The sequence below is a fragment of the Misgurnus anguillicaudatus genome, chromosome 6, assembly GCF_027580225.2.
Source record: "Misgurnus anguillicaudatus chromosome 6, ASM2758022v2, whole genome shotgun sequence".
Classification (NCBI taxonomy): Eukaryota; Metazoa; Chordata; class Actinopteri; order Cypriniformes; family Cobitidae; genus Misgurnus; species Misgurnus anguillicaudatus.
In genome coordinates, this window is record NC_073342.2 from 9,941,991 (window position 1) to 9,997,500 (window position 55,510).

At 39.1% G+C, this 55,510-nt stretch overlaps 2 protein-coding genes across 2 annotated transcripts in view; both read right to left on the reverse strand.

The window, feature by feature from the left end:
• Nucleotides 1-10,735: 10,735 nt before the first annotated feature.
• On the reverse strand, nucleotides 10,736-31,001 carry sin3aa (SIN3 transcription regulator family member Aa). The gene is made up of 20 exons (XM_073868490.1): nucleotides 30,792-31,001; nucleotides 25,212-25,394; nucleotides 25,013-25,119; nucleotides 24,239-24,524; nucleotides 23,856-24,104; nucleotides 21,358-21,510; nucleotides 20,686-20,842; nucleotides 20,482-20,570; nucleotides 20,282-20,400; nucleotides 19,967-20,177; nucleotides 19,763-19,879; nucleotides 19,449-19,687; nucleotides 19,179-19,362; nucleotides 18,523-19,102; nucleotides 18,084-18,253; nucleotides 12,960-13,133; nucleotides 12,789-12,881; nucleotides 12,582-12,676; nucleotides 12,308-12,503; nucleotides 10,736-12,212 (listed from the first exon to the last, which is right to left on the reverse strand). Exons 1-20 carry the CDS (start codon nucleotides 30,969-30,971, stop codon nucleotides 11,979-11,981), a joined length of 3,816 nt encoding a protein of 1,271 aa, XP_073724591.1. The 5' UTR covers nucleotides 30,972-31,001; the 3' UTR covers nucleotides 10,736-11,978.
• Nucleotides 31,002-39,716: 8,715 nt separating this feature from the next.
• Nucleotides 39,717-55,510, reverse strand: part of ptpn9a (protein tyrosine phosphatase non-receptor type 9a) — a 30,178-nt gene continuing 14,384 nt past the window's right edge. The window contains exons 3-13 of the mRNA XM_055192243.2: nucleotides 52,450-52,539; nucleotides 50,831-50,955; nucleotides 49,740-49,845; nucleotides 48,534-48,644; nucleotides 47,146-47,462; nucleotides 43,741-43,828; nucleotides 43,591-43,660; nucleotides 43,427-43,505; nucleotides 43,081-43,231; nucleotides 42,796-43,003; nucleotides 39,717-42,671 (exon numbers count right to left, since the gene is read on the reverse strand). Coding sequence (XP_055048218.1) covers nucleotides 42,481-42,671; nucleotides 42,796-43,003; nucleotides 43,081-43,231; nucleotides 43,427-43,505; nucleotides 43,591-43,660; nucleotides 43,741-43,828; nucleotides 47,146-47,462; nucleotides 48,534-48,644; nucleotides 49,740-49,845; nucleotides 50,831-50,955; nucleotides 52,450-52,539 — 1,536 coding nt within the window. The 3' untranslated portion in view covers nucleotides 39,717-42,480. The remainder of the gene's footprint in view (nucleotides 42,672-42,795; nucleotides 43,004-43,080; nucleotides 43,232-43,426; nucleotides 43,506-43,590; nucleotides 43,661-43,740; nucleotides 43,829-47,145; nucleotides 47,463-48,533; nucleotides 48,645-49,739; nucleotides 49,846-50,830; nucleotides 50,956-52,449; nucleotides 52,540-55,510) is intronic.

Below are 55,510 nucleotides of genomic sequence, written 5' to 3' on the forward strand. Positions count from 1 at the left end.
TGATGATGTGAGTACTGAGTGCTCAATCTTGTTATAGCCAATATTTTTGACTTATAGTTGTAATTGTGTAATTATTGTACATTATAATCCATTTATTATGACTAAATATACATTTTAATACAGTCCACAGAAGACAAAGTCGAGTCGAGACAGATCTGACTCATTCATAAGGTCATTTATCCAACAGAGATGTCAATGCTAAATGGCCGTTCGGTCTAATTCCGGCCTAAGCGCCTCAGGAAGTCGATTTTTTTCCCAGTGGTCTCCGCCTTTGCTTTGGCTCAGCTTTGGTTCTATATCACTGTCACTGACGAACAAACCCCAAGACACGAACAACAAAACATCAAAGACCTCAGAGCGATTTGTCTTCACGCCACCGTGCTGCCAGTAGCTGAGAGCCGTTCTTTCAAGACACAAAAACAACACGAACCACCAAATCAGCGGTTGCCAGGTCCTTCCCCCTCCGCCCTGATTTCTGACCCGAAACAGTGTCTGAGAATACATTCAACCCACAATACATAAACTCACAGAGCCTCCGTCCACAAGTGTGTGTGTGTGTGTGTGTGTGTGTGTGTGTGTGTGTGTGTGTGTGTGTGTGTGTGTGTGTGTGTGTGTGTGTGTGTGTGTGTGTGTGGTTATGTTAATTTGATGAGGGGTTTGGTTCCGACGCTCCTCTAAGCGCTGAATGAACTCTTTGTTGAGAACGCTCAGCAGAAACATCGAGGACGGGATCTCCTCCAGCACGCAAGATCCTCACATGGACCCATAGGGGCCGAAATGAGGCCAATGCCACTGTGAACCGAAACAATTAGAGCTCAGCTGTTGTTTGAATGAAATTAAGAACAAATGTGAGTTAATGAGGAGATTTTGACTCACTGTCACATACAGTGTGCGATAGAAATACGTGACCGAAGATGCAGCCTTTCATTGCAAAGCAACATTTAAAAACCTCTATTATCCGATTTACGATTTTCCATTCCATTGATGTTTAAGTGTGTGTGAGTACATGATAACGATATGTAAAGTAACAAATCCCAAAGTATATATGACGTTTTAATTATCGTATATAATTATCGTTTCCAACTGAAATCTCTAGTGAAGACTAACTCCTGCCAGTAGCCATGTTTTCATCACCATGAGTTTATGCGCATTTGAAGTATTGCATCAGAAACAAGTGATGGAAATGCCAAATTTCAAATCCCTAAATTCACAGTTTATAGGCTCCCATGAGGTGGTTTTTCACTTATGCGATAAAGAGATAATGCAAATAATGGGGGATGGAAATGCATTTGCCGAATAAATTCTGACGTAACGAACATTAAACCCACAGGACTGACCCTTTAGCTGTTTCTGCTGTTGTTGTCTTTACCATATATGGGGCTCAACGTTGCCGCTACTGCCTGCATAAAAAAATGATTTCTTCTTTGTAATTTGATAATTAGAAGCTGCACTATTAATAACTAAATTAAAAACTAAATTAATAACTTGCCCCATCGTGACTGCAGTCATGTTCAATTCAATGCAACTGTATTCATATAGCGCTTTTCACAATTGTAATTGTTTCAAAACAGCTTTACATTAATAGATGCAGGAAAAAGCACAGAAAAATTGATGGACAACATAAGCAACAGAGTACAGCGGCTAAGATTAAACCGTACTAGCGAGCATAGTAAAAATGTAACGTATAGAAGAGGGTGCTAAGTTAAGCCAATGTCAGCTGACTCCCCAGGGGTTAAAAAACCTACTAGGAGAAAAACCCTATGGCTTTTTTCCAAAAAATCCTAGAAGGGAAAAAACCTTGAGAGAAAGCCAGACACAGCTGATTCTAGAGGATATATTATGTATTAGATACTGTTTCATAAAATTTTATGGGAAGTAAAACATTTAAAATGTGTCTTATTGTTCTCGAGATCCAGGTTTTTACACTCGCTTGAGATGTTTTTTTTACTTATGAAAACGCATTTGTGACATAGCGAACGTTAAACCCACAGGGGGCTGACCGTCTGTATCTGCTGATGTGTCTTTACCATAGAGCGAGTAGGCTCTCCTGATTTTGCCAAGTGGTTGATGTCCTCAGGGCAACATTATGTTGACCCTGGGACAACATTTCAATCAACCAATCAGATTTCAGAAATAAGTTTACAGTTTGTTTTAAGTTTAAGCTTACAACAAGGATTAGCTGTTTCTAGACCATTGTTTTTCACTTATCATGTCCCTCTGATTTTAGGGTTTGGCTATGGTTAGGGTTTGGATTTGGGGTAGGTTTAGGTTTTATTTAAAGAAATATTGTCCTTGGGTCAACACAATATGTTGCCCTGATGACATCAACCACTTGGCAAAATCAGTTCGAGCATAGAGAGTATGCATTGATGTCACTTTTCCACGTGACCACGCCAGAACTCGCCCTGTTGAGTGGCAAACGTTCAACAAAATGGCTGGTTTTCATAGCGGCTGCCAGTAAAACTGACTATTACCAGCTTAAATTGAATTTAGTTGGACTTGATAGCAGAGGTGGACAATAATTAGTTCCATTAGTTAAATTTTCCAAGCATCTGTGCTTTATTAGGTTGTTTGTATTGGGAAAAATTATACTTCACTTTTCTAAATCATACTGTGTATTCTTTAATATTGCATATTACAATTTATTTAATACGTAATTACATTAAAATGTTCTAAAATGCCTGCATCAAAAACTCTGCATTTCTTCTTCTGTGCATAACATTTCGTTTGGTAATAACAAGCTGCACTTTTAATTACTAAATTATAAACTAAATTAATAACTTGCCCCATATGACTCAGTCATGTCTCCATTTTCCAAGCGTGCTTTGCTTTGTTTACTGTTGGTTGCTAGGCTACCAAAACAACCATTCGCTCGAACAACTTGATGGAACACACATAATTCGCATTTGTTTGTTTTTCTTTTTTGCAAATTTTGAAAATATTAGATTCACGTTTGGATGGAAATGCTGAGGGAAACGCCAAATTTCGAATAAAAATTATTTAATTAACAAAAAGGTTTTTACACGCGCACTTGAAATGACAGTTGAGGTCTGTAATATAAAATTACCTGTAGCGCTGATGCAGTTGCTGTGAAATTGACTGCGTAATGCTTTTTATTCTACTACATTAGCTACGCCAAAAGGTAAGAGATTACACAAACTATTAGATTCACTGTTTAGAGTTACGCGAAACGCAACGTACGTGTTGAGGACATCTGCTGGTTACCAGCTGTGTAATGCAACACGAACAGCATATATTTACATATTTGGTGACATAAACAATTGCAGGGGTTTTTATTACAAGAAACATGCAGTATTGGGGGCAGGTGTTTTGCGCGAGTGCCGTGCGCGTGACCGAATTAGCATGGATGTGTATCATTCGGTGATGTACGCTAATATAGTTATCGTTATAGAAACGTTATCGATACAATGTGAACGGCCATTTAGTTTGGTAATTACAAGCTGCACTATTTATAACTAAATTAACAACTTGCCCCATCGTGACTGCAGTCCTGTCTCCATTTTCCAAGCGTTCTTCGTTTTGTTTACTGGTTGCTAGGTTACCAATATCACCGTCATTCGCTCGAACAACTTGATGGAAACGTACCTATTTTGCATTTGTTTGTTTTACTTTTTTGCGATTTTGAAAATATTTGCTTCACGAGAAGTAGCCATGTCTCCATCACCATCATTTTTGCGCACTTTGAAGTATCGCTTCGAAAACGAGTATGGAAACACCAAATTTCAATTAACAATCCCTAGATTCGCAAAAAAAGTTTTTACGCTCGCTCAAGGTGTTTTTTTTATTTCTGCGAAAAAAAGTAAATGCGAAAAAATGGGAGATGGACACAAATTTGTCGAATGAATTCTAACGTATCGAACATTAAACCCACGTGCCTGACCGTCTAGCTGTTTCCGCTGGAGTTGTCTTTACCATATACGGGGCTCGACGTCGTCGCAATGTGCTGCTAGTCAGTGCATTCATCAAAAATGCTGCATTTCTTTTTCTGTGCACAGCATTTTAGTTTGGCAACTAGATGAGGTTAAAGTTTGTGAACAAACTTTATGTTGGCTTGAGAAAGCCTAGTCTGAGAGTAATAGCTGGAGCTGCAGTTGGGGCAGTTAAGTTAGTTGGGGCAGATGGGTTAGTTGGGGCAGAATTGGGCAGTTGGGGCAGAATGGGGCATTTGGGGCAGATGGGGCATTTAGGGTAGTTGGGGCATTTGGGGCAGAATTGGATAATTGGGGCAGATGGGGCATTTAGGGCAGTTGGGACATTTATGTGTGTGTTTGTGTGAGTATGATTGGGTGTGTAATACTGTGTTTGTGTGTGTAATTTTGTGGTTGTGTGTCTGTGTGTAGTTGTGTGTCTGTGTCTGTGTCTGTGTGTGTTTGTGTGTGTGTGTGTGTGTGTGTGTGTGTGTGTGTGTGTGTGTGTGTGTGTGTGTGTGTGTGTGTGTGTGTTTGAGTCTGTGTTTTTGTGACAGTATGTTATATATAATTTTGTGTTTGTGTGTGTAATTGTGTGTCTGTGTAGTTGTGTGTATGTGTGTAGTTTTGTGTGGTTGTGTCGGTGTGCATGTCTGTGTTTTTGTGGCAGTATGTTATATATAACTTTGTGTTTGTGTGTGTAATTGTGTGTCTGTGTGTAGTTGTGTGTCTGTGTGTGGTTGTGTGTCTGTGTGTGATTGTGTGTGTGTGTGTGTGTGTGTGTGTGTGTGTGTGTGCGCATGTTTGTGTTTTTGTGACGGTGTGTTATATATAATTTTGTGTTTGTGTGTGTAATTGTGTGTCTGTGTGAAGTTGTGTGTGGTTGTGTGTCTGTGTGGTTGTGTGTGTGTGTGTGTGTGTGTGTGTGTGGGTGAGTGTTTGTGTGTGTGTGTGTTTGTGTGTGTTTGTGTGTGTGTGTGTGTAGTTGTGTTTGTCTGTCCTATTGAGTGAGTTTTGTGAGACAGAGATAGACTGAGAGAGGTTGAGAGATGATGTAATGTATTTGTATGAATGAGAGTTGACAGTTAGAATTTGAAAATAAACACTCAGCCTAAACATTCTATGAATGTAAGTCTATGGGACTTTTTTGGGATGTTTGATCGGACGGTTTAGGAGAACCGTAAGTCCGATCCCTTAGAAAAGATATAGCACACCTCCTCAGATCAGACTGAAGGTCTGTGCAAAGTTTGGTGGCTGTAGCTTGAAAGCTCTAGGAGGAGTTAGAGTTAGAAATTTTTAGGTCAGAAGAAAAAGAATAACTAGATGAGGTTAAAGTTTGTGAACAAACTTTATGTTGGCTTGAGAAAGCCTAGTCTGAGAGTAATAGATGGAGCTGCAGTTGGGGCAGTTAAGTTAGTTGGGGCAGATGGGTTAGTTGGGGCAGAATTGGGCAATTTGGGCAGAATGGGGCATTTAGGGCAGATGGGGCATTTAGGGCAGATGGGGCATTTAGGGCAGAATGGGGCAGATGAGGCAGTTGGGGCATTTGAGGCATTTAGGGCAGTTTGGGCAGAATAGGGCAGATGGGGCATTTAGGGCAGATGGGGCATTTAGGGCAGTTGGGGCATTTAGGGCAGTTGGGCATTTGGGGCAGAATGGGGCAGATGAGGCAGTTGGGGCATTTAGGGCAGTTGGGGCATTTAGGGCATTTAGGGCAGTTGGGGCATTTAGGGCAGATGGGGCATTTAGGGCAGATGGGGCATTTAGGGCAGTTGGGGCAGAATGGGGCAGTTGGGCAGAATTGGGTAGTTGGGGCATTTGGGGCAGATGGGGCATTTAGGGCAGTTGGGGCAGAATTGGGTGTTTGGGGCAGATGGGGCATTTAGGGTAGTTGGGGCATTTAGAGCAGTTGGGGCAGAATGGGGCAGATGAGGCAGTTGGGGCATTTGAGGCATTTAGGGCAATTTGGGCAGAATGGGGCATTTAGGGCAGATGGGGCATTTAGGGCAGATGGGGCATTTAGGGCAGAATGGGGCAGATGAGGCAGTTGGGGCATTTGAGGCATTTAGGGCAGTTTGGGCAGAATAGGGCAGATGGGGCATTTAGGGCAGATGGGGCATTTAGGGCAGTTGGGGCATTTAGGGCAGTTGGGCATTTGGGGCAGAATGGGGCAGATGAGGCAGTTGGGGCATTTAGGGCAGTTGGGGCATTTAGGGCATTTAGGGCAGTTGGGGCATTTAGGGCAGAATGGGGCAGATGGGGCATTTAGGGCAGATGGGGCATTTAGGGCAGATGGGGCATTTAGGGCAGTTGGGGCAGAATGGGGCAGTTGGGCAGAATTGGGTAGTTGGGGCATTTGGGGCAGATGGGGCATTTAGGGCAGTTGGGGCAGAATTGGGTGTTTGGGGCAGATGGGGCATTTAGGGTAGTTGGGGCATTTGGGGCAGAATTGGGTAGTTGGGGCAGACGGGGCATTTGGGGCAGATGGGGCATTTAGGGCAGATGAGGCATTTGGAGCAGAAGTGGCCAGTTGGGGCAAATGGGGCAAAATGGGGCGGTTAGGTTATTTGAGGCATTTGGGGCAGAATGGGGCAGATGGGGCATTTAGGGCAGTTGGGACATTTATGTGTGTGTTTGTGTGAGTATGATTGGGTGTGTAATATTGTGTTTGTGTGTGTAATTTTGTGGTTGTGTGTCTGTGTGTGTGTGAGGTTGTGTGTGGTTGTGTGTGTGTGTGTGTGTGTGTGTGTGTGTGTGTGCGTGTGTGAGTCTGTGTTTTTGTGGACGTATGTTATATATAATTTTGTGTTTGTGTGTGTAATTGTGTGTCTGTGTGTAGTTGTGTGTGGTTTTGTGTCTGTGTCTGTGTGTGATTGTGATTGTGTGTGTGTGTGTGTGTGTGTGTGTGTGTGTGTGTGTGTGTGTGTGTGTGTGTGCATGTCTGTGTTTTTGTGACAGTATGTTATATATAATTTTGTGTTTGTGTGTGTAATTGTGTGTCTGTGTGTAGTTGTGTGTCTGTGTGTGGTTGTGTGTCTGTGTGTGATTGTGTGTGTGTGTGTGTGTGTGTGTATGTATGTGTGCATGTCTGTTTTTGTGACAGTATGTTATATATAATTTTGTGTTTGTGTGTGTAATTGTGTGTCTGTGTGTAGTTGTGTGTCTGTGTGTAGTTGTGTGTGATTGTGTGTCTGTGTGGTTGTGTGTGTGTGTGTGTGTGTGTGTGTGTGTGTGTAGTTTTGTTTGTCTGTGCTATTGAGTGAGTTTTGTGAGACAGAGATAGACTGAGAGAGGTTGAGAGATGATGTAATGTATTTGTATGAGTGAGAGTTGACAGTTAGAATTTGAAAATAAACACTCAGCCTAAACATTCTATGAATGTAAGTCTATGGGACTTTTTTGGGATGTTTGATCGGACGGTTTAGGAGAACCGTAAGTCCGATCCCTTAGAAAAGATATAGCACACCTCCTCAGATCAGACTGAAGGTCTGTGCAAAGTTTGGTGGCTGTAGCTTAAAAGCTCTAGGAGGAGTTAGAGTTAGAAATTTTGGTCTCAGAAGAAAAAGAATAATAATAATAATAATAATAAGTTTAAGTGCAACAACAGTATGTTGGCTTTCTCAAGCCAACATAATAATAATAAGTTTAAGTGCAACAACAGTATGTTGGCTTTCTCAAGCCAACATAATTACAAGCTGCAATGCAAATACATTAATAAATTGCCCCCTTTTGATGCAGCCCTGTCTCCATTTTCCACGCGTACTTTTGTTTACTGTTGGTTGCTAGGTTACCAATACCATCATTCGCTCAAACAACTTGATGGAAACGCACCTATTTCGCATTTGTTTGTTTAACTTTTTTGAGATTTTGAAAAGATTTGCTTCACGAGCAGTATATGTTGCATCACCACAATTTTTGCGCATTTTGAAGTATCGCATCGTGATGGAAACACAAAATTTCGATTAAAAATGTAAAAAAAATTACACTCGCTCAATGTGTTTTTTGATTTCTGCGAAAAAAAAGTAAATGCAAAAAAATGGGAGATGGAAACGCATTTGCCGAACGAATTCTGACGTAGCGAACATTAAACCCGGGACTGACCGTCTAGCTGTTTCCGCTGGAGTTGTCTTTACCATATATATATAGCTCGACGTCGTCGCAATGTGCTGCTGCCTTCATCATAAATGCTGCATTCCTTCTTCTGTGGACAGCATTTAGTTTGGCAATTACAAGCTGCACGGCAAATACATTAATAAATTGCCCCATTTTGACTACATGCAGTCCTGTCTCCATTTCCAAGCCTAGCTTCTTTTGTTTACTGTAACAGTAATACTGTTGGTTGCTAGGTTACCAACAGTCATTCGCTCAAACAAACTTGATGGAAACGCACCTAATTCGTATTTTTTTTTTTTTTTTGCGAATGTTGAAAAGATTAGCTTCACGTTTGGATGGAAACCCAATGAGTGAGGGAAACGCCAAAATTTTGAATAAAAATTCCTTAATTCGCAAAAAGGTTTTTACACTCGCTTGAGGTGTTTTTTTACTCATGCAAAAAAGAGTAAATGCGAATAATGGGAGATGGAACGCATTTGTGACGTAGAATCCAACGTCTAGTGTGTGTCCAATCCCTATATGGGGGTTGTTTATAATGTGCAGTTGATTGTGTGCTATGTATACGTGGAGAGTTTGGTTCCAAAACCAGATGTTTTTTTATTCCAATTAATATCAGCCAAAATACAGTTGGTCTGTTTTGTTCAAAAAACAGTAGCACAATAAAACATAATACAAACATGACAACATAATAATAAACGTGTTTTGAATTTTTTTTAAACATTTGACCATGGAACCACATTTTTCATATACGCTCACCTAAAGGATTATTAGGAACAACATACTGTGTTTGACCCCCTTTCGGGGTCAAACCCAGTGGGGTCTTCTGCTGTTGTAGCCCATCCGCCTCCTCAAGGTTGTGCGTGTTGTGGCTTCACAAATGCTTTGCTGCATACCTCGGTTGTAACGAGTGGTTATTTCAGTCAAAGTTGCTCTTCTATCAGCTTGAATCAGTCGGCTCGTTCTCCTCTGACCTCTAGCATCAACAGTCATTTTCGCCCACAGGACTGCCGCATACTGGATGTTTTTCCCTTTTCACACCATTCTTTGTAAACTCTAAAAATGGTGGTGCTTGAAAATCCCAGTAACTGAGCAGATTGTGAAATACTCAGACCGGCCCGTCTGGCACCAACAACCATGCCACGCTCAAAATTGCTTAAATACCCTTTCTTTCCCATTCTGACATTCAGTTTGGAGTTCAGGAGATTGTCTGGACCAGGACCACACCCCTAAATGCTTTGAAGCAACTGCCATGTGATTGGCTGATTAGATAATTGCATTGAGAAATTGAACATGTGTTCCTAATAATTCTTTAGGTGAGGGTATTTCTCAAACTGGTTTGATTTAAAAAAATATATATATAAAAAAAATAAGATTAAATAGACTCATAATGCACTTCTTCATTTAATTTATTGTTAATGATAATGTTATAATAAAATTAATGTTAATAGTCACATCTGATGCCATCTTCCTCACTTTTGCGTTATTAATAATCCCTAAACGTATTAATATATGCATTTTATTAATACAAGTTATTAATAAGTTAATTGCATTTAATTTAACTACCCAGCAGAATATCGTGTTTAACAACCTGTATCTCTAATTACACAACACTGGATTGGTGTTGGTGACCAGTGACCACTGTTATATTTATACAGCATCGCTCATGGACACACCAGAATAATGAAGCTTCTCTCTCTCTTTACACACACTACTGAGAGAGCACACTGACTCTCTCTCTCTCTTGTTAACTCTCTGTGGGAAACTCATCGCACCTGTCAGGCCGAGCAGCCATCAGAGTCACACAGAGCAATCTGGGTCACTCTGACTGGGCCGAAGAAAGAGAAGCATCCTTCACCTGTCTAAAACCATTGGATCTAAAAACCCTAAAACACACACACACACACACACACACACACACACACACACACACACACACACATATAGAGATCCTGCCTGTTATACAAGAGCCAGACTGAATCCACTGAGAAAAGGTTTTCAGACTGGATGAATAATTTTTTATATTTTGCTGTCTGGGCTGTCAAAGCCTCCAGCATTTTTCTTATTCGATGGCACTTGTTTTATACATTAAAATGACTTTTGTTTACATTTAATAGCGTACTTTTTGTGATTTACAGGCCTGTTACTTGATTATCATGACGTGTTTATTATTTTAAATTATGGGAATTATAGCATAAAGGCATCCAGTACAATCGGATGTGCCTGCAACAACTTATATTTCACATGTGTGCAAGGCTATAAAACTAAACTTTTGTTTATTAACATGCTAATTATTTACCTTTCTAATAATACAGAATCAACTGTGACTCCAGATTATCCGATGTAAGACCGCTTGCACCACCTGGTGGCTACAGATGAGAATGCAATAATAACATTTTATTTTTAGAGGGTCAACATGAGCAGGGGTTTTCAAACTTTATGATGCCAATTAAGGACCACCAAATATATATGTATAAAGTCTATGTATAACGAATATATAATTCACTAATGCTGGATGTATAAACCCCAAGAAATGACAGACCTAGCACATAATACATTTTACGATTTTGTCTTTTTTCCTCTAAACTTTTCTGGGGACCCCCTGCTAGAACCTCACAGAGGCCCACTGGGGTCCCCAGATTAAAAAGCATTCATGCACAAAATAAGTTTAAAATATTCAAAGACGAAGCCAGGTGTTTATGCTACAAATGTAATTTTTATTAATTTAAATAATATGCAAATAAAGGGTCTATAATGATCCACAGAAAAGACATGCTTTGTGACTCATTTTTAAAATGTGTATATATATATTTATATTTCGATTTGTCCAGCAGAAATCTATCCAGAGTGAAGACCGAGACCTCTGACAACGACGAAGACCTTTACATTCATAGAGTTGTATATCTGCGTGTTGCGTGTTTGCCAGAGCTGAATATTTATTCGAAACGGTCGGTGATAAAAGTGTACAGAAACGAGATCCATATTCAAACTTCAAAAATTAAAATGCTTTTTATCATATAAAAACGTCCATTTCAAAAAACAAGAACCTGGATACATTTCTACTTTTCAAAAGTAACATTTTCCTAATAAAAAACGGGAAGCGAAAAACGAAAGGAAACACACTAAAGACCCAACCATAATAATCAACTCGCTTTGGTAAAAATGTAATAATCCACGTGGGTTTCTGCAACTTTCTCCCTAAACGTCACGCTAATGCACTAACACAACACGCACATCTGGCATAAAAAAGGTCTGGCGATATATTTACATTTTATTTACAAAACCGGTCAACTGCTTGTGTGTTGTTTATATGTGATGTTGGCTGTAAGCTGGTGTTCTGTGCAGAGATAAGCGTGCAACCTGCTTTCTGATTCTTGACACACAGGCCCGAGATTTTATTGCTGACGCATTTTTTATTTTTTGCCTTTTTTTAAATAAAAATGTAATTCTTCAGTCTAATATTACAATGCATTTTTTGCACCTTAAATGTTTTTCTTTGAAATGTGGCAGAATAAATCGCTTGCTCTCGTGTTAACGTTAAGTGCACTTATCCCGAAACTAGAGAAATTGCCATCTTTCTATCCATAAAAAAATCTGTTCGAATCTGAATCAGACACGTCAGCTCCGCCACAGATTTAGTCACATCTGCTGCCTGCGAATGTGAAAAACGCCATCAAATCCGAGAACACACTTTCTACAGATATATATCAGATCAGAGGGCAGGTCTGTATTAAGAGCTGTGCCGATTGGTCCGGGTTTGACTGACAGGACTTTAACCCCACGTTTTGGCACCGGGGGACCTGCGGTTTTTGCAGCTTAAAAAAGAAAAAAAAAACACTGTTAAAAATCTTTAAATGTGTGTTGATGTCACAGGTCAAAAGTGACTGGTTAGCTTGGCTCTGTCATGTTCTGTGTAAGCCCCGCCCCTGTTCGCTTATGTCACTGGGTCTTCTGGCTGCTGCTGCCGTACTTGACCCTGTACTTATTAATACGCTGGTAGTGAACCGTTTCGGGTTCACAGGTGGTGGAGCAGGGCACTAGTCCTTCACGCCCTTCTCCCATTAGCCACTTGCTGGTCTCGGCGGCCATGTCTCTGGTCACGTGCTCTTTGGCCCAGCGTTGAGTCCAGGCGTGAAATCGCTGGTGCAGGCGTACGCTCACTCGCTCGTGAGACTGAGAGAGAGGGAATGTGAGAGAGAGACATAAGTCACTGCTGGATTTGCAATTTAATGTTGCACACTGAAAACATTTTGTAAAAAAACAGGCACCTGATGGGCTCTCTGCAGTGCTGTGCGTCTGTACATGTAGTCTTCGGATTTAAAGACGTACACCATCTTGTAGGAGTTGAGTTTGAACATGCACTCCATCCTCATGCTGTCTGCATTCTCCTTCCTGCCTCCTTCTTTCACCTCCTTCTCCTGTGACTCACGGTCACGCTCACACTTACGGATCCGCCGCAGATTCCTACGGATACAGATAGCCACGTCAAACCGGTGGGAACGCTTGGTGACAATTAATATAAAACCACTTATCTGCATGTACCTGGGCAGAAACACAGGCTTCTGTGTTAGGTGATCCCTCAGGTCTGGAGACGAGAAATCGGCTGACAGGTACCGCATGACGTAATCTGACCAGCGCTACGCACACACGGTGAGAGAAAATGTTAATGTGGGCACAGCGCAAACAATACTAAAAACCTAAATAATCTCTCTAATAATTTAAAACAGATGTGGAGTTTTGCAAACTCACTTCTATCTCCATCGGCTCATCTGAATTGTCCTCCTCCGTGTCCAAAAGCTCCAATGTGAGCTGAACGTTTTCTTGGTTCTTCATAAACATCAGCTGGAGAAAGAAAGAGAGAGCGTTTTAGGACAAGGATCCCATCATAGACCCAATGTAAGTTCAGGTCGATGGGTGTACCTTAAAGCAGTTCTCATCAGACATGAGTTGTTCGGCTTTGCGCTGGTAAGATGCTTCTGGATTCGCTCTGCTGCTCTGAGTGAGCAGGGATCCACCTGTGGCCGAGTGACTGCTTTCATTCAGGTACAGCTCTGTGACCTGGACACAGATCTCTTCACTTACTATGTGCTGAAGCTGTAAAACAAAAAAAATGGAAATGCATTAAAATTCAAATCCAGCCTTATCCAAGTGAGATTTTTTTGGTTTTCAGCAGAGCCAGTCAGAACAACTGATGTTTTAACATATAGCTTTGTGGAACAGGATTTTGGACCAATGAAGTCGGACTTATATTTTGTCTTTATATATTTTGTCTCTCTACTCACTGGAAGAGAGTTGTATAAACATTTCACTATATATGTCATACTGTGTATGGTTATGTACGTGAGACTTAGAATGTAAAAGGATCTGTTTTGCTTTAAACCACAATATGAGACAACAATTTATTGCCTGGTGCCTTATTACTAGGGGTGGAACGGTACACAAAAGTCACGGTTCGGTTCGTACCTCGGTTCAGGGGCCACGGTTTGATTCACTTTCGGTACAATGGAGGGAAAAGCAAAACAAAAATGAGAAAGGCATTTTTTTAGTACTTAAGATAATCTTAAAAACATAGGTGTCCTTATCAGTGTTATTTTGAGATGTCTTGAATATGAACTGAAATGCATTTAACGTACTATCTCGTATTTCAAAAATGTATACCACTTTAAGTAATCTTGTACTCATCTTTCATACAAATATGGGTTCAAATGTATTACAAGTGTTACCTAAATACATTTTAAAATTACATTTTGGCCTTATTTCATATAAATGTACTAAAGAACAAAAAAATAGGCTTGTAGGATGAATTAATAGGTGTGTACGACTTCACGAGGCGCTGCAAGAAACGACAAGTGGATGACGTCAGAGTAACGCGAGAGCGATTTGAAATCAGCCTCCTCCGCAAGATTTCTCGCGGTACTCTGACGCTGATGGCGCTGCGTAAAGTTGAGCACACTTTAAAAAAGCAGCTGAACTCGACAGAACTGCCCTGCGTATGCCTGTTGTATAAATTTATCTCCTACTTCTCAGCGTGAGAAATACAAAGTGTGGCGTGTGAGCGTGTGAACTGACAGAAATGCGTGTGTGTCAAGGTGAATGCGTGAGACTTGAGAGCCCTGATTAGATGTATTTCCACTCACATACCTAACAACTGCTGAACAACGCCGACGCACAATCCTCGTCTTTTCCACCACTCTCTCACCTGTAATACTGTAACTGACTGGAAAACTGAAGTTTTGCCAAACTTGCGATCTTAAAGAGGCTGGCGGAGCGTCTAACTCTTGTGGAACACCATTTGCCATCTTCGCTATCGCTGCTCACTAACTAACTGGACCGGCGTCGACCTGACAAAAAACTGCAGAGTGCCAGAATGTAGACGGGCTCTGATAGAGCGCATACATAGGTGGAGCTCGGCTGCATCGGCGCCAATCAGAGCTTCAGAGCTAAAGCGGGGCAACAGATTAGCTGTCCATAAAGAACCCGCGTATCCAACAGTAGTTCCGCATTACATTAATTATTTTGCACGCAAGTTTTTAGTAGTTTCATACCGTGTATTCTCCGTTTAAATTCATGCAACGAACCGTGACCCCCGTACCGATTCGGTTCGAAGCGAATACATGTACCGTTCCACCCTTACTTATTACGTCTACCACTGCGCCTTATTCCGCCTTTGATATTCCTCTACCGCACCTTATTCTGTCTACCGCTCAGCGGCCCCTTATTCCTTCTACCACTCGGCAGCGCATTATTCCATCTATCACACCTTATTCCGTCTACAGCTCGGCGGTGCCTTATTCCTTCTACCACTCGGCAGCGCATTATTCCATCCATCACACCTTATTCCGTCTATCGCTCGGCGGCGTCTTATTCCTTCTATTGCTCGGCAGCGCATTATTCCGTCTACCGCTCGGCGCCTTATTCCACCTTTGATATTCTGTCTACCGCACGTTATTCTGTCTACCACTCGGCAGCGCCTTATTTAGTCTTTGATATTCATTCTATCGCTCAACGCCTTATTCCGTCTACGCTCAGTGGTGCTTTATTCCATCTACTGCTCGTCAGCGCCTTATTCCGCCTTTGATATTCCATCTACCACTGTGTGGCACTGATTCTGTCTACGGCTCAATGTCTTATTCCACCTACCGCTTGCCGCCTTATTCCGTATAACGCTCAATGCCGCCTTATTCTAGGGCTGCACGATTAATCGTTTTTAAACCGAAATCGCGATGTGAATGGATGCGATTTTCGAATCGCAAGAAATGCGATTATTTCGATTCAAAACTATTATATATAACACTCATCTAGTACGCAGTTTTTGACAGTTCGCTTCATGCGCATTTTACGTTTGATGCAGTTTAGACCAATAGAGTGCATGAACACTGAGGTGCTGACTACACGTCATCACACCATTTGGAAAACATGAGCGCGAGCAGCAGTTCAACTCCTCAACAAAGTGTACGGCCATATGATTTCCGCGATGCGGAAAACACGGACAGAATCGCGAAATGCATACAAATGGAATTAACTGCACAACGCGGAATGTCATGAAGTTGGCAGATTTTGGATTCAGTCATTTTAAAAACGCATTATAACTCATTAACCGGCAAATGAAAGGACAGACATGCGCGAAAACATTTCCCTTTTGTGTAATGTTGGACTTAAAGAAAGGTGTATATACGTCCGTTTCTCGTCATGCATCACAAACAATGACAAGCGCCTCATCAGACTATAAGCAGGTTTCATTAAAGCCCGGAACACAGCAGACGAAAGAGGTACAGTATACTTTCTTGCACGCGCACATCTGCACCACTTTGAATATTTACAGGCACGAGGGTTCATGAAGCGCGCACACAGAGAGCAGTCAGCACACGCGTGATCACTAAACTAAAGTTTTCTTTCTTGTCTAAGTGAACATAAACAGCTGGATGTTTATCAGTAGGCTATATTGAAGCAGAGCAGTTTTAAAGCTGTCTTGTGTCTTAAAGTGACTGTAACCTGGTGCTTTCTGTGTCAGAAATGTTTATTACACACCAAAAATTAAAATCAGTCCTTACTCTTAACTGAACAAGCTTCTGCACCTCCACATTTAAAATCCTACAGTGAGGACTGTGCAGTCTTTTATTTGTATTTTTTGCTTATGTTAAATCATAGATTCTAATAACTAATATATTTACATTTATTACAGATGCCTGAAAAGTAAAACAAGATGAGTATAGTCTTATGATTAAAAGAAAAAACTAAACATTTGCTTGTCAGAACCATTGTTGTAGTGACAGCCAAAATACATTGGCCTATATGTTATTTTAAATAAAACTTTAAAAAAAAAAAAATTAAATTGTATTTTTTTAATGTTCTTAGATTTAAAAAAAAGTTTGTCTGCAGAATAGCAAAGTCCTGCAGACAACTTGGTCCAATGTTTAAGAGGTTTTAAATAAACAGTAGCACAGCATCTTTCCTTGGTGCTATTAAAACCACCACAACAAACCTGGATGTACCTCTTTTATTATATACTAATGAATCGCACTTTAAATCGCGAATCGCAATTTTGATCAGAAAAATCGCAATTAGATTTTTTCTCAGAATCGTGCAGCCCTACCTTATTCCGCCTTTGATATTCCATCTACCACTCTGTGGCACCTGATTCTGTCTACGGCTCAATGTCTTATTCCACCTACCGCTTGGCGCCTTATTCCCTATACCGCTCGGCGCCGCCTTATTCCTTCTACGGCTCGGCAGCGGCTTATTCCATCTATTGGTTGATGCCTTATTCAGTCTACCACTCGCCACTGTATTCCGTCTAACACTTTACAGGGCTCGAAATTGCGACTATTTTAATCTGTGCGACCTTAAAATATATTTGGGAGCATTTGTGCGACCGCCCATTTTGTTGTGGTGGGACTTGATTTAGACTGTAATGTTGCGTGCTGCTGTCCCAGGTTCAGTGTTCTCTCCAACGTTACATAACCAAACCAATTTCACCATTAAGTTCTTGCGTTTAATGAAGACCGCAGATTGGCTAATATTAGGCGTCAATCATTCCTTGTTGCCGTGCTACATTGGTACGTGAAGCGCGAAAATGTGCCGACTACAGTACTACTGTAATTAATGGTGACGATCGGGATTCAAATGCAACTCCACCACCGGAAAATGAGACTTGACGTTAAACCTTTCGGAGAGAGTGGCTTAAAGATTTCGAGTGTCTCCGCTATGAAAATGGCTCGATGTAACTTAATGTGTTTACTGTAAATCCTGTAAAACGGCGTTGGTGGCAGAATCAAAACATTTTAAGCACCAGACCTTGCTTAAACATGGCGCAAGTGCCAAAAACACAAGAAGTGTCGTGACAAATGTGTTCATTATTGATGGAGACACCGATCTGTCTGTCAAAGAGTGTTTGATAGTGTATGTGCGCATGCGCTGGTGAATGGACATCCAACAAACATCCTTGTGGTCCAAGTTGATGTGGAACACGACAATGGTGATGGTATGTTTTTGTTGTATTTTTTTTAAATATTGCCTATTTAGTAGTAATAGCATCCTGGTAATGCAGTTATCAATACCAATATATATTAGCCTTCTATATTAAGGTCACTTTTGTAATGTCACAATTAATCAGTGTTTTACGTGTTTGCTAGATTTTCTATTGTAATCTTAATCATGTTACCTGTAATTGTTAAATTATTATTGCTGATATACTATTTCAACAGCATTGGGTATTATTTTAGGAATATATGCAGCAAAAAAATAAAAATTAAATTAAAATAGAAGACCAAATTTTAAATGCTGGTCATAGGATGTGTAAAGCCCGGTGGTGGTGTTTTATTTTTAATAAAATAAATCTATTAACATATACATTGTAGTTGTGGTGCTTTTTGATTTTTGTATGGGTGCGCCTAAATTTTTGCTGGTGCTCCTAACTCTTTAAAGTTGGGAGCACCAGTGCTACCAAATAAAAAAGTTGATTTTGAGCCCTGCTTTATCCTATTTATTCTGCTAGTTTTAGGACACAACAGTGTAGAAATTTCTTTCCTTCAAGGAAACACTGACCTGTCTGACAATATTCTGGACGAGTTTGTCCATGGTGAAACCGATGTAGGCATGAATAGTGAACATCTCTCTGAGAGAATCTTCATACTGACACGCTTCCATATTCCCATCCAGCAGATTACGCACCATCTCCAGAAACGCAGAGTAATAATCCTCCACATCAACGTCCACTGAAAAAGAGAGAGAGAGACATGTTATAATCAGTCAAACTGTTCTTCACAACAGCCATATACATTCATCAGTTTGTGACATTGAATGGTTCTGAAGGTCTTTAATAGAGGGTTTTTGATGCCTGGACTAACAATTAAATTGGACTTGAGGGAAAACTCAAAATTTCTGGTGCAGAATTTGGACTCAGATAAAGTTTTCATGTTTGACTATAAAGACTAGATAATTTTTGACATAATCATTATAAATATTACAAGATGTTTCAACTCACTGGGCTCCTTCAGACGCAGCTGGATGGCTGTGTTCTCACTTTTGTCTCGCTTAAGCCCTAGCACTTCCCTCTCCCACTCGCGCTCTCTCAGGTCCTCCTCGAGCAGCCGTTCGGCCTGAATGTAGAGCCGCAACAGACGCGAGCACAGTGTGTGATGCAGCCGAAAGAAGATGTACCAATTATTATTCACGAAGAAGAGGTTGTATGGATCTTCGCAGGAGCGAAGCCGTTGAGCTGTGGACGTACTGAAGAGCAGCTTGGACTTCGTAGGGCTTCCACTCGCTCTTGTCAGCCCGTTGTGCTTCTTGGATGCCCCCTCATCGAGGTCCAAGTCTTCCTCGTCGTCTTCCTCTTCTGCGTCCGACAGCACACCCCGCTGGGAGAAAAGCATGTCGGGGATGAAATGGTAGATGATTTGCTTGATCTTGTATTTGTCCTCCTTGTTGATGCTGCTCTGTCGTTTCACGTGGTGGATGATCAACGCGGCGGCGTCCTCCAGGATCTGGCGATCATCGTAAGTCAGCGTCAGGTGAGGGCCGCTGGGAGGCACGGCATTGTCCTCCGAAGCCTGTTCCTGCCGCTCATCGAAAACACAACCATGAATCATTTGGTGAACAAAACCTTATATTCTCCTCTGAGAGATAAAAGCGTCTTACCTCATCGAAGATGCTCTCGATCTCACTGAGAAGCGTTTTGGAGCGCAGAACCTTAGTGTCGTTCTGTTTGAAGTTAATGCCCTGATGGTCCAGAGATTTCAGGTAATATTTCTCGTTCTGCTCTCGCCAGATTTTGTTAAAGCCCCTCTGAGCTTCTCGCCACTCCTCCTCTTTTAGCTTTAGCCTGAAAACAAATGATATACTTTTGTATATGTCTGATTCGCTTTACAAAATATTTATATACTCTGCCACAAATAATATCTCTCTAACCTCTTCAGCACAATGGGAACCGACACGGCCGGGTTCTTCTTCATGCCGTCGATGATGTCCAGAGCTTTCTCTCCATATATCCTCTGGATGGCTTTCCGGTGAATGATCTCAGAGGAGCCACCCAAAGTGTTGTCCAGTCGAAATTTCGCCTGCTCTTCCGCAGACATCCGTGACAGTTTCTTCTGGACCGACTCCAGCACGCGGATGGTGGACAGGTTGGTTTCCAAGACGACATCCAGCTGTGACAAATCAACATGGTTTTTAGCAAACGAACCACCTTACGCATTAGAGTATCCAGAGGAGAAGTGCCTCACCTCGAATCGCTCATCCTCACATCTGTACATGTGTTCCTCATACTGCGTTTTCTTGGAGCTGACGAATGTCGAATCTTCCGACCAGGAGGGGAAGGAAACCCAAGTATCATTTAGCACCTGAGCCAAAGAGGAGTGTTTGTAAGTCAGTATTCAGGTGATGTGGTTATCAATTTATAAAGAAAGCAGTTTTAATTCCCCTCTTACCTCTTTACACAATGGTGTCCTGCCCGTACATTTAGGCAGCTGGTAGCTTTTTGGTAAAGCTCTGTAGCTGGAGCCCAGACGCTTGCATGAGGCGTAGTCGATTTCCATGGCTATGCCCTCCGTGGCTCTCTCTTTGGGGTACGTCTCCAAGTGTGACATCTCCTTATATCCCAGGAAGTTCTTGAACCAGGTAAATAGCTCAGGAAATTTTCTGTAAAAAATGTAAATACTTGTGTTAAATAGTTTATAGAGACACAAATGGACTGTTAAATGTTAATAATAAAACTTATATATTTTCTTAAAAGTGATCTCTACCCCAGGAATGGGACCACGAGTTGAACCAGCTCGGCACGTGAAATTATCTCTTGGTTAAAAATGCCCAGGCAACGCAGAAAGTTGTCATAGGCCTCAGCGCTCCGCAAAGCTTTCCGCACCTACAAACACATTCAATATGAAACGGCTAGGTCTTAATATAACAACTATAATATAAAGAGCATTAATCCGCAACAACTCACTTTGTCAAAGAAGAGAGACTCTGTTCCCCCTCCGTGTTTGCCAGCTTCTGTCATGGACGCATCTTTCAGATTTAATAACTTGGGCTTTTTCTAAAGAAAACAAAATGACAAAACGGACTGAGAAATAAAGCAAGATGGCTCAGGAAAAAATAAAGCCAGGAAATTACTGATATTTCTGATATTCCCGATTGTGTTGGTACTGTGTCTTTACAGGTGGGGTGACGGCTGTAGTTGAGTGTCTGCGTATTTGGCAGCCGTTTTGATTGGGCCTCTGCTTATTATTCAGCTGAGGTTTCTTGACGGTTCCACCGTGATCGTTGCGCACAGATTCAGCTTTTTCTGCTGCCGTCTTGCCCAGCATCTGGAAAAAGAGATGATAAGAAACTATTAAACAACCGAACCATTTCACAAACATCACGTTCACATGCCTGAAAAAATGAAAAGTATTTAAGGTTTTAAATAATATAAGATTCTAAAACGACAATGTTGTTCTCTTAAGTGGGTGGAGCTACTGGGAGGCGGAGTCAAAGTCCGCAAAACCTGTCGATTATGTAAATGTGCAAAGTACCTCTCAAAGAGGATTCCATTCTTTAACATTGACAATTGGCTTTTTTACTGGGAGGCGGGACTTAAGTGGCCATTCTGACCAATATGAATATCAATACCAGTGATGAATCTTGTAAATGGTAAAGGGATAGTTTACACAAAAATGCTAATTCTGCCAAAGGGGTTAATGAACAGTTTCCTCAAAATATAAATATCTGATCTGTTCATCAGATCAAAAGACATGTATTCCGCTTTATACATATTACAGAATGTGCATTTTTGGGTGACTATCCCTTTAAATATCTTTAGTGAAGTCATGGTCAAACTCACCACAGAGCTGTTGGCATCCGGCAGGAACTGGCCAAACTCTGATAGCAGATCTTCCTGGTTCTTGAAGAGTTGAGCGACTTGGGCATAAACCTCCTGTTCGGTCAGTGATGGCGTGTAGCTCCCACCAGCTTCTTTAGCATTGCGCTGCTCTTTCTGTTTAAACAACCACAATGTAAAAGGATTGTTATTGTCTCTATTATATAGAGGACTGAAGTACTCAAAATAAAAATATAAATTAATAATTAAATGAAACAAATAATAAAATACACTTATTTTACATTATTCATTTATTTGATAATGCATACATTTATTTGGTAACACGAAAAACATTTACGGTTTAAAATCTCATAATGTCCACTTTCACAAACTACACTAGGTTTAAAATACATTTTCTTCCCAAATTTATTTGTTTTTCCAAAACTCTTTTTTTGCATAATAATTGACAACATTTTGGAATGGCCTTTTTAATAAAAACATTTATTTCTGAAACCTGATTTACACAAAGAGCTTTTTTATAACAATCAAGAATATTTCACAAATGCCAATCAACTTGCCGCCATTTACTTTTCTTTAAATCCAGATGTAATTTAGAAATTAAAGGCAGGACAGGCAGGAATTATCTAAAAAACTTTTTTACAAATTTCTTTAAACTGTCTTTATATACCAATACATAATTATAATGTAAGTACTCTGAAAAAGAGAGTATAAAACTCGAGTGTCTGTAGACCTTTAATGACAAACAAAGCTCATTATTCCCATTCGGGACAAAACAAATGATTGGCTTGCGTGACTATCACTCTCTCTCTCGCGACCATGGCACCACCCCTGTTGCTACGGGATCTGCCCACACATGCGTACACCCGATTGATTTAAACGTGCACGAGGCACTCTAGGAACAGCAAAAGTATGGCGGAGAAAGTGCATTCAGAACTCACAGTACCTGCATATGCAGTCAGCGAAGGCAAACGAGGCAAAAAAAGGAATAAACGAAGAAATCAAACGAGAGTAAATATCACGTGGCTTTTCCCCGTGTCGACGATGCGGTAGTGGTATTGTCTCCGGAGTGTAGTCCTCATCAGAGTCAACAATGCTTTCATCACAGAAACTCTTACATGCAAAACACTGTATATGTTATGAATCTTCCACGAAATTCACCTTCATCACAGTGTAACTGATGGTAATAAAAAAAACTTGTATCAATGCAACCTGTTTTTAGCTTTGTCTTATAAATATAACTAGCTTGTTTGTTACCGAATCAAACTAAATATATTTTAAACTTTACCAGTATCGATATGCTAGCTTAATAGTGAGTACTAAAAGCCATCCTATTTGTTTATATTCATAGTGATAAAGTTAGGTGTATTATTACATGTGATTGTGACATGATGTTACTACATACACCGCGCTCGTTCCTCTCCGCTCGTCTGAGGTAAATGCTTCTCCCAGTAGAGCGCGTTCATGTGTTTTGGGGGCGTGGCTTTAGAAGAAACCCAGAAGGGAGGGGGTGGAGTGAATGGAAACAATTAGCTGCGCTTTGTCGTGAGAGGTCTACAGACACCCAAGTTCCATACTCTCCTTTCAGAGTACTTACATTTTATTGGTATATAAAGACAGTTTAAACAAATTTGGAAAAAAGTGTTTTAGACTTTTTTATACTTAAACCTGCCTACTCTGCCTTTAAGCTTATTAGTATGTAAGAAATCAAATGGGTACTGAGAACAAATGATTTAAACATTTTAAAGAAATGAATGTTTCATTTCATGAAATAAAATTAAACAAATTAATAAATGAAATTATTAGCCAATTAATTGAACAATTAAATTATTGGAATATTTTATTTAGTTTTTTTTTTAATATTTGATCATTTAAGTAAATTATTTGAGTACTTTCTTCAATAGTATTAAAAACCGGATCGCACACTAGGCGAGAAGTGCAGTGCTATGCCACATTTAAAATTCAAAGATGATATTTTCTATGCGTGATACCCTAGACGGCACACGATGTGATGTCCTGTAACACAAATCTCAGGACTGAGGTGTAAAATTTCTAATTTTATCAGTCACTCAAGTGGCAGCGCCCTTAATTATACAGAACTTTAAGGCTTAATATAATTTAAACGGATGAGTTACAAAAATATTCACCCCCTCAAAGTTGTCATGAAGGGCAAAATTAGCTATACAGACCAAAAACACTTTTTGTACCAGGCTGTAAACATATTATTTTCTGCTGTAAAGTTGGGCATTTTAACATGGAGGATTCGCGATAATGAATGCAACATTTCATAGCTTGTCAGTTAACAACAGCTCTGTGTAGTAAATGCCGCTCCACCTGAAAGCAGGTGATGCCGATTTACTACTAATCACGAAATCGGCTTTACTAACGAGATGCGCATGACAATCCCAGCGCAAGTACAAACCCAAAACCTTCATGCATGTAGGCTAAGAGGAAAAATATCACAAACTCATAATTTAGTATATTTAGTGTTTCGGGTGTCTGACCTGATATGTGTGCAGGATTTCGAGGAAAGATTTGTAGATGTTGGGCTGGCCCTGGAAGCGGTTCTTAATCTTGTTGACGTAGTTGATGGCGTGGTTGAACTCCACAGGTTGGTTGTTCTGCGGTGGAGGAGCGGACGGCGTGCTGCCGACAGGTGCTTGGGGCTGGAGCGGGGGCGACCGCGGTGATGCGTACGGTGGAATGGAGGGGCTGGGGTGACTGCTTGGAGTCAGAACAGGAGACTGCAGTGGCTGGAAAGGAAGGGAACATCACTCATCCTAATCATAACTAGACATTAACTCTGGGAAGTCACAGTTTTAAAGCATTTGCAGGGCAAATCCCAATCACAGAGCCTTCATAAGGTAAATGCTAAAATAAATCAAACCTTGCTTTTTGGGGCAGGCTGAGCGGGTGACGTGGAAGCTGTACTGGTTGGGTTTGCAGGAATCAGATTCTGGTGCGGTTGAGCTGGTCCTGTCGGGATGTTTTGCACAGAGATGCCATGCGGCGTGATGTGGTGGATCTGACCGGGCGTGGTCACGTTAACCAAATCATTAGTCTGAACTTCAATCTTGTATCCCGGAGGAAGAAATGTGTTAAACCCCATGATGAGATCAGGGTGACCCTTAAAAAGCTGGGACACCCTGCTGATTACGCCCGGGGTGTCGATACTGCAGAATGAGAGAAGAAAGCATGTTAGATATTTTGCTTAAAGGTGCAGTGTGTACATATTAAGAGGACAGAAATGCAATATAATATAGATTACTATGTATTCAGTGGTGTATAAAAATGTTACATAATAAACCACTATGTTTTTATTACCTTAAAATGTGACATTTTTAACTACATACACAGGGTCCCCTTACATGGAAGTCGCCATTTTGGACCACCATGTTTCTACTGTAGCCCTAAATGGACTTTATAGACTGCGTTTCTTACTACATTGTCTCACACTACGACATGTTTGTCCTGTGGTGGCTACCGTAGCTTCTCTATGTGCTTCGAAAGAGAAGGGCCAGCGGCGAGACTGAGCTGTTGCAATTTTACAGCCTCCCCAACAGATGCCGCTAACATCTACACACTGCGCCTTTAACTCCAATGCTGGTTTCAAACAGTGGTTTATATGGATTCAAGTTTAAAAAAGTCTAATTAAACTCACCTCTGAGATTTGAACTCTTTCATAATGTCCAAGAAATCATTGTACACTTGTGGATGATTCCCAAACTGCAGCTTCACCTGGTCCAGGTAAGACAGGGCATCCTCCACCTGCAGAAGAGATCGAACAGATGATCCAGTATAACCAATGCATGCCGACTGCTTGACACCCAATTGTACTTGCACAAAACCTCGAGTCTCACCTTCAGTCTCTGGAACTGCTGTTGCCCCTGTGCAGATGCAGAGGGGGTGGGAGGGTGGGCGTGGCCCTGCACTGGGGCGGGACCGTGGGGCTGCACGGCTGGACCATGATGGTGAGCCCCGCTGTGGACTGCTGTGCTGGGCGTGTGACCATGACCACTTGTGCTTTGGGCCACTGTGGGCACCTGAAAACAACAAAGATATATAAATAATGCGATAAGTGCAAATGGTGTTTTTATTTAGATTTCTGCTTTTCCAATTAGACAATGACACAGATTTATTAAAACAGAACAGATCTCAAATAGTGGACTACAAATGTCATTTATAGACTATTTTTATACTTTGTGTCAATTTTGGAAATTTTTTGTTAAATTCCCTCAAAACGTACTTAATTTAGGCAGACGCTCGCGAGGGGTGTAATGCTGTGTTTAGCGGCATCTAGTGGTAAGATTGCGAATTGTAACCAACCTCAATTTTGAAACGCAATGAGAAGCTACGATAGCTGCCACAGGACAAACATGTCGTTGCCTGAGACCACGTAGTGACAAAACGCACTATGTGGTGTAGAGCAGTTTGTCCATTTAGGGCTATTGTGACGCCTACTTCCATTTAAGAAGGCCTGCGGTGTATGTAGATAAAAACGGCTCATTCTAAGGTAATTAAAACAATAATAAGAAAGGTCTTTATACACCACTTATTATATAGTTATGTAGATTATATTGCATTTCTGTCAAGATCCTTCTAAAAGTTACACAATGCACATTTAACGCTTTCCCCGCCGTTGACGAGTTATCTTGACAATTAAGTAAAAAAAGGCTTCCCTGTCAATAACGAGTTTTTACGGCAATCCGTATTTCCGCTATTATATCCACTTGTTGGCACTTTTACCCAACTTATAAAACACTGAACCATCCACTGATCCAAAAACAGTAAAGAATCTGTTTAGAGCAGTTTGTCAATTTAGGGCTACTGTAGAAACATGACGCCTACTTCCATTTAAGGAGACCTGCGGTGTATGTAGATAAAAACGGCTCATTCTAAGGTAATAAAAACAATTGAGTTCATTATGTAAGGTCTTTATACACCACTGATAATGTAGTTATGTATATTATATTGCATTTCTGTCAAGAGATCCTTCTAAAAGTTACACATTGCAACCTTAACTCTTTCCCCGCCATTGATGAGTTATCTCGTCCATTAAGAGAATACACTTCCCTGCCAATAACGAGTTTTTACGGCAATCCATATTTCCGCTATTATCCACTTTTTGGCACTTTTACCCAACTTATAAAACACTGAACCATCCACTGTTTCAAAAACAGTAAATAATCTGTGTATGTTTTGATGATCGTTCCGAATCTGAAGGTTTTTTTTTTACAAAAATGCAATTATCTCATTTTTTTGCTCACATTTTTGTAAAACCTACCCATATTTGAAAGGTGATAAAAGTGTTAAGCACCTTCCAGCTAAATTCAGTCACCGTTGCCTTTATTTGGTCGATTCAGGATATTGAATTGCAGTTGAGCTCATCTGGGAGTTGGATGATTCTGATTGGCTATTCGGCATAACCAACCAGTGCACAAGAAGAAAACAGAAGTGATGAAGCAAGCAATCAACAAAGTCACGAGGGAACGCACAAAATGCTCATCTTATTTTTTTCCTCAGTTCCACAAAAGAATATTTTGAATAGATATGGCTCATAAGACATAACATATATATCATGAATCTCTCTGTGGTGAGCAAGATTTGTGAGAAACTGGTAAGCGAGCGCTGTTGTGTTTATATAGCGCTACATCCGAAAACGCCTAGTTCCTTTCTATATAGTACGCTAAAAGTAGTAGGCTAGGCGAGGAGTGTGAGAATTCATAGTATTTGAAAAAACAGTAGGCGAAAAGTACCTAGATGACCTACTACTTCCGGCAAAAGACCGAAATGTTTTATTTCAAAGCTATTGCATGAGCCCCTGGGAGAGTGTTATCCAACGAAGAAGAAGGAGAGATGTTGTTTTTTTTAAATGTCTCAAAGCGGTAACGCGGCTCTATTCAAATGCAAATATTTATATATATATATATTAAAGGAATAGTCTACCCTTTTGCCATATTAAACTATGTTCTTACCTCAACCTAGACGAATTAATACATACCTATCTTTTTCAGTGCGTGCACTGTGCAGCGCGTTGTGAATGTGTTGGCATTTAGCCTAGCCCCATTCATTCCTATGGTACAAAAAAAAGTTTTATTTTGTGGCACCATACTTACTGGTATAACTCCTCATGTAACAGTCTTTAAATAGGGAATAACACGGAAGTCCATAGGAATGAATGGGTCTAGGCTAAATGCTAACACATTCACGACGCACTGTACAGTGCGCGCACTGAAAAAGATAGATATGTAATAATTTGTCTAAGTTGAGGTAATAACAGATTAATATGGCAAAAGGGTAGACTATTCCTTTAAACAACTGTCCCTTGTGGTATCAACATGGCGATTGTAATACGTCCAAATTCATTCATACTATCCATATTCATACAATATAGTTCCTATTGTTTTAACAGTCGATGATGAGTAGCAGGGTTCCACACCTTAGTTAACTTCAAATTCAAGGACCTTTCAAGGACTTTCCATGTCCAATACTCTACAATTCAAAGACTAAATGTGGGGACACATTTGAAGTGAGAGCAAGGTTACATCGTGCTACCTTTTAAGATACATTGTTACAGTTCCCTTTCGAGGGAACTAGCGCTGCATCACTGCAGTGACACTTTGAGGACGGCTCCAGAGGTAAGTGCGTCTGAATGTGTATACCAAATTCAACCAATGGTAAGCCTTAACAACAAAGACAAAATGACGGGGGCCAGGAAGTATATCGCTTTCTGAAATATTGCCAAAGATGGCGTTACAGGGACGCAGGAAGTATGGCAAGAGAGACGCAGCGTCTTGTTCCCTTCTCAGGGAACAACAGTTACATACGTAACCCGAGACGTTTTCATGTGTCAAACACAACTATGTTGATTCATACCAAAATGCTTTTTTGCATTCGCATACAGAAGATATAAGCATGTAAAGCGAACAGTTTATAGTCTAGAATTTTTATGATATTATCCTATAAAGTTATGAAATAATAAGTTACTGTCACACTGAGAACTAATAGGCATGTGCCCGCGTGCACTGAAAGCCAGCTGGCAGTGCGGAGTTCCCAATTAAAGTATTTTTTGCGAATATTTTTTATGCGCAGATAGTACAGTAGCTCGTTCCCGGCATGCGTTTATTTAAAGTTACAGCAGTGTAAACGCTGTTAATAAAATATTAGAAGATCTAACTAACTAAACTTGTTTTTTACCGGAACTTCAGAAAAGTTAAATGTTAAAGTTGATGCTAAATGAGAATGCAGTACTACTAATAGTAATAATATTAACAGTAATAATATAATGTTTCCATTTTATAATAAGGGTTCATGAAACACATTGAACTTATTTTAACCTCAGTCTGAACTAATGAACTAATAGAGTTAATGAAGTTACTAATGAAGAGTCATCATTAAGTACAACATTAAATGTTTTTAGTTGTTAGTTAATGTATTAATAAACAATGAATTCAAAATTTTATTTTTACTCCTTTAATATTAAAATATGCCTATTTTATTGTTCAATGTGAATAATAAAGCAATAAGCCCCGCAAAGCAGTGGGTTACCAGTGCATTTTATAACAGCTAAGGGGCATTGTTAAGCAGGACACGAAGCGGAGTGCCTAAAACCCCCTTAGCTGTATAAAATGCACTGTAACCCCACTGCTTTGCGGGGCTTATTGCTTTTATAAAATGGTTATATATAACTTGGAAGCATGCTTAACTTTAACTCTTTCCCCGTCAGCATTATTTTTTTAAGTTGCAACCACTGATCTATATAAATGACTGGATTGCGCATAGAACGCTTAACGTAACAGTGTAAGGTGAAGCCAGCGCAGAGTTCGAGCCGCCATCTTGGTATACCCAACCGGCAGACGGCGTCATTGACTTCAATTCAAAATCATGCTTTACAGCGTATCAGTCACGCAAGATTATTTTTAGGATATGTGTACATAAATTAACTGTTAATTCTGGTGTTATTTGCAAAGTTTATAGTTTAATCGGGCAGGAAAACGGATTTATAAAAAACGTTAAGTGTGTCTGCTGCATTCTGTTAATGACACGGGTATAAATAAAGTTTTTTTTTACATTCAGCTACACGGTCAGCGTTATTTCTCTAAATAAGTTTAGATAACATAAAACCAGCAAATTATTGCATGCACATACAAAGTATGATTATTTATTTAGATTTCAGAATGAGCACGTTTGTCATTAATACTAAATATGTCTGCTGATCTGATACTGTAATGAAGATGAATGTATAATAACTGATTAAAAACTAAAATGTACAACTTTCAGTAAATAACTATGTACATGCTTTGGACGTTTGTGTTGTAATAATGTATAGGGTAACTTCAGATATAAAAACGAAGACTAGTAAAGGGATGTTTTATCATTAAAATCTGATCGCGTCCATTGATTTAATAGAATGTTTGGGTATACCACCATGGCGGCGCGGTGGCTTCACAGTTGTGACGTCATGCGCAATCCAGTCATTTATATTGATCAGTGGTTGCAACCCATGTTTTTAGTGTTGAATGAATGCGTCAGTGTTTAAGTTGGGTAAGATCACCACCCAGTGGATAGCGCAAATATGAATTTGAGGTAGAAACTCCTCAAGATGCATTTTCTCTTTATTGATTAGATGACTCAACAATATTTATTGACATTTATCTGGATATCGCCATTAATTGTGCAATTGAAGAGTTTCGTTGCAAAATGAGATAACCACCGTTTTGTTAATTGTTCAGAAATCTCGTTTTTTTGGTGAATGAAGAACCAGAACTGCCTGTTTTATAATGCCCCTTTTGCACTGTTTATGTTAGGCTAAATTTATGTTGGACATGTTTTTATATGATTTGTTATATTTTCCTTGGCACTTTACTCTTCATGTTGAAAATTTTGGTTTGTGTATTTGTTTAATTGAGAAAAAGCTTAAATAAAATGTGGGCATTAATGACAGATGTTACATTTATTATTTGTGGTGAACTACATGTATAAAAAAAACATTACTTTGACTATTCGATTAATCGAAAAAATAATCGATAGATTAATCGGTTGAAAAAATAGTCGATAGTTGCAGCTCTAGTAGGCATTATCCACTCGTGTAACCCACAGTAGCAGTGCAACAGCCAATGAGGAAGCAGCTTGGCCAGTAAACCCACAAACAAAGCAGCAGCAGCTTGTTATTATGTGTGATTTGAGAAGACCAGCAGTGATGAGGTAAATAGACAAAAAACAAAAAACTTTTGTCGCTCATGGTCCACGTTGTTACATTTTGGGCAAGGTGCGCGTCAGGCTACGCAGAGCTTTGAATGGCCCATGGCGTAGCTACATCGTAGAACCTATGCATGACTATAAATTACACTTTATACTCTTTAATCTCATTACAGATTAACCGAATTCAGTGGGAGCACATTCATGGGTTTAAAAGTACAATGGATGGTAATTACCAGTACCTTGTACGCCTGTGAAACAGGGTACTGTATTCCTGGTGTCGGCTGCATGCCGTCAGCCCCAGCGTCGTAGACGGCAGGTGCCGGGGCAAGAACCCTGTGCTGGAAGCCCTCGGCGCTGCCGGGAAGCCTGCGCTGTTGTGGGGTAAACACTGGCTCCTGATCCTCTAAACACCTCCTCATGCTGTATTCATACTCAGAGGGCACTAAGACCTGGAAGAGAGAAACAACAGCTCTGTCCGAAAGTTGCTTAAAAAAATCGAATCTTTCCAAAATTCGCACATTTGTCTGGGTACAAATGATATTTCATGTTATGTTTGCAAGGTATCACAAGCTGCCATAGGTTTAATAAATCATGGTATCAAATATGGCTCAACTGTGATGTTAAAATAGTTAGCTTTATTTTGTGGTCTTTGTAAAGCCTCAGTTAAGGAAAACTGAATGTATGACACACATTTTAAAACATATTGTTCCCAAACAAAATCAGAGAGGATATCTGATGAAACACACACACAGTATAAAAACTGAACAGATTCATTTTACAATGTTTATTTGTACAACTAATAACAAACTATACATACACACAGTAATCATTTTAATATTAATCGTATATTCTCATGATTACAAACACAGAAGCGTGGAAACTAACGTTAATCGTAAAGTAAAAGTCACGTGATTGGCTTCTGTATGTGTTGCTATTTTAACACGTTTATACGCGTGTGTGTTAATATTTTAACATATTTACTTTTTTTCCTTCTTACAGAGACATATGCATGAATGAAAAAGAAAACGACACGTGTCCGGACTACGTATGTGTGTAATTATTTACATACATACTTTTAGATGTTTGCATATAACCATATGTATTGTACGAACTCTGTATATACATATATAACTGCGTGCAAGTATATGTACGGTTTGTATATACGATGTGTGTATTAAGTGTGCGCGTGAACGGTACGTGTGTGCGTGTATGTGTGTGCGTCCTACACATGCAGGGAGAAAATGCTAACTAGCTAACTCGCGACTAAAAGTGACAAATTTCAGTCAGGAACTCATTCACTTTTATCAAAGCAACCGTTAAAACTAAAGCTGGATGATTTCAGGCTGATAAAACATCAACGTAGTGACATATAAAGTAGAACAATTGTATTAAGAAGTATAAAGTTGATATTTTAGAGCTCCAAAACTCACCTGATTGTGTTTGCCGAGTTCAACTACACGTCAAACAGCAGTTAAAACAACCGAAACATTAAAAGCCTGTGTAAAAAACGATGAAACATAATAAAACCGATTTTAAAATCAACTACCGCAACAAATCCGACTGAAAACAAGCGCTTGGGAGGGGCGGGGCTTAGATGGTTTTGCGCCTAGTCCCCGCCCACATGATCTCTGATATGCTCAGGGAACGCCGACGGAAAAATTAAGGTCGTATTTTTATTGAATGGTCTGACTGTCACTCAGAATACACATTACGATTATTTGTGGTGTAGAGTCCAACCCTCTGCATGTTTAAACACACACACACACACATACATACACAATTCGTCACTGGTAAAACTCATGGTACTGCGACTGGTTTTAGGAGCACAAATGTCGTTTTATTCGACATAAAATACCGATGGGTTTGATCTTTATTCACTGTAATACAACCTGCACATTAATGAACAATCATTGTTTGTGATATCATTATTAAAAACCCATTCTTTTCGCGGGAGTGTGTCTAAATGCTTTCAACTTCCTGAACTTCTTGCCACACGTGACCCTCTACGGTTACGTCATACTTTACGCCTCCTCAGAGCGGTTAACCAATCAAGATCTGGAGTTTTACTTAACAAACGCCTCTTACACAATGCTTAACTCCGATTGGCCGAAGGTTTAGAGAGTGAATAATGCAAGACGTAACATCACAAGGGCATTTTTTCAGAAAATCCCCGATTCTGATTGGCTACGCGCGACGAGAGGGCGTTATGCATGACGTGAGGCTCCTATTATTTTGCTCCGCCCACGAGAGGCGGGGTTTAAGACAGTGCCCGGGATTCCTCACCCCGTCCGCAGTCAGTCTCTGAGCTGAGACGCGCGCGAGTGTATGCGTACACCGTTGCGTTGTTCTGGAACCGCGTTTTGCTCAAAATACGGTCAAAACACAACACAACCCGACATCTAACGACTCAGACCAACAGCACAAACGAGTTTAAACCGATTTTAATGCAAAGTACTCTAACGCTACATCTTGTTTACAGACCGCTATAACACGACAGCGAACAAAAGACTTGGCATATAAACACCAATGAAATGCGTTTATTAGAGACAGATTTCACGTACGCATGTTTTCTGGATTAAAGGGACACACGAACATGACACCACTGAGCCTGAGCTCAAACACACACGCCTCTATCATGTTGTCCTTTAGTAATCAGACCCAAAGTCAAAATGGGAACTAAAAATCTGATCGCGTAAACACGGACTCTCTGTATGTGATCGTGCAAGGATCTGAAACGAGAGATCCGATCATGCATTATAACAGAAATAAGCTGGTCGATCTAATATTCTTTGTTTACTGACTGAAGGGGAAAATGTCTAACCGTGTATGAGCAGATCTTCCCTCCCCCTCTGAACACCAGACACACAACTACAGATCCAAACACTGCCTCTTCAGATCACAAAACAAGTTCTAAAAGATCTCACGAAAACACCAGACACACATACATGTTTCTCTGGGGCTTTAGCTTTGCCCCTTTTTCTCTCCTTAATGTATCGCGATCGAACAAACAGCCCCGGTTCATACATTTAACTCATCAACCCCTGCAGAAAGCACTTAAACACCGACGGAAACGTACGTTTGATCAAAAGCGAATCAGATAAATTTGTTTTCTTTTGCCCAGCTGGTACATACCTGCGAAAAAGAGCCTCGCACTCCGGATTCGTGTTTGGAACAAATAGTTGGGAACGCCCCCCTCTACTCCCATTGGTCTGCGCGACCGTTTGCGTCACCGTCATTTGAATACGACCCGCCAAATCCTCAGGAACAGTGATGCGCTCACACCTGTGTAGTGTGTAGGACTACGTTTATGATAATCTTTATCTTTTTATTTTTTAATAAACCTTTTGTCTCAGTTGACTTCATATTGATCAAATATATGATATAATGTATAAATTACTATGATAGCATATCTTATCTCTTTAATAACTTTAGAGCAATTGCATCATATGGCATTTGCAGTACAATCTTGAAATATACATTCACAGAGACTACCATTATTACCAATAAATCGAAACATCTGTTTTCCTAAATCTCTGTTGATAGTGCAGACATCAGCTTATCAAAATGTTTTTATTTGTATATAATATAGAATATATAAAACTATAAATAAATATATATACACATGTACATGTTTCTTAAATACATGAATGCATTTATATATACATAATAATTACACACAGCACAAACTCATATGTTATGCAAAAAAAATACTTTTATTTTGTATGAGATTAATCTAGATTAATCTATGCCCAGCACTAATATATAATAAATAATAATATATAGATATATGAATAAATAGTAATAAAAAATACCTTAGTATAGTACTGACATATCTTCACTAGCCCTGGTAAAAGATTAATTGCAATTAATCGCAAACCAAATAAATGTGATTTTTAACACACACAAACATGTATACAGCAGACATTTTTTATTTATAACTTTTGTTTATTTATATAATATATATGCACACACACACATGTTAATGTTTTTTAAATACTTACATGAATGTGTGTATTTATATATACATAATTACACATGGTGCACACACATATATTATGCAAAAGAATAACTTTTTTGTATGCGATTAATCTTTGCCCAGCACTTATCTTGACATATATCAGTGTCATTGTTTATGCACATCACTATTGTTTTTTGTGAGGTTTGTTTGTAAAAACTACTTAAATATCCTAATTTAACCACAATGAAAAAATTATTCATTGAATTTAATCAATTTTTTAAGGTAAGTGGTTGCAATCAATTTATTTAAGCTACATTTAAACAAAAAAGATTAGTAAAGTAAAATAAAATATCAAACTTTTGTTTAAATGTAGCTTAAATAAATTGATTGCAACCACTTACCTTAAAAAAATTGATTAAATTCAATGAATCATTTTTTTTCAGTGTAGTCCTGGATTAATCTAAACCCTGTCTGGGAAACTGCCCCACAATATTTCTTTTATTTTTGTATGCGCAAAAAAAACGCTTCAAATATTTTAACAGAGACTTTGAGTATTAAAACCACCAAATAATTGACATCTGAAATATCAGTATGGTTAAAAATGTTGGGTAAAAACTTTATAACTTTTCAAAATAGGTTGACAATTGCATGGAATTGCTCTTTAGAGCATTTTTTGTTGTATAAATATAAGCGGCATTGACAATTTTGCGTTATATTAGTTTTAAAAGGCTGTAAGCCATTTTATTCACAAACTAAAGCCACTTCAGACCACACCCCTTATCAACCCTGGAACCCCACATACAGGTGCTGTTCATATAATTAGAATATCAAAAAGTTTGATTTATTTTACTCCATTCAAATACTATTCAAAAAGTGAAACTTTTCTATTATACTCATTCACACACAGACTGATATATTTCTTTTGATTTTGATGATTATAACTGACAACTAAGGAAAATCCCAAATTCAGTATCTCAGAAAATTTGAATATTGTGAAAAGGTTCAATATTGAAGACACCCGGTGCCACTATATAATCAGCTAATTAACTCAAAACACCTGCAAAAGGCCTTTAAATGGTCTCTCAGTCTAGTTCTGTAGGCTTAACATTAATGGGGAAGACTGCTGACTCGACAGTTGTCCAAAGACGACCATTGACACCTTGCACAAGGAGGGCAAGACACAAAAGATAATTGCAAAAGAGGCTGGCTGTTCACAGAGCTCTGTGTTCAAACATATTAATAGAGAGGCGAAGGGAAGGAAAAGATGTGGTAGAAAGTGTACAAGCAATAGGGATAGGGGGGAGATTCAGAAAAAGTAGACTGCAGCTGGAGTCATTGCTTCAAGAACCACTACGCACAGACGTTTGCAAGACATGGGTTTCAGCTGTCGCATTCCTTGTGTCAAGCCACTCTTGAACAATAGACAGCATCAGAAGAGTCTCGCTTCTGGACTGCTGCTGAGTAGTCAAAAGTTATGTTCTCAGATAAAAGCAAAATTTGCATTCCTTTGGAAATCAGGGTCCCAGAGTCTGGAGGACACTTGGTTTGAGGTCTAGTGTAAAGTTTCCACAGTCCGTGATGGTTTGGGGTGCCATGTCATCTGCTGGTGTGGGTCCGCTGTGTTTTCTGAGGTCCAAGGTCAACGCAGCCGTATACCAGGAAGTTTTAGAGCACTTCATGCTTCCTGCTGCTGACCAACTTTATGGAGATGCAGATTTCATTTTCCAACAGGACTTGGGACCTGCACACAATGCCAAAGCTACCAGTACCTGGTTTAAGGACCATGGTATCCCCTTTCTTAATTGGGCAGCAAACTCGCCTGACATTAACCCCATAGAAAATCTGAAGAAGCATTGTGAAGAGGAAGATGCGATATGCCAGACCCAACAATGCAGAGAGCTGAATGCCATTTATCAGAGCAACCTGGGCTCTCATAACACCTGAACAGTGCCACAGACTGATCGACTTAATGCAGTAATTCAGGCAAAAGGATCTTCAACTACCTATTGAGTGGTGTACATGCTCATACTTTTCAAGTTCATATTTTCAGTTGCCCAAGATTTCTAAAAATCCTTGCTTTGTATTGGTCTTAAAGGAACAGTATGTAGGATTGTGGCCAAAACTGGTATTGCAATCACACAGCTAGTGGCCAATACACAAAATGACAACATAAACATCAGTTGAGGGCTGCAACTTCACTTTTTAAATGACAATATTCTGGCCATAACACTGTTGTGAGTGATATAAGTATTTGAAATTAAAATGATTTCTTAATGTCTAGTGACATATCGGGGCCATTTTATAATTGATATAAATTTATTACATACTGTTCCTTTAAGTAATATTCAAATTTTCTGAGATACTGAATTTGGGATTTTCCTTAGTTGTCGGTTATAATCATCAAAATTAAAGAAATAAACATTTGAAATATATCAGTCTGTGTGTAATGAATGAATATAATATATAAGTTTTACTTTTTTAATGGAATTAGTGAAATAATCAACTTTTTGATGACATTCTAATTATATGACCAGCACCTGTAGGTAAGACAACCCAAAATGATTGACAGGACAAAAGCATCTCTGATTGGCTACCACCCTTACTCTTCTGTTTACAGGTTTTATTTCTAAGATTACCAGTTTCATCAATGTAGATTCATTTTATGTATGAAAAAGCTTACAGCACTATTAAAGGTGCAGTGTGTAAATTTTAGTGGCATCTAGTGGTGAGGTTGCGAATTGCAACCAACGGCTCAGTCCACTGCTCACTTCTTGCTTTTGAAACACATAGAGAAGCTACAGTAGCCACCACCGGATAAATGTCATCATTGGAGACAACTTAGTAAAAAAGTTTGTCTGCTAAGGGCTTCTGTAGAAACATGGCTGCACAAAATGGCGGCTTCCATGTAAGGGGACCCTATGTGTATGTAGATAAAAACATCTCATTCTAAAGTAATAAACACATAACGGTTTATTATGAAAGGTCTTTATACATCCCTGATATTTAGTTTTGTACATTATTTTGCATTTCTGTCAAGAGATCCTTCTTAAAATTACACACTGCACCTTTAAATGAAGTTATAAAGCAATTAAAGATTAAATTACAACACAACACAAGGATCAATAAATGATTCTTCCATTTAATAAACATGATTTTGCTAAAATGACATTACAGTTTGGACATATCTTTTTTTTCCAGAGACATACAGACATTAGGGCAGCAGAAATGAGCAAACAGTCCTTTCACCAACTTTCACTCAATCCACACGTGTGGACTAAGGCTCTTTAACTGCAAACGCACTTTATCGCTACAAGAAAACCGCTGCAAACATATTGATATAGACAAGCTTAACATTTTAGGTTAGTTAGATTTCACTGAAAATGGATATACAAGAAAATATAATTTACATATATTTTTGGGAATAATATAAGTAAAGACGTACAACTTGAATATAATAGAAAAATACAACTGGTCACATTTTGTGCCCATTGAGGCAGGACTGTAGATCCTGAAATCATTTGGAGTGTGTTTACTACGACCAAATTCAATATGAATTCAGTAGCAAAGACTCTTGAACTCCACAGCAAAATAAAAAGCGATTCTAAATGCACTTTTAGATACAATTTTAAACAGGTTATTAGTACAATATAGACAGAGTTATTACAACGTGTAAATGACTCCATGTAGCAGACTCACATTTACACCACACTTAATGAAGACTATCGTGGTCTGGAGGTTCACCGATGCTGTAAGAGTTGGTGAAACATTTTCTATGTCCAGAACCAAGTTTAGTACTGTTCTCCAGATCACCATCCTCAACTGCATAGGTCTTACAACTACAAAGACATCCTCAAAGACAAAATACAGACAGATGATTCAGTTCCAGCAAATGCATAATCTCTAGTGTGTCTTGTGTCTAATCCACTGCATAATGGGATACAAGTAAAACACCAGAAGTGAGTTTTTTTTCAAGGAAAAGACGGCTCTTTAACATATATGTAAGTGAACAGATTTTGCTCTAAAAATCTAAATTGGATTATAGGATTTGTGTGCTATATTTCATGTACTTCTAGCCAAATTAAAGGGACACCCTTGGTTCAATGGAAGTTAAAGCTCAAACAACATTTATGGCACATTTTGACGAAAAGCTAATTTTAATTGGGATACCTTAAATGATTAAATCCAGATAATTTACTCACCACCATGTCATCCACAATGTCGATGTCCCCCTTTGTTCAGCCGAGAAGAAATTTAGCCTCCCGAGGAAAACACTCCAGAATCCTTCCCATTTCAATGGACCCCAACACTTAACAGTTTTAATGCAGTTTAACATTACAGTTTCAAAGGACTCCAAACGATCCCAAACGAGGCATAAGGGTCTTATCTAGCGAAACGATTGTCATTTTTGTCAAGAAAAAAATTCACTTTTCAACCACAACTTTTCGTCTTCCTCTGGTCCTGTGACGAGCCAGCGCGACCCCACGCAATACATCATCACGTCAAAAGGTCACGGATGACGTATCGAAACTACGTCCCAGTGTTTACAAGTGTGTTGAAAGAGGACCGTTCTGATGTTGTTGTATGTGGAATGATACTAATTAATGTCTTTGTGTCAGTTTATTGTTTAAAATGGTCAGCAAATGTGCGTTTCATAAATGTAACACGTGACCTTTCCACGTCATTTCGCAATTACGTGAGGTCGCATTGGCTCGTCACACAGCCGGAGAAGGTCTGGTTTAAAAGTGCATATTTTTTATTTATTTTTTGCCAAAAATGACAATCCCTTCGCTAGATTGGGATCATTTAGAGTCCTTTGAAACTGCAATTTTAAACTGTTAAGTATTGGGGTCCATTAAAGTCCATTAAAATGAGAAAAATCCTGGAATGTTCTCCTCAAAAAACATAATTTCCTCTCGACTGAACAAAGAAAGACATCAACAGTCTAGATGACATGGTGGTGAGCAAATTATCTGGATTTTTTTAAGAAAATGGACTAATCCTTTAAAGGGATAGTTCACCGAAAATACTGTCATCATTTATTCAACCCTTGGTTGTTCCAAAACTTCATGTATTACTATGTTCTGCTGAATACAAAGATATTTTAAGGAATGTTTGTAACCAAGCCGATCTGGGGCACCATTGACCTTCATAGTAGGAAAAAATTATACTATGGATGTGAATGGTTCCCCAGATCTGTCTGTTTACCAACAAATTTTAAAATATCTTCATTTGCGTTCAGCAGAACAACAATATTTAAACAGGTTTGGACCAACTTAAGCATGAGTAAATGACATAATTTTCATTTTTTGGTGAACTATCCCTTAAATTTTAAAAAGGCACTTACAACGGCAATGAATATCAAACGATGTTATCATTTACTCGTTCAAAAGTATACCAAAAAAACAACATTTTTGTTTCTTAATTTTAGTGAGATAAAATGATCCTTTATATCCAAACTTTATATCCAAGAAATGAATTTACACTAAACCCTCATTAATATCTATAATGCTATTAATGCTATATGTTTGTAAACAGCATCTTTTTTGGGGGCTGACACGGTTCACTTCTTTTGTAAGTGCCTTATAGTGTAACCATAATTTTTATAATCAATATAAGCTAGACACAGGTCTAAATTATCATAATGCCAAAAATCTTGTCAATTGAACTTAAAGGGATAGTTCACCCCAAAATGATAAGTTTATCATAAATTACTTTTGTCTGTCCCATTGACTACAATCAGTTTCACAATCCGTTTTTCCCAGAAACGAATGAAAGACGTCGCCAAAAATTCATTGTCACTCAATAGTAATATTATGAAGCGACGAGAACACCCCTGTGCTCAAACAAAGAAAACTATTTTATTCAACAATTTGTTCTCCCACAGAATACACTGCCAAGTAATTTGCGCATTTAAACGAGCTGTTTAAGTATTGTTTACAATGTTTGTGTAATACAGAGCCCCTAAGGTGACATTGGAGTAAAAAAAATCTAACGTTTAATCTAAAATCTAAAGTTTATTGTCACGTGCGATAGTTTCACGTGCGCACGCGATAGTTTCACGTGCGCACGCGATAGTTTCACGTGCGCACGCGATAGTTTCACGTGCGCACGCGGTAGTTTCACGTGCGCACGCGATAGTTTCATACCGAGCCCCTAAGGTGACATTGGAGCAAAAAATTCCAAAGTTTAGTTTCATGTGCTCACGTCAAACTTTCATGTGGTCACGCGAAACCTTCATGTGCATACGCAAAAGTTTCACGTGGGCACGCAAAAGTTTTACATAAGCATGCAATAGTTTCACGCGAGCACGCGAAACTAAACATTATTTTTCATTTTTGCTCCATGTCCCCTTAGGGGCTCCATACCGTAGCATAATGCTTAAAAAAACATTGGCAACTACGTCAGCATAAAAGCCCCATAGTCTGGTCGTGAACGTGCTCTAAACCAGTGATTCCCAAACCTTTTCAGCGTGCGGCCCCCTTGTGTACGGTGCATTCCTTCGCGGGCCCCCAAAGAAAATTTGTGACAAAAAATGTTCTAAAACTCAACATTTTAATAAAAAAACATTAAATTATACAAAAAAGTTGTGCTTTTGGTTAGTAGCCTTATTTTTTTAGGTTTAATTACACAGAATTCATGATAAATTAATGTATTTCATAAAATGTCATAAAACTGGGGCCCCCCTGGCACCATCTCGCGGCCCCCCCCAGTTTGAAAACCACTGCTCTAAACAACCAAGCAGGAAAAGAAATTGTTGAATAAAATCGTTCGTTTTGATTTCTTTGTGCACAAAAGTGTTCTCGTCGCTCCACAATATTATCACTGAATGACTGATGGCACATGGACCTTTTTGCCGATGTCTTTCATTATTTTCTGGGAAACGTATTGTGAAACTAACTGAAGTCAATGGGACAAACAAAAGCCTCCCGGTTTTCATCAAAAATATCTATAAACGTGTTCTGAAGACAATGGAGCACTTGGTGGTTTAGAACGACACAGGGGTAAGTGATTTATGATAAAATTATCATTTTGGGGTGAAATATCCCTTTAACTTGCACTTTGCTGCACTTAAATTTTTTAAGTTTAATGAACTTGAATTTATAGTTTATTTCAACTTTCTTGACTAGTGAGGAGTTGCGATAAATGATAAAAATAAAGTTCAAAAGCTTAAGTTCATTTTTAGAATTTCTCACTAGTCAAAAAAAGTTGAAATTAATTGTAATTAAACTTAAAAATTTAAGTGCAACAATCTTACTAGCGATATGTCCACAATTACTTTATTTTGCATACAAGAGTATTTTCTGCTAAACTTTATCTGTTGCAGGGAATTAAAAAAATTCAGACCATTTTAAAATGACATAAAAAAAGTTAATGGTGGCAAAAAATATGTAAATGTTAGAAGTGGAAGGACGGTTATTAGTCTGAAGCATCATAACAGGAATGAAACATAGCTTACAAAATAGCAGTCTATGAGTCCCGTGCAAAAATGTATTTTTTTTAAGCAAACGTCAAGTTTTTCTTTAATCATTACAGTAATTTATCAGGAAAACCTTCCAATCATTGTCTGAGATTCGAAGCACATTTGAAGCTTCATGTAAAACACACGACCTGACAAAAATCACAGACTAACCTGAAATTGAAACAACATTACAGACACGCATAACAGCTGGACCACTCACAGACGTCGCCTCATACAGTAGGTTACTATTTAGCCTGCCAACCATTTAATAGAATAGATAATAGAAATAACCGACTAGTAAAACCGGCTTTTGATTGGCTAGTAGCAGAGATCTAAGACCCAGCGATTTGATTGGAGAATAATTATCCCAAATAAAATCACTGGTGGACAAGCCCTGTCTTAAGATTAGGTGACAGCTGGCCCTATCTTTCACTCCTTGGCTGTGATGAGGCTCTTTACGTTTTTAATTTGCCCTCCGCTTCACTGATTGGCTATGAGTGGGTCGCGCTGCTTACTGATTGGCAGAAAGCAGACCCTGTCTCTGGGCATGCTCGAGGATTGCGGTGTGGCAGAAATAGTACTGCTCGGGTGTTTGGATGCTAAAGGCACGCTGCGTTCTCATCCGTCGGACCGTCTGGCAAATGTTGAGGGTCCCGACGTCCTGCAGTTGGGACAGACAGATGTCCAATGCACAAAATGTACCTGTAGAGGTAGGACGGTGTTACAATAAACTAGATTTTAAGAAGAAAATAAAAGTATGTTGCAAATACTTTTAAGAAAGTATTAAACTTATTTTAGAAACAATATGTAGACGTTTGAAACTAACCAGTCCTCCCGATCCCAGCACTGCAGTGCACCACCATGGGCGGCCCGAGTGGGTGACCCCTCCACTGTGACCCGAGCGCCTGGACCGCCCATTGCTGCTGACGCTTCACGGCACCCAGGAAGTCAATTAAAGACACGGCGGAAGATGGGACGCCGTAATCGGGCCAGCTGAGGAACTGGAAATGAGTCACCAGTCTCTGTTCGAACGTCTGAAGAAAAGAAACAAAGTTTAAACGTCTTCAATGTCAAATAAACTGAAGTGTGTGTCAGTGTATGCATGTGGTACCTCTGTGTTGTGTAGTTCCAGTGTGGTTTGGTTGTAATGCGCGTGGTTGTCCACTTTGTGATTGACCACGGCGATGTATCCGTACACCTCCTGACCGCCCTCATCAAGCGGCCAGTACTGTCCACATTTCCTCCGACCGCCCTCATCCGTCCTAAACGGATCAGAAGAGCCTCAAACATCGTTTTTGTCATATGTGTGACCCTGCTGGTCTTTTATACGTTTATGCAGATGTTTTAATTCACAGAGACTTACAATGTATTACAAATTATGTGTGTTCCTGGGATCGAACCCATGATGACCTTTTGCACCACTAAAGCAATGCTCTACCAATTGAGCTACATCTCACCTTGTTGTCATGACGATAACAAGCACACTTTGCTCCCAAACCATTCTCCAGAAATCTCCATACGTTTTCTCCAGCGGGCCTGATAAACACAACGATGACATATTAGCGCCCCTGCAATAAAAAAACTGCAAACCGATGGGTTATTAAACCGGGTCTGTTTTTACCCTGAGTCCCAATATATGATCTTTTCTGTTTGTATCCGTCCATAAAGCTGGCGTTTATGTAGTCTGATCTCTGCGAAAAGACGAAAAGAGATCAGCACATGGCAGAGGACACTGTAGGGACTCGTGTACAGAAACAGAATGACATCAGACCTCATTTCTTCTCGCTTTGAGACGCACGCGTGTTTGATCCAGACACAAGACGTCCCCGTATCGATTCCTTTCCTGGTTGTGAGCAGCCCTGAAAAAGTTTAAAAGTTCAATTAAAATGTATACATGTCACTCGTCTTACTTTGATGACTTATCAGCCGATGATGTCATCATCTTTCATCAGATACAGGAAGTGGCTCCTCTAAAACAACTAATGATCAATAACAATGGCCACATAAGAAATAAATAAATCATAAAATCTTTTTGCACAATTTGCTATGGATAAACTCACACAACATTACTATGTTTGTGTCACCTTAAAAAGCTTTTGCAATCACTGTTTAACCAAACAACAATCCAGCTCAGAATGGATAGTTCCTAAATTATAAAATTAAGCATCTCAGTAAAGTCTGACTTTTAAAGGAGTCCTATTATGCCCTTATATAAAGTCTTGATTTTGCTTTTGGGTTCTACTAGAATATGTTTTCATGTTTAATAGTTAAAGGTGCCGAAGAATGCATTGAAATAATCTGTTAAATTGTTCTCTGATATCTACATAGAAGGTTTGTAGCTTTATTAAGTGCAAAACTGATTCAGAGACAGTTTTACATGTCCATTTATAACCCTAAGATTTCCCCCAGAATGAAATGGGGTATTATTATCATATTTGAAAGGGTCATGAATTATAATGTTGAACTTTGCTCGGATTGGCTGTTTCACAGAGCAGCTCCTTCAGTAGCTCTCTGTGTGTGTAAACAGCCTGTATCAGGCACAGAAGTTGGGAATCAATTGTTTGGAGATTGTTAATGGACGTTTTTGAGTAATAAGTTTGTGCTTTTTAAGTAAGGACCTGCAAAACTTTACTGTAACGTTAATAGTACAACTTAATCCTAAACGTTAGCATATAGAATTAGAGCTAAACTTTGTTTTTAGCATTGTAACTACATTGTATTTCTTTTAATGTGTAATTTAATGTTGGGGTGTACATCTTGATTATAACTCCTTAGTTGGTGTTATGTTGAGATTGGCATGTTTTTCAGTCGGTCTTTTGCATGCACAAGTTTTACATAAGGAGGAAACAATCATGTAAGGCTCACAATTAGGGTTGTTTTATTTTTGAAAAAATAAAAAACAAAATAAAGCTACATCACTCATATGAACAAAATAAGGAATAAGTCATTTCTCTTTAGATATCACCAATCGTATAATCAACTTAAATTTGACTTGTAATATAAATCACTTAAATGTGCTTTAGTGTTTTGAGAGAACGAAACGGAGAGCGTGCGCGCCCGCGTTCACATGTAAACAAAGCAGACATGTGCGCTTAATAAACAGCGCTTTATCAGGCATTATACTGAGATTAAACGACAAGAAAATGCCATCAAGACTTTTCTCAAGACACTTCACTTCAGAGGTGCATTTATATAACAGCTTTGTGTCCGAAAACAGATCGGACGAAAAATAAACACACATCCGTTTCCGATTTATGGACGATTTTAATGACCGGATTTCGGGATTCTCTCAGCATCACGGAAATAATACTGCTTTAAATTCAGGGCTCAACATAAAGGACTGCCCGGTGGCCCGGGGCAAGAAGTAAAGGTATTGTCACTTGCCCGATCGGGCCAGTGCTTCACCCTCAGTCACTGAAATATATTTTTTATCAATGTATATTATTTAACATATTGGAAGCAGACATTTACATGGTTAAAACATGACGAAAGAAACAATGCAATATTTTGCAGTTTGCTGTAATTTTTCAGGTAAAACAGAAAGGTTGGGAGCCTTTTTCATCGGAACATGTGTGTTGTATATGTATACAATTATATTTGACTTTTGAATTATTATTTTTAAATATGGGACACTGAGATTTTTTTAAATGGGGCCAGTGATAACTTTGGCAGGGGAAGTGAAAACCCGAACCCCTGGCCCGACCGGTCCAGTATAAAAAATTATTTGCGTTGAGCCCTGAAATTATAAACAAAACACAACTTTATCTGCTCAGAGGGATGTGTTTGCGAATATGGTAGCACAGGTTTGACATATTTCCTCCTTTTGAAGCTCTTCGTCCACATTTCTTGCAAACTGTATATCCATCTTTAAGGACAACCCGCGCTCGTTTTTGGGATACCCAAAGTATTCCCATACTGCAGATTTTAACTTTTTCTCTGCGGCGGACAGAGGTTACAATTTGTGGCCTCTGGCTCCGAAATTTTCTTTGCTGTACATAAACGAGTGGTGTCTAGCAGTCACGTGAAATGAAATTGCATATGCGCAGTAGAGCAGGTGAGATCTCCTTTATTATATTTTTTTCCAAAACCGGTAATACGCAAATCTTTACGGTATGATAACCGTACATGTTAATATCATGGTATACCGTTACAACCCTACTCACTCTTATTATTTATTTATGCCTAGATAAATACAGTTTAAAATTCTATGGCACCTTTAAAAATCATCTTGTTTTTATTATTGCAGAACCCCTCTTCCCAATCTGTCTCAAATGCTCGGTTATAGCTTCGGTTACTTTAAAGTCCCCCTTCCAAAACATGCAATCTACTCTAATTGGTTAAGTTGCCCTAGTCGGTTGCGATTCGTCACCCGCAGTTTCAGAAATGTCTTGTAGAGGTCTTCTCGGGTCCAAAGAAATGTACCCGACCCGAAAGGACCCGAATCACTTTATACCCAAACCCGACGTGCATAAATATTTTTTTTAAAAGAAAGACCCGACCCCCGACAAACCCGAGAAAATTAGACCCGAGTCCGACCTGAACTAGTGGCAATTTTTTTTAACCCGACTGGACCTGAATGTAAATTGCCCTATTTGTTTTCATTTGTTATCTGACGACGACACCAAGGTAACCACTAAAATGTAGATTAACCTACCGCCAGCCACACAATGTTGCAAGCGCTCTTGGCAAACAGATGAGAGGTTTAAAAAGGACATTGACGCACACACGCAAGAGAGTTCGGGTCTTCTCGGGTCCATTCGGCATTTATTTTAAAATTACCCGACGCCGCTATTATTATTCCCGATCGGGTCTCGGGTAGGACCTTGAGTTTTCGGATCTAAGTGGACCTGTGAAGACCTCTAGTGTCTCGCCCCTTAAAGCGATACCCCAGCCAAATATAAAAATTACACCATGATTTACTCATCCTCAAGCCATCCAAAATACATATGTCCATCATGGAGTTATTTTAGTAAATGTCCTTGGGATCAGGGAACAACTTCTGACCTAAATTGGGCGGCGTAAAAATACATTAGAAAATACGCAAGTACACTGTAGTTCCAACAAGCCGTTTGTTGTAATTCGGGAAAAGTGTTATGCTTCGTAGGGGACTTTGTAAATTAGCTCAACCATCAGCACACACTACATAAAGCCGAACATGTCCCTTTTTAATACCCACAATGCACATGAGAAGGTTCCAGGTGGCTGCTCTCTGCGGATCTCCTCGTACTCCATGTAGATCCCACTGCGCTGGGCCCGGTTCAGGTGGGCCATGAGCTCGGGCAGACCCATCCCTTCAGGTCCGGGGATGTGTATGGAGGCGTTCTCCAGAGGAATTCCCACCAGCTCATCCACGGGGTCCACGCGCCCGTTCTGCTCAGACAGCAGCTGCAGGTTCCAGCTGTGCACATCCAGAGGCAGGCAGCCGCCCAGATGTTCAGGTAAACAGTCTCTGGGAAGATGCTGTCGCAGGTCGGCCATCTTCACCATCTGAACCTGAGAACAGACGAAAGATTGCGTCAACCTATATTTCTGTCTTTAACATCTACGACACATAACAACAGACAAGGCAAAGACCAAAGTATTCATGTGGTGACCAAGTTAACCGTGTTCCAATGCATAACAAGGCAACTAAATCTGCTTGAATCAGCTGGAAACCCGTCTCCATTCATGTGTGTGATTCTCGCGAAATTAGACTTATGAGGTGTCATGAAACATTTTGATAAAAAAAGTAAATGCAAAGTGAGAGTATCAAAAGAAGCATACAGTTACAAACATCTCTTCACGTACTATTTTGCACATGATTTCAAATGACATCATACAAACCAATTTTGTTATTTTTGTGACATTTAAGGGGACAATTTTCATTACCGCAATTTGTCCATGACTAGATTTGGGTTCTTTGACATGGAAATATTTATAATTAAAAAATCTAAAAATTAAAAAGCTTCAGTGCATGTTATACTATAAACTTTTACAGTAAAGAAATCATTGGTAAATGTAGAGACAATAATAAGGAATATAAATGTGTCCAAGAAAAATTTTCTCATCCTCCGCAACAATTTTCAATCATTGTTTAAGCCCTCAAGGAACTAACATTTTCATAAAAAAATTGTTGGAAGGGGGACATAATTGACTGTGACACTCAAGATGGCTACCAGGTTAGCAGTTCTTATTTTTCTCTCCAGATAAAAGTTAAAATTGTGTTTGTCATAGTACCTAGACAACTTTTTAGTTCTCATTACCGAAACATGAGTTTAATAATGCATATATTAAATGTAATATCATGTTGCGGTAATGATAATTTTTGATAATGATAATTTACAAAATGTAAATAATTCTATCGGAAATATTTTAAAATCCTCTAAAAATAATGGTTATACTAAGTTTAGACCTTAATCTTATATGTGCAAAAAAACATTGGCTTCAAGGGCTTTTTAAAAAATCTGATGCTGGACACCTTCTAAATCTGGATTTCGTGAGAATCACCCACATTGGACAAATATGAAAATATATTTTAAATATGTTCGATGTAAAGCTATTTCCCTGTAAGATGTGCGTACTCACCCGTTCTCTGAGTTTCTCCTTCAGTAAGAGGCTCAGTAGATTATACGGCACCCTGAACCACACAGGAGCCCCGACAATGAGCACTTTCTTCAAACGTGCCGGAAACGCGCCCTGCAACCAATGGGAGAGTGTAAAGACGATATGATTATTAAATCCACGTCATGTTCGTTCCTGTATCTTAACTGGCACACTGTTGTGGGTTCGATTCCCAGGCAACACATGAATAGATTATATAGGACGTTTAAAGGAGTATTCCATTTTCTTGGAGGAAAAATCCAGATAATTTACTCACCACCATGTCGTCCAGGGTGTTGATGTCTTTCTTTGTTCAGTCCAGAGGAAGTTGTGTTTTTTGGGGAAAGCATTGCAGGATTTTTCTAGTTTTGGTGGACTTTGGTGGAGCCCAACATTTGATACTTGACTCGGCACTTGGCAGTTTTTTTCAGCGGAGTTTCGGGGGACTATGAACGGTCCCAGGCGAGGCATTGGGGTCTTGTCTGGCGAAACGATTGTCATTTTTGACAAGAAAAATAACAAATATACACTTTTGGAGCTCAACTTCTCGTCTGGATCCGATCCAGCGCGACCTAACGTAAATGCGTAGTGACATAGGGAGGTCACGTGTTACGTATATAAAACGCACATTTGCGGACCATTGTAAACAATAAACTGACACAAAGACATTAATTAGTATCAGTTGACATACAACAACGTAGGAACGGTCCTCTTTCAACACACTTGTAAACACTGGGGCGGAGTTTCACATACATCATCCGTGACCTCTTGACGTATTACGTGGGGTCACCTGGCGCATCACGACCGGATCTACATGACGAGAAGTTGTGCTTTAAAAGTGCATTTTTGTTATTTTTATTGTCAAAAACGACAATCGTTTCGCTAGATAAGACCCCCACGCCTCCCCTGGGATCATCCACAGTCCTTCGAAACTCCGCCGAAAAAAACCGTTAAGTGTTGAGTTAAGTATTAAATGTTGGGCTCTATTAAAGTCCATTAAAATGAGAAAAATCCTGCAATGTTTTCCTCAAAAAACATAATTTCTTATCGACTGAACAAAGAAAGACATCAACATTTTGGATGACATGGTGGTGAGTAAATTATCTGGATTTTTCTTTTAAGTAAATGGAATATTCCTTTAAGTTGCTATAACTAAAAATGTTTGTAGGTATTTGAGACGCAGGAACTCACCTTGAGCAGATTAAGGATCTTTTTGCTCAGGTCCAATTCAAAGTTTGTGTAGTTGGATCCGGCCATGTCATAAATGAAAACAAGTCCATTTCTCTGAGTCTCAAAACTGAAGGAAGATTAAGAGATTAAGTTAGGGTGACAGACAATACCCGACGACCATGATATTTTCATTGTAGGTGTTGAAGGCACTATAATTCAATAAATATTAGGTCAGGGTTCCCACTCGAGGGCCGCGTCCGAAAACTCTAAATTGCTGCCTTCTGAGACAGCATTCCAAGGCAGGAAGGCATCAAGGCATGTCCAAATTTAATGTTAAGTTAACTTCCTGACTCTTAACATACTTCCATCATCCTGTCACACGATTCTATGCATGTGCGCATGGGGAATGTGATTGGTCGAGTTCGGAAAAAATAAAATGGTGGCCAAGAAAGTGGCTGGAGCACAAATTTAGTGTAAATAAATACATATTTCTGGCGAGAAATTAGTATTGTAGTTTTTAAATATGTGATTAGTTATCACAAAGACACTCTGTGTTTATATTTCAAACACGCTGCCTTTGAAGTGTCCGAAAGCGTTTCTCTGAGCTGCCTTCATGCCTCCGAAGTCATTTCTTCATGAGGCAGCAAGGCAACAAGTCAGCTGCCTAAGTTTTCGGACCCAGCCAAAGTCAAATGCCAAATCCCATGACTTTTTACTGACTAAAAAGCCAAATTTCCATGACCTTTGTCCGAAATGCAATGATCCTGGATTATGTATTGTACACCATGAATTTAGTGAAATAAATAAACAGCTGTTTAAATTATAATTAGCGGAGGCTTCACCCTGAAATGGTATTCCTTATATAACAAGTTTTCAAGTGGATAATATTTTAAAAAATGGAAACTAAAATTTCACGTAACAAACTTAATTCCCTGATATTCCATGACTTGGGGGGAAAATAAACAATTCCCTGACTTCCAATGTCTGGAAAAGACCTTTTAAATCCCATGATATTCCAGAAATTCCATGACCCGTGGGAACCCTGTTAGGTACCAAATATTTAATAAACCATAGTCTACCGGTGTCTATCTATAATCTTTCATATTTCCTACCTCTCCACGGCTCGGTCCAGCAAATAAAACAGGGCCTGCAACACCACATGGTTTCCTGTTTTGCTGGGATGATGCAGTTTAGCTGTATACAGGGCGATGGATGCTCCGGTTGGGTCACGGACACCCTGATACCAAAATATAAAAGAAAACATCTCGCATTCAAAATTCAGCAGCACTCAGATGACCTCATTTCAAATACAAACTCTTTGACTTCATGCTTAAATTATATTTATAACTGTTTAAACATTTTTAAACGCATCATATAGGATGTAGTATACAATGATAAAGGATTTATGACATAAAAACACAGTTTATTTATTGCATTATAAATCAGGTTATTACAAAAACCGTCCATCCATCAATAAACAAATTTATCTTGCTAAAAATTAAAGTCAGGTTGAATGCAGTGCATTATGGGATATTGGATTCATTCTGGTATTTCATGCAAACAAAAAATGTAAATACCGTGCACACTTTGCATGCTGCATACTAGTAAAAGTATGGTGTATGCTACCTCAAAGACAGAATTGGTTTAAATGGGGTGGAGTTTTCAATGTGTACACATGGGGGCAGACTAGAACTTGACTTCCTAAGCTGTTAAAGGGATAGTTCACCCAAAAATGTTCTCATTGTCATGTTGTTTTAAACCTGTATGAATTTATTTTTTCTAATGAACACAAAAGAAGATATTTTGATAAAGGATGAAGCACACAGTTGACCGTATACATTGACTTCTATAGTAGGAAAAACAAATACGATGGAATTCAATGGGTTCCATCAACTGTGTTCTTACCATCATTTATTAAAAAATATTCTTTGTTTATCACAATACTTTATAATATTTATTTAGTGGTCACGACAGCTGTGTGCTTACAATTATTTTTTAAAAATATCTTATTTTGCATTCATAAAAAAATGCAGGTTTACAACAACATGATGGTGAATAAATGATGACAGAATTTTAATTTTTTATCCCTTTAACAATGACTCGCTCCAACCAAACTGCATGACATTCATAAGCATCAAATATAAACACCATTACGATCTCTGCCGTTCAATACGATGCTAAATCTAGTTTATCTGCTTTCAGCTGCGCAGTGATCAGACGCACATCCGCATGCTCTCATCCATCAAATATTTATAATAATGAAGTATTCCTATAATATGATGACTCATGAGATGTATGGAATCCGTCCGGGCTATAAATACAGATGAAAGGGTGTGAGAAGAGGAAACTGGAGGATGAGGAAGAAGTTAAAGAGATCAATGAAGATATCGGATGAGGTCCTGCCTCCGCAGCATCCAATCAGGAGTCAGAACGCCAGTCCACCGGACCAATAGGAGAGCCTTTGAACTCACAAGCACTTGATACTGTAACAGGCTTACAGATACACAGCATCAATCAATGAGAGCGATTACAAGACTCTCTAATGCTCGTGTCTGTCCGGTAGATCGAGAATTTCGTTTTTAAAACACAGATGGATTATAACTGGCCTGGAACTGGAAGTGAAACTGCAGTGGTGATTGTGGGACAATGAAACTTTTTTCCATTGCTGAATCATGGATCTGATTTCCCATCTGTAGATTTATTACAGCTCTAATGTGAAGTATGAACTTACCAGAACGGTGAACTTTCCACTGAGCAGCTCGGAGCGTAAAGGTTCCTCATGCGGCTGCAGTTTGACAATTCCCTCCCTCATACGAGTCTCCTACAAGACAGACCAAGATGTCTCAAATATATTGTTGTATTTTCAGCTTTTCTAAAGTCCCCATGAAATCAAATCTTTATAATGTTTATGATAAACTATCTATCAGTGTCGGTAAATTTTTTTTACTTCCGCACTCTTGTGGTGATCATTCTCTGATGACATCAGCTAAACAGCTTGGGTGGAGCATCTGGTAACCCCGCCCCCCTCCACTATCAGTCTGCTGCGAGTTCTTTTTCCGAAATGAAACGCCTACTTTTCTAAATCCAGTCAATTCACAGTGGAAAACACAAGCCACGCCTACTATTTTCCTCACGTGATATTCCATTTGACTTTGAAATACATCACAATGCGCAAGTCATTTCGAACAGGAGTCGTGACTTCCTGTTCACAGAGACTTTAAAGAGGACATTTCACAAAATTTGATACAAGACCCAGAGTAGAGGTCTTCACGGGTCCACTTAGATCCAAAAACCTGAGGTCCGACCTGAGACCCTGAGAAGTTTCATGTGTGCCTGGGACACGGGTCAGGTTAAATATTAGCGGCATCTGGTCTCGGGTAAATTAAAATGAATGTGTTTTTGCCGAACAGACCCGAAAACCCGAACTCTCTCGCGTGTGTGCGTCAATGTTCTTTTCAATCCTCCCCTTTGTTTGCCAAGAGCGCTTGTGGCATTGTGTGGCTGGCTGTAGATTAATTTTCGTGAGACAAATGTACATTTTAGCGATTACCTAGTTTTTTTTTACAGATAACAAAGTAAAACAAATGGAGCAGCTCACCAAATTGGTTGCGAGACCAGCGGGGGTTTCTGTTTGACTGCTGCGTGCGGGGCTGCAGACTGCCACACGTCGGTCAGTGCCGTTTACATTCGGGTCCAGTCGGGTTAAAAAAATGCCACTGATTCGGTCGGACTCGGGTCAATTTTCTCGGGTTTGTCTCTGGTCAGGTCTTTCTTTAAAAAAAATTATTTATGCACGTCGGGTTCGGGTATAAAATGATTCGGGTAATTTCGGGACGGGTACATTTATTTGGACTCGAGAAGACCTCTACCCAGAGTGCATATGTAAAGTTTTAGCTCAAAATATCATATAGATCATTTATTATAGAATGTTAAAAATGTCACTTTGTAGGTGTGAGCAAAAATGTGCCGTTTTTGGGTGTGCTTTATAATGCAAATGATTTGATCTCTGCACTAAATGCCAGTGCCGTGGTTGGATAGTGCAGATTAACGCTTTCCCCACACTTGACAAGTTATCTCGTCAATTAATAGAAAAACATTTGCATTAAAAAAAAAAAAATGTTCCTGATTTTTATGTTACTCTGCAACACCGCGATTATCCACTAGATAATCCCAATTTATGAAAAAACTGAAGCCAAAACGTTATTTTCTAATTTTGAACTCTGTGTATGTTTTGATAATCGTTCTGAATCTGATCTCTAACCAAATTCCTTCACAAAAATGCAATTATTTCAGCTTTTTGCTAAAAAAAAATTTTTATAATCAGAGTTTATAATAACAGTTTATAAGCAGAAAAAGAATATAAAAAGGATGAAAGTTTTTTTTCAGTTTTGTTTGCTTGTTTGAAAGCAGAGGGTCTGTTCTTTCATTTGATATATTTGTATGTTTATATATTTTTAGAAGACATTTTGTGAAACTTTTGTGAAAATCACAAAAAATGGCTGGCGGGGAATGAGTAAAGGGGCGGTATTATTATAATAAGATTCCCTTCTGACATCACAAGGGAATCCACATTTCAATGACCTAATTTTTCACATGCTTGCAGAAAATGGTTTACCAAAACAACAGTTACTGGGTTGATCTTTTTGTACATTTTCTAGGTTGATACAAGCACTTTGGACCCAATTATAGCACTTAAAGTAACAGTATGTAGGATTGTGGCCAAAACTGGTATTGCAATCACAAAACTTGTGGCTAAAACTGGTACTGCAGTCACACAACTAGTGGCCAATACACAAAATGAAAACATAAACATCAGTTGAGGGCTGCAACTCCACTTTTTAAATGACAATATCCTGGCCAGACCACTGTTGTCAGTGATATAAGTATTTAAAATGAAAATGATTTCTTAATGTCTAGTGAGATATCAGGACCATTTTATGATTAATTGATATAAATTTCTAACATACTGTTCCTTTAAACATGGAAAAAGTCAGATTTTTCATGATTTCATGATATGTCCCATTTTTGGAGCTTTAAAAATGTGGCACTATCCGATGCCATTATAAAACTGAAAAGAGCCAGGATGTTGTTTAATATAACTTTGACTGTTTGACTAAAAGAAGAAAGTCATGCACTATTCCTTTAATTGAATCCTATTTGGGACCTGTTTGTTTAAAGCCGACGTGCACTCGAAATCACACTGACCAGTAAGTTTGGATGAATTTGTGTTCACAATTTTATTTCGGACAGAAACAATCGGGTAATTCTCGCGAAATTAGACGCAGACTTATAAGGTGTTGTGAAACATTTAATAAAAAAAAGTAAATGCAAAGTAAAGGTATCAAAATAAGAAGCATAAAGTTACAAACATCTCTTCATGTACTATTTTGCACATGATTTCAAATGACATCAAACAAACCCATTTAGTTTTTTTCCACATTTAAGGGGAAAATTTTCATTACCGCAACGTGTCCATGACTGGATTTGGGTTATTTGACATGAAAATATTTATAATTAAAAAATCTAAAAAATAGAAAGCTTAAGTGCATGTAATACAATAAACATTTACAGTAAAGAAACATGTGGTATTTGGTGATCATTGGTAAATGTACAGACAATAATAAGGAATATAAATGTGTCCAAGAAAAATTCTCATCCTCCGCAACAATTTTCAATCATTGCTTAAGCCCTCAAGGAACTAACATTTAAAACAAAAATTGTTGGAAGAGACATAATTGACTGTGACACTCAAGATGGCTACCAGGTAAGCAGTTCTTATTTTTTCTCTCCAG

Excerpts from the sequence above, each read along its gene's own strand:
- sin3aa (XM_073868490.1), bottom strand. The coding sequence starts at position 30,971 with ATGAGGAGGTGTTTAGAGGATCAGGAGCCAGTGTTTACCCCACAACAG. Across the intron at positions 25,120-25,211 it reads AGCAGTTCCAGAGACTGAAG|GTGGAGGATGCCCTGTCTTA; the intron begins GTGAGACTCGAG and ends TCTCTTCTGCAG. Across the intron at positions 12,882-12,959 it reads CTGATGAGAACTGCTTTAAG|CTGATGTTTATGAAGAACCA; the intron begins GTACACCCATCG and ends TTCTTTCTCCAG.